General features: G+C 38.3%; 1 long non-coding RNA gene across 1 annotated transcript; it reads left to right on the top strand.

Annotated features, from left to right (window-relative positions):
- Positions 1 to 14,595: 14,595 nt before the first annotated feature.
- On the top strand, positions 14,596 to 29,774 carry LOC145996379 (uncharacterized). Its single transcript, XR_014442764.1, has 2 exons — positions 14,596 to 14,656; positions 29,496 to 29,774. It is a non-coding gene; the product is annotated as an uncharacterized LOC145996379 (long non-coding RNA).
- The last annotated feature ends 42,315 nt before the right edge of the window (positions 29,775 to 72,089 follow it).

Genomic DNA, 72,089 nt, shown 5'->3' on the forward strand with positions numbered 1-72,089 from the left:
GATTTGATTTCATTTTTGTTATTTAGCGTCGCTTTTTTGTCACATTTGGTTAATTGCGAAGGGACAAACACAAAGAATACCCATGCCCAGGTCGGGGTTCGAACCCGGAACTCCTGTTGTCGTAGCGCGCTGTGATAACCACTCCCCCACGGTTGGTTCATATTTTATGCACAGAAACAAAACAGGTAACAAAACACACTTTTTTGTAGTTTCTTCAATAATATTCATTTGGCTTTTTGAGTTCTGAGATACATTTTTCGTTCCAAATTATTTCATTATTCACTGCAGAGTACAACACATAGGGTAAGAATGCACACTCATCACGGGTTCGAATCCTGGCCTGGATTGTTCATCAATTTCATAATATCATACTCATCCTCATTTTTGCGATAACCAAATGTGGCAGAAAAGCGAAGTAAAATAAACCAAACCAACAACAATATGAAAACGCGTTCTCTTGCCCAAATACATACATCCGTTAGAGGCCAAGAGATTAGTATATTAAAATAAAACACTACTAAAACGAGAGTGAGAGAGAGCCTGAGCACATATTTGTAATTTAATCATTATATATTCCACAATTTAAAAAAAAAGAAAGAAAGCGTAACATTATTGTCTGCACATAACACGTTCCCATTTCATAAATAATAAAACTACATCCATATTATACATACGTACATATTGTACAACGTGTAAAAGGTTGTGTAAGTACAGAGAACATAAGTACTGCAGAAAATTTCACCCTGAATTCTTTAGAGGATTTACAAAATAATCTATGAGAAACCAATCCCCTATCTGTCCTATAGGAGATAGACTGGGGGACCTGAAAGACTGGGCTTTCAACCATTGCAGCGGGGAGCGACGGGGCAAGGGAGGTGAGGTAGGAATCTTCCTTTTCCTTGGGCCGGCCGTTTCTACCTGGAAACTGGTCAGGCGGAAGAAGAGCGAGCTAGGGTATCCAGCCAGTTTGCCTGCGGATCGCACCGATGGATGAGAAGCGCGTGGAAAAGAAAGTGTTGCATATGAGCTGTGGTGGCTTTAACAAGACAATAAATAATGTGATTTGAATATAATTCGAGATGTGAGATTGATTGATTGATCTATCTCTGCTAGACTAGCTACTCCTCAGTGCACGTCACTGGTGGAAGTGCATTATTTGAGATCACCACCTCCAAACAAATGTGTTTCTGTCAGAAACAAAAGTCGTTAACATTCGAAGAGAAAATAATAAATATACAAAAAACAGACGAAATGTAAGGTTTTGATGGTCTATACCTTCTTTTACAATTCAGGCCATTAAAAAAAGGCGCTTTCCTTTCTTGTGTTAACCGCGATTTGGGGAGTTAAAAATAACAGCCTTCCGCCTGTTGGCACTCAATTCAAACACGTGTTGGGAAGAGGGAAGGGAGCGGGGAATGGCCAGGCAAAAGTTCGTGAATAGGCTTCCGTGGGGTCAAAACAGGCATATTGTAAGCATTGGCGAATCTGGCGGGAGGACCCAAGGGTGCCCATTCCCCCAAGGCCGTGGACGCATCCCCACCGAAGTCGTTCAACAAAATCCCCCCAAAAGAATTATTCATCATACCCCCTCCCCAACACACACAAATATATTTTGGATAAAAAAGCAGTAATTGTTGAATGTCGATAATTTGATTTCATTTTTAAATTATTAAATTTTCGAAATACGTAAGCTTTATACAACAGTCAGTCGTAACACAGGAACACCACAAAGAAAACACGAGACCCATTGTTAGGCTAACTGAACCTTATGCTTAGCAGTTTGTCTGCTTGAGTCACCTTGTATTAATTAATGCGAAAAATCAGGTTTCCTCGTCTTCCGAACAGATTCTACAGGCATAGGAGGTGGTGTTTCATTTCAACCCCATAGCCGCAATCACCCACAGGTAGGTAGAAAAACTGTACATAATAACCATAACTAAAAATCAATAACAAGTCAATCAAACAACCCCCCCCCCCCCATTTTTTTGTGAAGATATGTAGAATGGACATTTATACTCTAACCCAAAATATGATTTTAACTGTACCACTGGATGTCATTCATTTTATATTAACGTTGTGCAAAATAGTTTGCGAGAAATTGGCCTTAGAAGTTGTGCCAAATTGATGCTGTACGTCACGAAAACTGAACGGCCTCTGATTGGATATTTCTGTTATGACGTTCTCGTTCCGCAGTGAACTCGCTCGTCTGCCTAGCGCTCTAGAAATCCATGCACGAAGGCGTTCGTTGGATGCTCCTCGTGTTTGTAACGCTGAATATTGAAGAGGATTTTCTGCGATTTTCAAAATTAACGTTTCGATTATGACATTCGAGAGATGTACGAAAGACAATTTCGGCAATCTAACATGTGCAGATGCATTCACGGTAGCTCCAATATTTTGCACAACTGATATTGGATGGAGCAGAGATAAGAGGAGCGGAAGCAGCGAGTTAAGTTTTGCAAGGGAAATTTGGCATGGTGTTTATTTTCATCGACAACTTATTCAAGATCATTTAATATTATTCTGTTGAATTATTTTTCTCGGTAAAAATCATTCCTAATTTTCAGTTATTATTAGTAGCGCCTGTATTCTGCAGTGCAATAAGTTCACCTGTTTTGCACGACGTTATAAACAGGCGTTTTTTCTTATTTCTTTTTTATTTTCTAGCTGAAAATAAATGTATGTAATGCAAATGAGCGTCGGGAAGGGAGGGGTTCGAATCGGTCCATTGACCAGCTCCTAGAAGTTGGCATCGTTGATTTCAAGTTACAAAAAAACAGAAAGTATATTATTTTTATTCTAAATAATAATAACAGAAATAAATTTCACTTAGATATCATTCCAACGATGGGCGTTGCCAGAATTTTTTGCTGGAGCTCGGGAAATGATAAAACTTGAATAGTAGAAGTAATAACAACAATAAAAATTGATAATAATAAAATTGTTATTTTACAATGATAAAGTATATACTAATAAAAATAAAGAGATGAGTGAATACCTAGTACAAAGTTATTTTATACATTTTTTGTCCACATTTCACTCAGTGTACTAAAATTCACAGTTATTGTATTTGTTATTAACTTTCGCATACATCATTCGCGAAAAGGCTGTAAAAGGTAGGGGAAAATTTTACTCATAAGGTTTATGTTGTGACCTGTCCCATAAAACTATATTTTTTGGAATATTGAATACTGTGGAACCATTTAATTCTTGGATTGAATGGTAGAACATGGAGATACAACTTGGATCCTACATTTTCTTTGATCTAACACACTTACTACTGTCGCTATATTCTGTTCAAATACTAACTAAATGATCTTTATTTCTACTATTAACAATAAAAATAAACAAGTTTACTTCTTTTTTTTACTTGAAATGAACGATGCCAATCTCCTCCTTTCGACGCTCATGATTCCAACAGAATAATCAAAGTTAAAGAAATGTGCGAGATCGAAAAGTTGAGTGTAAAATACAGGATCCATATTTTTATTATATTTAATTAAAGGAATGGGTGGTTCAAGTTTTCAAAATTCCAAAAATTAGATTTCATATGTGAGAAAGGAGGGTTCCTATTGTGAGGGTCAATAGGAATATTATTTTTTGGATTAAATGGAGTAATCCCCTTTGGTGGTCATAATATTCCTAGTTCAATTGAGGTCGCACTATATGACTAAAATTTACTCCTAAATTAATTTTTTTCTTGAACAAGGCGTGTGAATCTAAATAACAAAATATAGTATTTTGCATTTCAGTACACTAACTGTATTTGAAATGTAAAAAAATAAATAAATAAATAGTTGTGCTGCATATTCCCCCATCTGGTTGACCGAATAGAACAGCCTGCCCAAGGAAGAATGTAATAAAATTATTATAGAAATAAAAACTTTTATTTTATTAGTTTATAATATTGTTGTGCAATAACAATCATAATCATTATTATTTTTTATAATGTTTTAACTTTTATCATAGCCTGAACCCCCTCCTCCGTACAAAAATTCTTCGCTACGCCCATGGTAATGCACTACAATGTAATCAAATAGAACAGTATTTTTAGCAACTTGCACTTTTACATAGGTTTCACAGACCAATTTCATTGTTCTTGTTGCTTATCATTACATGGCCTCGCCATGTAAATCACACACAAACAAGTCGTCTGTTTTTTTTTTGTTGTTTTTTTTCATTCATTCATGGGTACATTGCGAAGTATCATATTGGAGCATCTGGTACTCGCATAATGATGAAATCTTTATTTTCCACTGAGATATCCACAACACTGACCAGCCATAAAATTCGGGCTGCTCTGCTCTTGTAACTCACAAGATGGAAACTTGTTTCGACACAAGGCAACAAAAAAATCTCATTTGTAATGTTAACTCGGCAGAGAAAACTGTAGTAAAGCACTGACTTAGTGCTTGCTTAGTGGAAACGACCATTCTCTATTCTAGTAGTTACGTATCTTTTCCAATCCATTATCTCAAAGCAAACAGACACGCCCTAACACCAAATGCAGCCAACGCGAAGTGCAGACGACAGAACAAGCAGAACGAAGACGTCACAAAATGGCGCACGTGTGTTTTGCGCGCAACTCTCGGCTCGGAAATTAGAAACTCGATTTTTTTACCTAAAAACGAACGTACATGAACATAGGAAATTGCAGGGATTATTTGTCGATGGTGTAGATTTTAAAAATGATATACTTTAAAAAGTAGTGGAAATGTCCATTGCTAGCTAAACTACAAAATGTTGTCCCCCTGAAATATTCCCATGACGCAGGCGCGTCATAAATCCCCCCTGTGGGCACCCCTGGGAGGAGCCCCAGGTTCACTTGCTCTTCCCAAAGGATGACTAAGTATTATAAGAAGCATTGATAGCATTATATTAAAATAACATAAAATGATCGAGCAGTTCCTTTTCAGATAGTTAAAATAATAAGTCAAAGTTTGACGCAAATGCATAAATAGGGAATAGATTTGTGAGATACCTAAGTAAATTTAATCCGGGACTTGTTGCTTGCAAGGCAATACGTTAACTGATGGACACAAAGCAAGAGAATTCTAGATTGGATATATCCGATGTTATGTCTCTTTGTTTCTGTAATCGTTGTTCACACAAATACAACAGAACTTCATCTATTTTACACCTTAATTGATTAATTGAGTTTTAAATCCACTTTTATGCACAGTAATTTTATTGGGATTGTACCTACGGTTTTATGTGAGATACGAACCACTAGCTATGTGCCTCCAGCGGGTATCGAACCCTAATCCCTCGATTAAAATGCGACGATGAGGGGAGAGGGAGAATTGCTTTGGTGCCGGTATAATGAACACGGTTGTATTTCAAATGAGACGGTGCACCGAAAAATGCGAAAGAGGCCTCCCCGATGGCGCAGTGGTAACGTCGTCGCCTCGTAATCAAGGGATCCCGGGTTCGATACCCGTTGAAGGCACATAGTAGTTCGGATCCCACTTTAAACTGTATGTCCAGTTCCGATTAGTCTTTCTGTGCCTAAAAGAAAGAAACACTGCCGACGCATGTGATAAAATAGACAGCAAGACTTACGAAAAGCTTCTTCTGATTCATGATATGCGTTCTGTAGACAATAGTATGGAATGTCACGCCGATTTTGTTGCAGACATAAACTGTGGACATTCTAAATACTACTACTCCTTCACTTCGACGCAAAGTGAAATAAAGTGATGCATCAAAACATGCGTCCATCTTCTGCTGCAACATACGGGAAAGCATCCATTTGCAAAAATCTATATCATTACAAAAGAATACCACTTAAATTCGTACTGTACATGCAAAATAAGATGTTGTTAAGTGAAAATATATAATATCTATGAAATATATTTTGTGATTTAGTCACAATCAGTGATATTTTCCCTAATAAACATGAATATGCGCGCGCATTCTGAATCTAGCTCTCATTTGCTGCAGCATGAAGTTTTCCGTATTTCACCGAAATTGACGTCATTTTTGGTGCACCAGTCTGATGCACGCTGGAGGAGGTTACCGGTTTGAAACCCCCCTTGTGCTTATTATGAAATATAAGGTGCCCACAGGATTGCGCCATCAACATTTTCTTCTCAAAAATATTGTAAAATTCAACATTTACTTGTATGTACTTTTCTAAAATATGCAGAAAAAGCATATCGTGGGATCTTCTGAAAGTATTGACACTCCACTAAATTAATATTCATGAAAACCTGCAGAGAATTGGGTGTAAAAATTTTCTTCTCGCTTCGCTCGCAATATTGCATTACAAAGATGCGTGTTTGGCGTTTTAATGAGGTGAATGTGAAGAATTATACCATAGCTAATTTTCGAATCACACAATATTCTCAGCATAGGTTCATAATATAATTTCTTAAATTATAATGCTGTGTTGTTGGACTACACTTAATTTATAGCAGCTGCTTCAATTTTGATGAAGTGGTTCCATTATCAAAACTATTGTTGCCCATTATTGATTCTCTGTATGCTGTAACAGTTGTACCAAGTATACTTTATAGTAATACATTGCGCGATAATTACCCGATAAAATGGAGAAAAGTCTCATTTCCAATTTCTTGTCTCAGGATAGTTTTACTTTAGCAAGGGAAAATTGGGCTTAAGATAAAATTCATGTAATTATTGCAAGAGATTACTAAAATAATTATATTCACCCCAAACAGAGGGGGGGGGGAGTTCGTGGAAGAAGGCACTTATTAACCTATATCCTAGCCCCGGCATTAGAAAATTCTCGATAGGGTTCTGCGTGTCTCGTGAAACAATAATTGAATCGGCGACACAAACAAGCCAGTTGTGACTAAAAGAAAACTGCAACAATTTATTTGGTTTGGCCGTGTTCAATTTTCTCTGTCTTAGCTGCTCAAATATTGTTTAAATGCATATTCATATATTTACTTCATAGAATTTGAGATCAAGTTAAGCATTTAACCAATTAATGTGCTAGCTTTTCGTTACTTTAAAAAAAAAGTTACTTTTTTGTAGACACGTTGTTGTAATTAAATGCATGGTGTCGCTTGTTGCTCGGATTGAGCCGTTTTCTCAGTATCGTGTATCGTGTCTCCTCGGTTTGTTGGTACGAATACTTCCTTATATAAGGGGCTCTCGCCACTTTCACAGCCTCTTGGGCGCAAACACCATGTGGCTTGTGACCCGGCACGTGTTACTTCGGTCTGAAAGCTCCCACAGTGTAGGGTGGATAAACAGTGCATGAAAGCCAAAAAAGCAACAAGGTAGATTCCTTAAACTACCGAGCTACTGGTAATTAACAAACTGTATTTTAAATATTAATGGCCTTATGACTAAGGAACGTTATTTATTCTCACTATACAGTGAGCAAATTTTTTCAGATTGATATCATTTTCGGGAATAACATTTTGTGACGTCTCCCACTTTTAACTTTCCTTGGCCTGATATCCTGTATTACTTCTACGACACGAGACATCTCGTCTTGTTTCTAGACGAGACGAAACAGAGCAAAGTCTCGTCTGGTCTCGTTTCATGGTCAATACTTCTTTCCTGCCACTTAAGGGTAATCGCGAAGATGAAGATGAGTGATGATAATTATAAAGATGACACCGACCTCCGTGGTAGAATGGTTATCAGAGTGTGCTATGATGCCAGGTGTCCTAGGTTTGAATCCCGGTCTGGTGGTGGGTGTTCTTAAACAATTTCATCATACTTAATCCTCATCTTCGCGATTAGCCAAGAGTGGCAGAAATGCGAAGTGAAACAAACCAAATCAATCATCGTCGTGGTTAGCCAAAGTGGCAGAAAAGCGGCGCTAAATAACAAAAAATCAAATCAAATCAAACGATGAAGTGAAACAACGAACAACCATATGCCCAGAACTCGATCCGAACCAGGGATCCCTGTCGTCATAGCGTTCTGTGCTAACCACTCCGTCACGTAGGTCGGCGTCCTTGCTTTTATGAGAATGAACATGTATTGAGTAGTATATCTACACAATTTTCATAAAATACATAGACATGTTATTGCATACAATAGTTACATCTAAGGGAAACACACCGCACATGAAAACTGCTGAGTATATTTAAGAAAATAAGTTTTGTAGATTTAAAGTGCGCCACCGTGAACATTGGCCGAATTCACTCAAGCGGAATACGAGGTCAGTTGATGAACTATAACCTATGTATGAATTTCATCTTAAAAACACTAAATTTGCTGAAGATATTGGGATATTTATTGTATTTGTATTTACACATAGGTAAATTAAAATATTTGCCCTCGCTTGTATTTTATTTGTTATTTAGAGTTGCTTTTCTGCCACTTTCAGATAATCGCGATTGCTCTTCAGCAATATATTCACAAGGAAAACCCATGTCGAACCCGAGAACTTGGAAATCCACTACTTAAGGCGCTCGGTCAACGAACTTGATATTTGCTTTCTCACCTCCTAAACTACACATTATATTTTAAAATTTTATCGAAAAATTGTGGTGCAATAAATGTCCTAAAATTACTACGAGCTTAGTTCCTTACACTCTCAAAATGTATTCGATACAGTCAGTGTCTTGAGTGCAAATGCATAGCACTATAAATCGCGTCTATTATTGGAAATCGGTTTTTCTTCTCCCACCTTGAAATGTGTCGATCTCTAAAATACAAAGCGCATTTAATTTTGAGGTAGGATTTTACGGACTTTCTCATCGGACTAAAATGTAGCATAAAAAGTCAACCCCTCACGTTAGCCTTCTAATACTAATAGTAACTAATGTATTCAACAAACTTCCCATTTCTGTTTGGGGGATTGAACTGGACCTCTGGATTTCCAGTGGTAACCAAGCATCACAATATTAATTGGAATCTAGTAGAAGGAAATAGGGCGGACTCCAGTCTTGAAAGACGGGTAATGGGGCTGTGATGGGGCTTCATTCACTGAAAATTCGTCACTCAATGAAAGTCTATCGGAAAGACTGGATTCCGAAAACGATTTCAATTGTAATAATAGTGGGCTTCCATATTATTAATAATAATTTCAACAATAGCATTTCTTTTCGATATACTTCATGAAACAAGACCTTTTTATATTAATAGATCATCAATGCTGGAGTTGTGGGTGTGGAGAAGGAGTGAGGAGGGATGCTTTTCCCCCAGTTAAGTAAATTTTCATTAACCATCCCCTCCTGCTAGGATAATTTGCATAAGCATCCCCCACTTCTTCATTGTCTCCATGCTGATCTACACAAAGATCCTCCTCGACTAAGCATACCAGCTATAGGAATTAAGGACTGAAAGTGGTAAACGTTGTAAGTGCCAAAAGCGAAAGTGTTGGGAAATCGTATCGTTCCGCACATCAGCCTGTAAGAACGTGCACACTAGTGATCTCTTTACACGCCCTTTGAACTACTTAGACGGCTACCAGTCACATTTCACGTTTACCACATTATAAAGCATGGCACATTTCACAGTTTAACGTGGAAAACGGTGTTTGAATTATTGTGGCACTTACAGCGTTTACCAATTTTAGTCTTCAATTTCCACTTCGAGCACTGTAGATCATAAAATAATAACACACTGGAAAAGAAGGAAATGTCCACAGAATTTCAATATGGAAGAAAAATGAACTTCACAAAATGCCCCCAAATAATGGTAACATTTAACCCATACGCTGTGAACCGTTAGGGCAAAGGGATATTTCGACTCCAAATCCAACTGAGTTTTGAGCCCACTTTGAAGTAACATGCAACAGGCGGAAACTATTTGAGAAATTGTTACAGCTCTTATTTGAATATAAAAGGCTTAGAGCCATCTTGAAAATATTTGATGAGAAGTTACATTCAAATACCACGCATAAAATTAAAATTAGTGATAAAAGTTCATGATTTATCAAATTTAATTCTTTATATTGTGCAGCAACAAAGCAACGACTCGTTGAGTAACTGAATATTTCCAGTGGATTCATAACTGTAAACAATTGATGCATACGCTCACCACAAACGATGATGTAGCTACAAAGTTATGAGCTAAGGGATTTTTTCTTACCGATGTCCATCTGCGAGCAAGGAAGTTAATTTTGCATTTCGGAGGGGACACATAGTGTCAAGTTACCCGAGCCGCTCTGGCCGAACCAGAACGCTCCTGCTTATTATCGAAGGCGTCGTAGGATAGGTTACTAGGAACCAGATTACTGTATCGTAAATTCAATTATTTTATAAGCGACACTGCCTGTTGAATTTCTAAGGTTTATAAAATTTAAGAAGCATAGAGAGAGAAAGAACATTGCGGGGCTGATTATACAAACTACATCTCGCCACACCCTGCATTGCTGGGCAGCCACTGGCTCTAATTATTATGATCAATTGAGCTTTCGTAGCTCACTTCAGTAGCTGTTATGTCAGTCTTTGCAGGTTTCAGTTTCAAATCTTCTGTGAGGCCTCCCCGATGGCGCAGTGGTAGCGTCTTCGCCTTGTAATCAAGGGGTCCCGGGTTCGATATCCGGTGGAGACACATAGTGGTTCGGATTCCACTTTAAACTGTAGGTCCAGTCCAGATTAGCCTTACTGTGCATAAAGTGGACTTAAAACACCAAATCAATCAATCAAATCTTCTGTGGAAAAATAGCGACGCATTTGTTTCGAGGAGAGGGGGGGGGGGTAACCTTGAGTTATGACAAGCCACCCAGCCACGGCCATGTCTTTTGTCTGTACTTTGCGCTTCACTGTCAAGTTTACGACCAGGGCCGACGGAAGGGGGGCGAACCGTGCAGAGCGGCAAAATTTGAAGAGAAAAATAAGCCAATTGAAAACTTGAAAGTTATAATATTATATTATATTATATAACTTGGAAATGACAACCCACAGTTTTGAAGGAACATTAGGTTATTTACGTCGTTTTCTGCCACTTTGGATAATCACAACGATGAGGATTATAGTATGGATCACATAAATGATACATCATGAACAATATCTATGTAAAAATGATATCTTGTTGTCAAGAGTTATTAATTTTTATAATCTCGGTATGACTTACCAGGGGTGCCCATAGGCGGGATGTGGGGGATTATGGCGCAGGCTGCGCCAACGAGATTTTTTTTTTTTGTGGGGGGATTTTTTTCCTTCAAATAACATAAAATTCAACATTTATATAATTTTGCAAAATATATGTAAAAATTTTACACCTTAAATGCACCATATTTAATCCATTAAATGAAGAAAAGAAAGTGTTTAAGGGTATTATCGAAGGGAGGGGGTGGGAGAAATATCCACCTCCAAAATATTAGGCCTTATTTTACACGTGGGTTCTGGGGGGGGGGGATTCTGAATTAAACGTTGGGGGGACAGTATCCAACTCTAGGTCTTGTCGGCCCCGTGGCGGAGTGGTTATCACATCGCGCTGCGACGCCAGGGGTCCCGGGTTCGAATCCTGGCCTGGGCATGGACGTTTGTGATGTCTATTCATCAATTTCATCATATCATCACTCATCTCCCATCTTCGCAAGATAGCCAAAAGTGGCACATGAAGCGAAATAAAAGAAATCAAATTAGTATCAAAATCTAGGTCTTAGGTTACGGCGGGTATTATAGTTAGAAGGGGGATTGAGTATTAAACTTAAAGGGAGAGATAGGAAGCTTTTGATATAGCGTTAAATCTTAGGTTGTCAAGGGATTTCTGTAGTGGAGAGAGTTCGAACATTAAATTTTGGAGACTGTACTCGTATTTAGAGACGTTTCGACCCCGAACGTGCCAAAAGAAAAGCTGGAAAAGACTAATTATCTCGAAATCCTAAGAGAGTATTGACACCCCATAAAATTAATATTCTTGAAAGCCTGCAAAGAGATGGGTGTAAAGAATTTCTTTCTCGATTCGCTCGCAATATTATGTTGCAAGAATTCGTTTTGTTTGGCGCTTTTCTTAGGTGAATGTGAAGTTTTATACTACAGGTGCATTACAAGACATAATCGATATTCTCGATATTCATTAATAACATCACTTTTTCAAATATAATGCTTAGTGTTTGTATACTGCTTAATTTAAAGCAGGTGCATCATTTGGGACAAAAATATATCGAATCCACAATTCTAACTTCTTGTCACATGAAAATTTTACTTTAAAAAGTTAAATTTGCACTGAAGATAAAATCCACGTGATTATTGTTATGGGTTACTAAAATGATTATATTTACCACAAGAAAATGGAGGAGGGTGAGTTCTTTGAAAGAGGATCCGTATTATATTATCTCCCTGAGCTTTACTTTCTGGCGATTATTATATAGTTTGAGTGCGCGAATAATATAATTTGGGGGGGACGCATGACATGATTTTGGGGGGATTACGCCATTGGCCTTGGGGGTGATGGGCACCTCTGTGATTTGCATAGTGTTCTGGACTCTTCTGATCAACTTTTGATGTTAGTCCTACGCTGAACTTGACGAGTGCCAGAAGTATTTAGCAGAAGAACCAATCTTCTTGGGAACAACTTTATTCTTCACTAACCGTTAATAAAACTCCCCGAGAAAGTTGCATCGAATATCAATATCTAAAACAAAACGCGGGATTTGTCTTTTGAATTTCTGTCAAGACACAGGAATTCATTCTTTTTAAGATGTCTCTCAAATTTAGACTTGGTTTTCAAGCTCAATCCTTGACTTTCATAAAACGGGACAAATAGTGCTTTTTGTATAATATCGACGGGACGACCGGGACACACCTATGAAACGGGACGAATGGTCATCCTATCTTAAAGAAACGATTTTATTTCGAGCAAAGTGAGAAAAAATTAAGTGGATTTCACGTTATTCATCTCACTTTCATTTCTTGTGCGGCGGGGGCGAGTAAAGATTGTTGCAGTCAAGAAATGGTTGTTGCGCCGATGCTATCGAATTCGCCGCCACCAGTTTGGACTTCAGTTACGAGTTATCGTCATTTTTTATTTTTGCTCAGTGCTGTTGATGGCCCTTATTTATTTGGAATTCCAGAGCAACTTGCTTCGTTAGGAGAATGAAGTTTCCCGCAGACGAGGAAGGGGCATTTTGCCACATTTTACAACTATGCCTGAGTTCCAATAATTTTCAAGTCATTCTTATTTGAGGCAGTACTGTGTGCGAATGCGTAGAATCGGAATTATATGAAGAAATTAAATATCTAGGGAACGAAGGAAAGGCAACCTTACTTTCATGTAAAAGATTCGGAAGAACTTTCGGATTTCACCCACCCCATCCCATCTCGCCCCACCCGCAAACAGCGGTGCTGGAAGGGAACCAGCTAAAAAGAAAGGCTTGCCATTGGTAACAGCCTTGCTGGGATACAAGAGATCTGACCAATAAGGACGTTTTAAAACCCACGTGACTGTCACCGAAAGAGCTCTCCCCCAATTTGTGCTGCAAACAGCAAAAGTAGACCGCCGCGTCATCTGTTGACCACCGACGAAACTGCAATTTCCAAGTGCAGCGAGTTTTAAAACAGGTTCCCCTTCTATACCCTAACTATTCTATGGTATGGCCATGTTACTCAACGCATGTGGAATGGCTCGTTAATGAAACTAGGTAACACCAGTACTTTTTCTACAGTATCTGTGAACACTGGTCGCTTCGCTTGTCTTTGGTTGGCCATGGTCTTTGGATAATGGTTGCATCCTATACAGATTTGTGCGAGTTTTTGAGGTAAGATGACATGATTGTTTGTGAAGCGACATCTCATACATTCTGAGACTAACTAATAACAAACTTTTGGTTTTAAATGTGTCGATTAATTACATGATCCGTCACCTCCGAATGACAAACTTTTGGTTTTAAATGTGTCGAAAGCATGGAATGCACTACCAACAAATGTTAAATCCATAAAACTCAATAAGAGTTTCAAAATTAAATTGAAAGAAATGGTTCTACAGGAGCAGCAGCAGAACAGTAGCACATAATATAATTGAACTGGCACTCAACAAACGACAAAACACTCATATTCTATAACTGTAACTATTGGAATTTTATTAATATCTTCAAATGGTACTACTTTACTATACCTGAGACACCTGGGAATGATTTCTTTCGCACTTTTTTAAATTGCTAACGTACTATTCTGCATTCCGGAACACTTATTTAGGTGAAATAATGCAATTCGTAACGAAAATAATGTATATTTCTTACATTTACGAGTACTTACTGTTCTTGTTTATTTCCACACACAACATGGCGATAGCTTACCGTTGATCGTTCGTTGTGCCAGTGTTTTGTCGATTTGGAGTGTGCATGCAGTGTTGCAAGCTCCTTTACCGAAAAATACCTACTTTCGGGCCGGATTTCAAAGTATGCTAAAAAAACAAACAAAAAAAAACGTCAGGAACAAACCATTGACGTTATGTTAGGTTGGGTAAGGCAAGCATAGTTAAAAAAAAATAATTAAAAACACTTTAGGAATTTTAAATTGACTTTTTTACTTACTTACGGGGACGAGGTATGCCTACTAGGTTAGGTTAGGCCTGTTAGGTTAGGTTCCATTAACACTCCTTTCGTTCAATTTAGCATATACGGACAATAGCGTGTATAGTGCTCTCGTGTAAAAACCAAATGGCGGGAGCAGAAATAGCACGTTGGAGAGAGATTTTCGTATAAAACCACATGGATTCACATTAAAATGGACCAAAGCTACATTCCGGAACATCAACAACACTCCAGAAAATGAATCCCGTAAGTACTTTCTCCTGTAAATTTGAAGGAATCAGTCTCAGGTATGGTAAAGTGTTACCCTTCAAATTATTATTATTTACTTAAATGCAGCCTTATATTAACATTTACATTTTTTCTTTTCACATTTGTATTTTTTAAATATTTTCTTCTTCTTTCACATTTATATCATCCTATGACTAATATTACTGAAATTAGAATATTCGTAATTGTAGGTAATGTGAATTTTTATTTCTCTTTAGTGTAATCAAGCTTTCCATTTGTATTCATATATTATCATGTTATATATACTTATATTTTCTTATGTAGCTCATGACAAGGGTTAGGTGGCAGAGCAGCCTATGGCTGAACCTCGCCCGCTAAATAAATGAATTATTATTATTATGATCCGTCACCTCTCAATGACAAACTTACGTTTTTAAATGTCGCAATCAGGTACATAACACAATCTGAACCTTACCTCGCGTTTGATACCCAGTGAAACCATATAGCTGTTCGGAACCTACTTTAAACTGTAGGCCCAATCCCGATCAGCATATTTGTGCATGAAGTGGACTTGTAACAGCAGCTCAACTTGTAATGCACACACACCTGCCGTTGCACACTTCTCAGTTTACCTTTCTACATGCTGCGTACAAGTAGCATTATCATCCAAATTAGTATTACGGTACTTGTTTACTATCCTTCGGACACTTTTATTTATTTATACAGAAGAAACTACTTACCGTAATAAGTTCCTGTAGCATTGTTGAACATCGGGAAGGTGTTTTGTGTGATGTGGGAATGTTTCATAGGGTACTATTATCGTATGAGGGAAACACCTACGAATCATATATTTCGGACTTCTTTACATTGCTAACGTGTTGCGGAACATTTCTTAAGGTGAAAATATGCATTTCTAACTAAGATAATGTCTATTTCTTCTATTTACGAGTACTTACTGTTACTTGTTGTTTCGAATCTGTAACACATTATGGCCGTGATAGCGTACTGGTTCAGGGGGCGTTCTGAGAGTGTTTTGTCGATTTATGTAGTGTTGCACCTCGTTCACCGGAAAATATCTACTTTCGTGCCCAGATTTGAAATTATGCTAATACGTCGCATTTACGTGTAGAACTTATAAAATAACCTTGCAATTTACCACGTTCATTGTCCATACACAGCAATTCGGAACCATCTTTATTTCGCAATTCGTTAATGCTCTTCCTTTACGCACAACAATCTTGCAACCTTGAATATTGACTTCAGAGGAGGAATGCCTACGTGGTTAGGTTAGGCCTGTTAGGTTAGGTTCCATTAGCATAAATACAAAGAAAAATTAATATTTTCGCTAAGAGACGCGTTACCTTGTATTGCCTAACATGAAAAAGCTCTCTCCTGTGACGTCAGAACACAATGTTGCTACAGTATGGTACGATAAGTGACACCCATTCGGGGAAAATGGCTTGTTCTGTGGAGCTGCTGTTCTTATGGTAGGGTTACGTTACGTTAAGAAAACATAGGTTATTTCATTTTTTTATCGATTACCATACTTGACTGCCAATTATTACATGCAGATTCGTGATTAGGAGGTCTCAATTAGTGAGTAAGCGAAATTTCATAGCAATTGGAGAGTGGTCCGGTATTGTAAACGCGTTCCAAAAAAAAATAAAAATACTCGACACGTAGTTCTAGTGAAAACACGGCGAGGCTGAAACACTGGCTACAGGGTTGCATCATCTTAACACACGGAACATTGCACTCTCATGCAGAAAGCATATGGTGGGAGCAGAAACAGTGTGTCGGACAGAGATTTTTGCAGAAAACAACACGCATTCACATTAAAATGGATCAAATCTATATTCAGGAACTTCCACAACGCTAAAGAAAATGATTTCCGTAAGTACTTTCTCCTGTAAATTTGAAGGAATCCGTTTCCCTCATACAATAATGTTACCTTTCATAGCTGAAATTCATGTTGTTTGTTGAAAATTAAGGGGCTATGCGTCAATGGTTCGTGGGGCTATGCGAGAATGGTGTGTGGGGCTACAAATATTTTTTAGAAACCAATTTTTAACTATTGTAACCTATGTGTGGCCCTACCTAACCTAACCTTACCGGAAATGGTTCGTGGGGCTATGTACGAAATCTGTCCAAAGGATAGTAAACAAGTACCCATAGCAGAACATTTTTCAACCTGGGGATAACTTTTTCCCCCATGAAAAGCACGTTATTTTTAACATTATAATTCTTTATTTGTCGTTGCTAATTCGGCGGCCAAATCTTGACTCACGTTGTCTGTCAGCTGATATGCAGAATTGTCAGCTATAAATGCCGCATAAGCTATTCACAAAATGTTTTGAATTGAAAATTGTTCCACAAACCATTCACGTAAGGTTAGGTTCAGTTAGGTTAGGAAAATTTAGAAAAATAAATTTCAACAAAGAAAAAATTAACATCTTATCAAACTACCGTGTGGTTGCTACACTGACAGGGGGTTACATAACCAAACGCATGGAACATTTGATTCACGTAGTCGACGGTAATGGCGGCACGAGCTGTCGTGCAACGGAGATGCATGAATGACGAAAAATACCGTACTTACAGGCCAAATAAGTTGCATGTTTCGAAAAAACAATTTCCGCGGCTTCAGAAAGTCCACAAGAACTCAATTCCGTAAGTACTTTCTTGTCTTTTCTCCTGTAAATTTCAAGAAATGTGTCTCCGGCTTATCTAATCGTTACCGAATGTGGAAGTTCCCATTTCATAATTCCGAATTTATCATGGTACACAGGCAATTTTTATGAACACGAAATGTCGTCCACTAAAAATGGCAGATACTTTTTATACTGTTGGGTCTTGGAGTACTATTTCTTGTACATACTATTTAGGGAACTACCGGGTGGCCAAACTAAAAGAGGCCCCATGTCTTGTAAACAACATACAGACAATTCACTCATTTATTGTATATACAGAATACAGAGTAGGAAAGTATTATTATGAAAAACAACGTACTGAACATTCCATAGGTCAATGGTTCACAGGAGGTGCTAAAAATGTTCACCATGAACCTCGATACACAACTCAACACGTCTCAACATGTTTCTGGAAACTTTTGCCAATTCATTTGGTGTGATTTCCGCAATCGCATTGCGAATGTTTGTTTTCAACTCTTCAATTTTATGCGGGTTGTTACTGTAGACCTTACCCTTTAAATTACCCCACAAATAGAAATCACAGGTCGACGGATCGAACGATCTGGGAGGCCATAAACCTGCGGAAACTGTACGTTCTTCTCCGAAAGCTTCATGGACGTATGACATTGAAAACCGTGAAGTATGCGCCGTAGCGCCATCTTGCTGGAAAAACTCATACTCTCGTTCTTCGTCTGTTAGCTGCGCTATGAATGGTTGCAACTATTCCGTTATATACACTTAATTTCTGCATGAATATAGCTTGAACATATTTGCATGGGGTTGTAAAATATGCTTATAATATGGATTACACTGATTACATTTATTATTATATATGTAATATACGTATATATAGCGCCACCCTAGCGGTAAGAAATAACAACACGTCACCACACAACGTGCGAAAAAAAATTCTTGTAACATAAATGCAGCTCTTACTTGCTTCATGTTCTTTTTATATCACGTAAAACATGGGGCCTCTTTTATCTTGGCCACTCTGTAGTTTACTATCCTTCGGACACATTTCTTCATTTTTACAGAAGAAACTACTTACCGTAATAAGTTCCTGTAGCATTGTCTAACATTGGGAAGGTGTTTTGTGTGATGTGGGAATGTTTCATAACGGAAATTCATGTTCTTTGTTGTAAATTAATTCTTCGTTGGACAATAGCCTTTGGCGCGTACCCCTTCCTACATCATCATGCGTTGTGATAGTGTTTTGTTCATGTTCATTGGGTATCCAGTGTTTCGAATTGTCTGTGTTTGCAACGAAAGTTAGAAACATGATGTGTTGTGGATGCGTGGTGAAATTTGTACCGGGTGTGGAAGATCCAGTGGATTTTTTAATTTAATTGAACACGGGATCGTGAAGGATGGAAAGGAATGTCGAAAATGTGGTAGTGAATGTAAGCTACTCGTTAGAAGGAATGGGCTGTGGGTATATGCCTAATATAACGTGTCGTGGATGCGTGGTGAAAGTCATGTAAGTTTTCCGTATCCTGGAAATGGATTTCAGTAAAAATCTGATATTCCCCAGACACCTATAACTTCTTTGTTTTGTCAATTTTTGACATTTGTACTTACCTGTCTGCTTCGCAGAACATTCTTTAAGGTGTATTCACATTTTTCGTCCCGAAATCTGTGCGAAATTTAAACTAAAAAATTATTTTTGTTTGAAATTTTTGAGTCCAAATTTTCTACCGATTCCAGGCTCCGCCCCTGGGGTAATTGACCTACTGCCCCCAACTGCTAATTCAATTTTCAATTTTATTACTCCATGTAAACCATATACATTGTATTTGGAGTGTTCAGTACAGTTCATATAAAAAAATATATATAATTACAAAATTTCTATAATTTACAATTAACGCGGCCCCGCCTTTGCTTCGCTACACTCTGCTCCGGCTTCCTGGCTTTATCTATAGAGTCCCTGTTAAAGGCATGTTAGAAATTGGCCGGAGTCACCTGCCCCCAAATGAGCCCCAAACTTTTAAATTTGAAGAAATCCGTTATATCACACAAAACATCTTCCAGATGTTAGACAATGCTACAGGAACTTATTACCGTAAGTAGTTTCTTCTGTAAAAATGAAGAAATCTGTGCAGGGAATATCAGATTAGTACCCGGATTTCTTTCAATTTAAAAGTTTGGGGCTCATTTGGGGGCAGGTGACTCCGGCCAATATCTAACATGCCTTTAACAAGGACTCTATAGAGAAAGCCGGGGAGCCAATTGTGTTTTACGGAACATAGTTCAAGGTGCCATTATGCTTTTTTACACAAAAACAAACACAATTTTTCACATACAGAGTGATTTTTTTTATTCCTTTCTTCGCTTTCGGAACACACAATATGACTCACACTGTGAGTGTGCAGTGTTTCAACTTTCTTCACTGAAAAATACCTACTATCGTGTTCGTCACCGGTGGAAATGGTAACAGTTCGTTATATCGGAGACACATTTCTTCAATTTTACAGAAGAAACTACTTAGAAATGAGTTTCTTCAAGCTTTCCAACGTTCGTTGACGTAACCCACTAACAATTTCCATAAGGTTTGGTTGGGTTAGGCAAGCATAGTAAAAAAAAAGAAAAGGAGTTTGAAACACTGACAGTGGGTTACGTCATGAAACGTGCGGAGCATGCAGTTCACGTACGGGAAGCATGTCAATTGTGTGTCGCTGGGATATTTCTCTTGAAAAATATATGATTTGCTGGTCAAATAGATTCCACGATGAAAGAAAATACCTCCACGAACGTTGGAAAGCTTGGAGAAACTCATTTCCGTAAGTAGTTTCTTTTGTTAAAATGAAGAAATGTGTCTCCGATATAACGAACTGTTACCAAAAAGAGTGCAGTGGAGATGCCAGTGGGTGCTATTTGGGGCTTTTGCTGGAGGTGACATCACAAAGGAGACTCCTCAACTCCGGGCATCTTAAAAACATGTAATATAATACAGGTTTATCGCCTGCTTTTTTTATGTTCCTATCCAAGTTAATCATGGTAAAAGAAATGGATGACAATGGAAGAACTTTGCGATGAATTCATCCATGTGTTTGGTTCTTTAACACTATTTCTCTACACGGAACAATAAGGGTAAATAATACTTACATGAGTCAAACACAATAGAACACCCAAAAGAAACATTAAGTCAAACAATTTTAAAGGTCTTGGGGGGGGGGGGGGGCAGGGAATTTAGAGTGTGCGGACATGTTTTATAATTGACTAATTTAATTGAATATACCATAACTTAACCACAACTGGATCGAAAGATAGTAGGATTGGAGAGAAAAATTGAAGTAAATGTACAGCAGTCTCAATGACTTCTTGGTCATAAATCATCGTAACATCCTACGAAGCCAGAGGCCCTCGTTCGAACCATAGTAAGTCATATATATAGCAGTGTGTTTGTCTCTTCCTCAATTTCATCATTGTTTCTCATCATAGTGATTAAACCAAGAGGTAAAGATTTGCCTTAAAATAAGACATTGGCAAGGGTGGTTTTTTATGCATTAGTTATTTGACGTTGTTTTTCAACCACTTTTGGTTAATTTGGATGATGAGTGATAATCTAGATTACATTGAATAAAAGACTGTCACAAGAACACTCATGCCCATGCTGTGACTCAAACTCAGGAACCTCCATGACTAGATCGAAGGTTGAAAACTGAATGTGCTTGGCCGTTCAGGTGCACGAGTTTCTTTGTGATTATTCCTTCATCCACAAATGGGATGGTGGGGGGGGGGGGTCATCTTTTATTGGGGTTACGTTTTCTCACTTTACATATATTCCTTTAAAAATTTTAAAATATATATATTTATATTTCAAATGGGATACATTATTTTGATTTTTCAAACAAGAAATAATTTTCATTTACCATTTTTAAAAGACAAAGCGAATTAAGTATTTATGCCACCTTCATAACCTGCCAATGCTCCCATCAAATTTATATTTTTATCATTCATTTTTTGTTGTGATAATCCTAAAGATGTAGAAAAGGGGCATAGATAGATAAATTATGAAAACACCATTACAACAAATCTCTGTGAAAAATTGAAGGCTATGAAGGATAATAAGTATTGGTGTAGTAGCAAAATATTTAATATATAAAGCTGTATTTTTTTACCCACATGCAACTTTAGATTTTAATGTAGCAGTGATGTAAAGAGAGAGTCGTATTTACTTTTCGCTGGTTTGTAGAACGCAATTTATTATTATTACGTGCTGTAAACCTTTTCATGTGATTATCTAGGCCTTATTCCTTGCTTTTTGCCTATTATTCTACTGCAAATGTGCCGGCCCACATGGCACATCGTGCTACGATGCCAGTGGTTCCGGGTTCGAATCCTGGCCTGGGCATGGATGTTTGTGAGTGTCCACTCATCAATTTCATCATGTCATCACTCATCCTCATCTTCGCAAATTAGCCAAAAGTGGCACAAGAAGCGAAGTAAAATAAAGCAATTCAATCAATCTACTGCAATTGTCTGGTAGGACCAAGATGTGATGATATTTTCCGTAAGTTTACATTGCTTACGGGAAATGTCTCGGAATGCTCTTTCCACAATACTCTTTATTTTCTTTGAGAGATGCAGAAACGTTTTTGTGTCCAATTTGGAACGCGGTGGGCTTCTTGTAGACATGCAGTGCTCAGGTACCCTTAACCCTCTGTACCCATGTAAAAAGAATTGCGTGATTTATGAAGATTACTTTCCATGCAAACTATTCTTGTTGTTTTTAGCTCTCTCACATGTATTATATTATAGTAATAAGAATTTTTTTGGTAGTACTATTTATTACGTCATTTTCATTGTTGCATTGCATTTGTGGAAAGGTATTTGTTGGAAAGTCATGACAGAAGAATGGTAAATAGATGTGAACAAAATTTGACATGCTTTTTTGTTTGTGGTTTGTATCTTGGAGTGGTATTGGAAGTATCAGAGAATGAGGATTGGGAATCCTGGTGCGACGTTGGGGGCACAAGATTTACTGCAGATGATGTTTTGTTGCATATCAGGTATGCCTTATTGCACCCAACTCGAGCACCTTCTTGTCAAGGACCGTATTTATTCTTCTGACGTAAACGCGGAGTGCTTTCATGGTTATGTTAGGCTTGTTGGGTTTAAATCTCTCAGCATAAATACACTAGATTTAGCCTAACAACGAAAGCACTTTGCCTGATGTCAGAAGATGAAATGCAGCACTTGACCAAAAAGGTACTTGAGTTTGCAATGACCCTCATGTCACAAGATACTTGGCTTTTGTTTGTAAGATGGCCATGCGTCTGTGAACCAACCAAAATTGGGCAGTGTTCCGATATATTCAGCTTTATTGCATTTTTTGGCTGGAAGCCAGAGATTTATTTCTGAGAGTTTCGGGAGGATGGTTTAGTGAATGTGATGTGAAAGGTGCCAAGTGCAGTAGATGATATGGCAGAAATGTAGGGATGAAGTTGATAAAATGGCAGCGAACAAAGAGTTGGTTTGTGGAAGTCCTTTTTATGTGTTCTAAATGTAAATTGGATTGCTCCGCTATGACCGGAACATTTTTTTTGCAATTATGAATATCGGTCTGACATGCTATTTTTCAATTATATTTCTGTCCTCTTACACAGTTTACCTTCGCCCCATCTCCACCGTTAAGTACTTGAAAATATTATACAAGGTGTCATTTTAATGGCGCCCACGGACCACAGATTCGTATAGAGGACATCAAAACAAACAACTTTTCTCAGTAACATTTTTCTCGTTGGTGCGGCGATTCGACGTTACAGCTGTTCAAAAAAGACCATTTTGCCACCTGGATGCTGGCAACCCAACACAACATTTGATCGTATCTGTGACGTCATTTCCTGCGGCGAAACAGCGCACGGCAGAGTTGCAAGGAACATACAAATTTTGTGAAAATTGACAAACTACAAACCACATGGTTAGGTGTAAAACGAATCGAGAAACGCGTCCAGTAGACTGAACACCATAGCCTATCAGCAGTCATCTCAGGGGAAGGGTGAAGTGAACCAACGATATGAGAAATGGTAAAAAATGTATTCAAAATGAAGTGTCAATATCGGATTTTGTCTCAGCCTACATGTCAAATATCAACAACAATACATTTTATTGGACTTACAGCCACATGTCAAATATTTGCAAATCTCGGTGCAAGTTTGATATCTACAGGTTTGTGTCCAGATGTCTTGTGGTACTTTGTGCTGATAACGGAAGTATCTGAGGTTCACGTTGTTACATTACGGCTAAAACACGTAGAGCCACAGTAACAATCTAATGAAGAATGAGTGGCGAATATACTGCCCGGTTCACAGTTGCAAACTAATTGTGTATCCGGTGCATAGATAAACACAGTCGTCGGAGAGCCTTTACTACTACTATTTATATCCCTGTTTTTTCAACCATTTTTGTCAATTGCCTCATAATGCCGTGAATATACTGAATATACATTATATTGTGTGTTGCTTATCTTTGGAATTTTGAGTTCTTCCATTTCTATTTTTGTCATCTGTTCAGTGTGTCACAGACAACTAGTATCAGAAGGACGAAGTGGATAGACTAAATTGTAGATATCAACTTGGTAACTAGATTTGCAGATATGGATATATATAACTAACTAACTAACTCTCTAGCCTTCTTAAACCCGAAGGTTCATGGCTGCAGCAACACAGGCCTTCCATCTGTCCCTATTTTGAGCAAGTTCTATATACTCTTTTCCATCCCTACCGATCTCCCTTAGGTCCATCTCAACGTTGTCCCTCCATCTTCGTCTTGGCCTTCCTACAGGTCTCTTACCATCAGGTTTCCCAACAAGAATCCTGTAAACTCCTCGTTCCTCTCCCATTCGTGCCACATGGCCTGCCCACCTAAGTCTTCTTGATTTAATTATTCTAATAATATCTGGACATGAATACAAATTATGTAGTTCTAAATTATGTAACCTTCTCCACTCACCTGTCTCCTCATCCCTTTTAGGTCCAAATATTTTCCTAAGGATCTTATTTTCAAATACTCTCAATTTATGTTCCTCTTTCAATGTAAGGGACCAAGTTTCACATCCATATAATACTACAGGCAAAATTACTGTTTTGTATATTTTAACTTTCAGTTTCTTAGATATTAAACGAGAAGACAAAAGTTTATGAAGAGAGAAGTAACATGCATTTCCTGAATTAAGCCTACTTTTTATTTCCTCTTTAATATAATTTTCATTTGTTAATATTACTCCTAAGTATTTGAATTTGGAAACTGGTTCAAACGAGTTGTTATCAATAATTAGATTTTGATTATTACCTAACACTTGGTTTCGGCCTGTAAGCATATATTTAGTTTTCTCTTTGTTAACTTCCAAACCTATCTCTTTAGCAGTTTTGAAAAATATTTTAGCATTATTCTTAATTGTATTCACATCATCCCCCAGTAAGTCTACATCATCTGCATATGCTAACAACTGAGTCACACCATTCAATTTTAGTCCTTCTTTAGTTTCTTTTACCTTCCTAACAGCATATTCTAAGGCAAAATTAAAGAGCAATGGAGATAATGCATCTCCTTGTTTTAACCCATCATGAATTGTAAATTTGTCAGACATATTAATACCCACACGAATTTTACTTTCTGTTTCACTGGTGCATACTTTTATCATACTAACAAGCTTCTTAGGTATTCCAAACTCAACTAATATATTATATAGTTTATCTCTTTTGACTGAATCATATGCTTTTTTGAAATCAATGAATAGCTGATGGACATTTTGATTATATTCCCACTTTTTTTCAAGTGTCTGTCTGATGTGAAAAATTTGATCTGTAGTTGATCTGTTACGTTTAAATCCACATTGATAATCACCTATAATTTCATTAGCATATGGGGTTAGTCTTGTTAAAAGAATGTTAGATAATATTTTATATGTTGTTGAGAGTAGAGAAATTCCACGGTAATTATTGCAGTTCATTTTATCACCTTTTTTAAACACAGGAACAATTATGGATTCTTTCCACTGTTGAGGGATTTCTTCTTTATTCCATATTAAACAGATTAATTTATGAATTTGATACATTAATGAATTTCCACCATATCTAATTAACTCAGCTGGTATTAAATCAATGCCAGGTGCTTTGTTATTCTTTAGCCTTTTAATAGCATCTTTAACTTCAGTCAAGTTGGGTTCTGGAACTAAAGGTTCTGCTGTGTGTACTTCATTCACTTCTGATTTATCTCCTACATGGACATTTAAAAGGTCATTAAAGTAGTTCTTCCATCTATTTAGAATATCACTTGGGTCAGCTAGAAAATCACCGTCTTTATCTTTTATCAAGTTTACTTTAGGTTGCCACCCCTTTCTAAATTCATTTACACCTTTATATAAATCTCTGATATTTTTATTTTTGCTGTTTGTTTCAATTTCGTTAATTTTGCTTTTCAAGTAATCTCTTTTTTTACTTCTAAACGTGCGGTTAACTTCTCGCTTTATTCTATTATATATATATATATATAGAGAGAGAGAGAGAGAGAGGGGGGGGGGAGATGTGACATGTAAGCTGAGACAAATTTCGATATGACCACTTCCACTTGAATTCTATTTTCTTTCTACCATTTTTCAAACCATTTGTTTACTTCCTGTTAGGTTAAAGAACGTGTTTTACGGTACATAATGTGGCTAATTGTAGCTATGTTATTTTTCACAAAATATGAGTGTTCCTGGCAACCCTGGAACGCATTGCTTCACGGCGGGATTGGGATATGATGTCACAAATGCAATCAAATGTTGTGTGTGGTTGACAGCATTCAGGCGGCAAAACGGGCTTTTTTAAACGACTGTAGCGTCGAAATGATGCACCAACGAGAAAAACGTTGTTTGTTTTGATGTCCTCTATACGTTTCCGTGGTCCGTGGGCACCATTAAAATGACACCCTGTATATTTTCGTTCATATTGGAATGATTGTTTGGTTTGGTCACAATTTGACATTGTTACATCAGGAGTGTTACTTTTACTGCTTTTTGGGAAATTTTACGGAAATAAGGAGTGAAAGTAGTCCGTAATAGGAGTTTGTTTTACTTACGTTGGCAATATTTTGGGAGAGGTTCAGTATATCCAAATAGCAACCTCCCTTCTACATAATACACCCTGGACTGCATTTTGCAGACTAACAAGGCTTTAACATGTTGACCTATGAGCAGTATAATCCTCTATGGCATTTGGGTTTATGATTGTCTCTTCATTTCTTTCATCTTACGTGGTAGTGTTATCGCCTTGTAATCAAGAGGTAACAGGTTCGATACCCGGTGGAGGCACATAGTGGTTCAGATCCCACTTTAAACTGTAGGTCCAGTTTGTGCATAAAGTGGACTTAAAACACCAACTTAACTTATCACCATTTTTTCTACTTTGCAAGTAGCAAAAATGGCAGAAACATGAAGTAAAATAAATAACATTGATCAGTCAATCAATTATATCTCTTCAAACCTCGACATAATCAAGCTGCTACTCTTTATGATTATGCCATAATTTATTTATTAATATTTAATTTCAAGGGTGCATATTAATTTATGTACAAATCTAAAAAAAGTAGAAAGCTACTTAAGAGTAAAATTGGTGGGATCCATACACAAACTTTAAAAGAAAAAGCATTTACCCTTCTCCAGTCTCACATCTTACAGCCCCATCAAGCTAAAAAATCAGCTACAGTCTGTGCTACATGCACTTGATCATTGTCCTGCATGATGGGAGGATTAATCAGAAAGTGTTGAACCTTCCTCTTTTGCAACGCAGGTCTCAGGGTATGTTCCTAATATGAACAGCAATACTGCGCATTGACGGTCTGTCCTGGAGGTACGGCGAGAATCACCAAAACTTGGATATTGCACACACACTACCCAACTTTAGACTGCCAACTCCAACGATACTCCATTCCTCTCGTCACTGCGTATGCACCTAATGTTGGAAGGAAGAGTTCATTTACTGGGAGATAGGTTAGGTATCAAACTAACGTGTGGTGTAAGCAAGTAGCACCGGTTTCGTTACATGGCCTATATACAGCAGTGTTGCCACTATTAAATCTCAAACCCACATATATACTATACATGTATTTTTTCCCCTCACGCAAATGTAAATGGGTTTGATAGATTTTCAATTTTAGGTGTAGTTCAAGAAAGATAGTACCTTTGAGGGTACATTTGTTAAGTGTGTTAATTTTTTTTTTTTTAATTTATGTGCATGATTGCATTCCAAATTCAAATTCATAGTATTAGATTCTATTTACAAAATATACAAAACTGCTAGTTAAGTGTATGTGTATGTGCCGCATAGATATATTGAAAAAGCCTGCTGAAATATTAGATTCCGTTGAAGAAAACATTTTTTTTTTTGTTTCTTTGTTCAATTGATGCTTGTGTCTTATCTATCGATTTCATGTCGAGAGCTGTACTTTGAATTTAGAAATGAGTGTTTTTTTTTATTCTATAAACTTAAATGAAAGCTGTGTAACAAGAAAGATACAGCCAAGTAACCTAAATTTCTTGATTTGAAAGATGTCGAGGTAAAATGCCAAAACAAAGCCCAACCAATATCCCAGCACATATTTTTTTTTCCATCAAGAAGACAACTATTTTTTTCCACCACTTCCAACTCTAAAATTCAATATTTGAGTCCCCTTCCAACTACTTTACACAAATATTTGAGTCCCCTTCCAACTACTTTACACGAGTCAATGCACCTGTTTCAATTGTTCTGGACAAGTAAGACAGAACAGAAATATCGTATGTGGTTTTGAAGACACAACATAACTACATGTAAACGAGTTACAAGCTTTATCCATGAGGCATTCTTGTGTTGTTTTTAGTTTGCAACTAGGTACACTGTTGTCTTCTGCCTGCTTTCGCTCACATCGTCTGCTGTTCTTTAGTGTTAACTGCTGTAGGAGGGGAACCCATATCTTATTATTATTTGGTTGTTGTGTATGAGGGTGTGCACTGTGTGTTGGATATTTACTGTTGTGGTTATTGTATCTGATATGCTTCGGAGTCTGGTGGTGGTGGTTTGGGTGTTTTTGCATTCGTTTGATGCTGCTGATGGATGTCCTGATGTAATGTGCCTTGCACTTGCATATTGCATCATACAAACACAAGTTATGAAGGGGAGAGAGTATCGCTTGTGTTTGTTGGATATTTTGGCATTTGACTTGCGAGTTACTTTGATGTAGGGAAGAAGAGCTTCGGATAAACAGTTGAATGTGGTGGGATGGTAGGGAATTCAAACCACTCTCTCTTCCCTTAGTTGTTGTTTTCGGGAGAAGCCTTTTGTTTTGATGCGGTGTTGGAAAAGTGATGGATACATTGGTTGTCTGCATCCAGTGTTCTGTACACTGTGGTTATGCGTACATCAGTTTATCTGTATTTACATACTGGCGTGTGTCTCATTTCTCAAAATATGAAAATCAGGTTGCAAGTTGGACGATTTAATCTCTAAAACAATAACTGTATCTTGGAATCTTTTTTTTGTGTATAAATTAGGAATAAATTGTGTGTAACATAGAATTGTGGAAGAGTATTATTGTGTAGAACAGGCGTCTGTGAATAACACTTCATGTTTCACCAGTTATCTTTCACGAAAGTGAATATATTAAATTGCCTAGCTTACCATGGTTGATAGAGCACTTTTGGTAACAAAAGGAGTTAGATGGTGAGGAGGAGAAAGGTAGGTGGCTGAGGGACACTTCTCTGCTTCCTGGTGGCGGCACTGGCTGCTACTCTCAATGATGCACTTAGATATTCGTAACTAAAAGGACGTCTGCTACAGGGCACCCTTCACTTATATAGTAGCCAGTCCCACTGTGCTGTGCAACCTCAGTTTCCACTGGAATTCTCCTATGCAAGTCGGAGCATTCCACGAGATGGAGGAATCCGGATGTGAAATAAGTCAGGAAGCAAACATTCTCCACCTGCATTCCTAGCCACCTACAGTATTGAGCAAATCTATATTATGGCAATGTTTTTCATTTACGGATTGTTATTTTAATTCAGCTAAAGTTTCAAATGCTAACCATGTAGTAAGGATGCATATTTGAAATGTAACTATAACTTCACGTGGACATAAAGAAATGGTGAAGATGTTTTTTATAATCATGTTAAAATTTTCTTACAAGTGGATTTTTCTTGCATCTTTCAGGGGTCATCATGGGATATCATACTAGGAAGGTGCTCTGCGGTGGAGTGAAAAACAAGTACTGCTATACTGCTTCAAAAGTGAGCAGCCAAAAGAATGCCTTTGCTTCGAGAACTGCTTCAACTAGATTTGAGCTCAAGTGCTATGGAAGCAGCTACCACTGTCTGGGACTTCTGCTAAAGTGAGGCTCATTACGGCATCGTATACAACAAACCAATAGCAGGTAGAGGCATAACAAAGGTGTAGAGATGGAACACTACCATTCTGAAAAAAAAAAAAAAAAAAAACTAAATACGCTGACCAAGGCAGTAATTTATTTTATTAAAAACATAAACTAAACGTAACTTTTCCACCTTCTAGCAAGGTCTTTTCAGACTCTGTATCAAGTACAAAATTTTTTGTTTATGTTTATGTTTTTAATAAAATAAATTACTGCCTTGGTCAGCGTATTTAGTTTTTTATAATCATGGAAACAAGGCTTAATGGTGTTATAACTACCATTCTGCTGTGGCAAAACTCACTGGGGACACAAGAATGTTCAGTTTACCTTGTGGCATGGTGTTTTGCGGTAATGTTTTAACCCTTTTAACATTGCAGTAGTCCTTGGAGTTATTGCAACCATTCTTAAAACTTTCAGAGCCTCAGAAAATTATTCTCTTAACGTTTTTTATAATAGCTGTAGAATAGGTATCGCACCTTAAGCACATCTGACTACTTCTGTATGTCACTGCGTATAAAGTATATATCTACAGATTGTCTTCCTTTAGCAATAATAATTTTAAAAAATAACTTTTAAAAGCGAAATGGCAGTTTTCCATGAGTTTTCACTTAGTATTGGAAAGTTTTGCGATATCGAGAAAAGCAGCATTCAAGCATGCGCCTCACATCACATGGGAGGCGTATCAAGTGGTATTTTTCGCAGGAGAAATAACTTCCTCAAAAATCGTTTTTGCCTTAGAAATTTGCAGGGAATCATCGTAAAGAATTGCGTGAAGCCATGCATGTTTTCACTGTTGCTTCATATATCACGTATATATCAACAGGCACAAATACAAATTACGAGGTTGCAGTGGCATGCCGAGGCTTTTCGAAAGGGGGGGGGGGGGAGGATAGGGTACATATACTTTTTTATATTTTTCCATCTTGGCATTCTTTTTCTTCAGAATGTTGCTTTGGCTCCCGCTTGGCCATGCCAACGATAGATTTGGTTTCTTCATTAATAATATTAAAAAAATATATATATATAAATGTGTACAGGCCATTTTCAATATATTTTTCCTTTCCTTTGTATTGGAAACCTGATGGTAAGAGACCTGTAGCAAGGCCAAGACGAAGATGAAGGGACAACGTTGAGATGGACCTAAGGGAAATCGGTAGGGATGGAAAAGAGTATATAGAACTTGCTCAAGATAGGGAAAGATGGAAGGCCTGTGTTGCTGCAGCCATGATCCTTCGGGTTTAACAAGGCTAGGGAGTTAGTTAGTTGTATCGGAACATTTTGACGCATCGAGAATAACGGGATTCTGGCGGGATTCGATGATGCAACTCCCGTGTGACGGGAGGCGTATCAGCGGTATTTTTCGTGGGAGAAATGACAGAAAATAGCTTCCTCAAAAAAACTGAAATGTGAACTGAAACTGTCACCAGTATCTGCTAGCGGCCCCTGCCAAAATGACAAGATAAACCAAACTGAATATACGTAGCATATAACCTGAAATAATATAACCTAATAACAAATATGAAGGTACAATAATTACGTCAACACTTACCAAATAGATATAACTCCTGTATATTTACTGCACTATTGCAACTTGACTCATGTAAATAAATAAATAATGTTTAGGCTAGATTTAATTTCGTCATTCACTCCCAGCAGTTCACAGTTATTAACACAAGCTGTCTGAAATGGCACAACACTCACTCACTGTCACTACTGCTACTGTCGCAAGAATTATTGCTGTCGCAGTCTATGTCTTCATAAATTTTCTCATCCTCATTTCCATCCATCTTGTTCGGTATTCCCATTACCTTAAAACTTTTGACCACCATTCCCAGGGGAGTTCCATGCCTCACGAACGCATTCGCAAACAATCGGCAGCGACGCACGTTTCATCCTCCCACTTGGTGTGAGTTCATGCAGCGTTGATGTCATCCATCTATTGTAAGCAGCTCGCACTGCGACCTTGAACGGGCGGTTGAGAACTACATCCAAGGGCTGCAGCACTTTTCGTCATTCCCCCCGGTATCACTACCAAATCTGACGAACGACAAATTCTTTCACATCATTGGTGGTGGGTCCGCGGAAACTGTCTAAGACAAGCATCGAAGGTTGCCGCAATAAAGCTCCTGGCCTCCGATCCCACGCACAATTCAACCAGTCCTTCATAGGTTCTTCCATCATCACCCCTTTCCTGCGCTCTCACCATAACTCCCGATGGAAATGTTTCTTTGGGGACTTTTTTCCGTTTAAATATTATATACGGAGGCAATTTGCGACCGTCAGCCATGATAGCCAGCATAACGGTGCACCGTTGCTTGTCTGCTCTTGCACAGACCTATCTCCAACAGGATGAACACTCGTCGATTCGGGCATATCGAACCACAATGGAGTTTGATCTGCATTGCCAATCTGTGACATCATGTAGTTCTTCTGCTGTCACAGCCTGATTATGTATCAGAAAAACCTGGTGCGCTGTTCTTCATATTCTTCGGGCATCTTCTGTGCAAGCGTCGTTCTCCGCCTGATCGACAAACGGTTTCTGTTCATGAAGTGCCGGACCCAACTGTAGCTAGCCTTGAAGTCCTTAACGGGATGTTCTTGTTCCGAGCTATTTTGTTTGCTTTCAAAGATGAGCATATTGGTCAAAATACCATATCCTGAGCACCGCAAATCCATAATATAATTGCATAATTCTTGCTCCACTTCTGGATATTTGCAATGCTTCCCCCGAAAAACCTGCATCTTGGATGGAGCTCTCTTCAGTTCCTCCTCTTGCTTCCGCCAGTTTCGGACCTTTGCTTAACAAAGATTGAATTGAGATCAGCACCATACTTGGGAAGCCTTTACCCTCCACCCAGGGTTGTCCCCAGGTACTCATTTATTTGAGGCTGGGTGAGCTCCAGAACAGCTTTATGCGGTTTAGATCACCCACTTCAGAAATCGAACCCTGGTCTACTTCATGTCAGTCAAGACACCCTACCGGCTGTACCACCACGGCACCCCAGCAGATAAGAATAAATAAATATATGCTCTTTTGGCCCAAATAAGCATTTTAATGGTATTTAGATGTTCACTAAATTTGACTGCTCCCAGAAAATATTGCCACACCCCTCGTTTATCCACTCATGTCTCCTTGCCCCGTCACTGTACAACATACAAGTCACATAATATGCATAGAAAAAAATGTTCTCTGCCCCACGCAGAAGAATACATGAGTCCAAACTTTACCCCTCATCCCCCCAAAAATCGATGTCTGTAGATTCCTTCCAGGTATCACCATGAAAGAAAAGTAGCACCTCTGGGGATGATGCCATATTGAATACCTTACCATAGGGCTGGAACAACGGATACAGCAACAAATTTGCATATCATACAAGTCCTTTAATTCACTTAGCATTATAACCATTATGGAAAACTGTGAGTTTACTCACTAAAATATATAAAAAATAAAAAAAAGTTAAAAAACTTACGTGAGTGAGTATAAAAGTTTTGCAGACGACGTTTCACGAAGCTACGCTTCGCTTCTTCAGGTCACTTCAGGCCGCAGATTGTCTTCAGAGATGAGTTATGGATAAGGGAATTGATGTTGTGACAGCCTGGGAGTTCGTTCGGTGGTTTCATTTAGTACCAGGATATAATTATTTCTGTTTCAATGGAAAAATTTAGAGGCAGATTCAGGGACTGGCTATGGACAACCCTGTTTCGGGAATAGTTTCCAGCATATTCCTCCATTACATTGAGAAAGATTCACTGAGTGAGGTAAACAATGATATCAAATATTTTTGTAGATATGTTGATGACATCTTGATTATCGGGAAAAAAGAAAAATTGGATTGTATTTTCGAAATTATGGGAGGACAGGACGATAGAATAAAATTCACATGTGAGGTAGAAAATGAAGGAGTAATCAACTACTTGGATTTGAGGATTGAACGGGTTAATGGCAGTGTTCGAACCGGGGTTTACCACAAAAAGTTAGCAGGGGACAGATTTATCCACCGAGATTCTGAACACTCAAAAAGAATTAAGAATAATATATACATGAACTTCTACATTCGGGCTGGGAGACTTTGTAATTGTAGGGAGGAGAGAGAGAAAGAAGAAAATTGGATTATGAGGGTAGGGTTAAGAAACGGTTATAAAGTAGAGGAAATGAGGAGAATAAAGAGGGGGGCTCTTAAAGTCTTGAATAATGAAGGTAGAAAGAAGGGGATAAGTAAGAATAACGAGGTAGGGGAAATAGTATACAAATACGTCGGCATCCCGTATGTAAAAGGGGTATCCGAAAAGTTTGACAAAATTCTAAAAGGCTTCAGGATAAAAGGGGGAATGAGAGCTCCCCGAAATATCGAGAAATTTTTTACTGAATATAAAAAGGATGGAAAAGGGCGAAAAGATGTCAGAGACGAGAAGGGCGTATATAAGATTACCTGTTCCTGTAATAAAGCGTACATTGGACAAACTGGAAGAAGCATGGGAACCCGTTGGGACGAGCATGACAAGGAAATCAGGGAACTATCCCCGAAAACCGGGCTTTCTGAACATACTTTAGAATTTAACCATACGGTTGATAAAAGAGAAGTTGTAAAAAGGGTACATAAACAACCTGATTTGAACGTTCACGAGGCCGCAAATATTTGTGTTGATAGAGGGAAAAAATTAAACAGAGACGACGGTAACCTGAACGAAGCCTGGATTCACATGTTTAAGCGATGGGGAAATAATAGGAGTGAATCTGTTAAATTCCATGTCACGCCGGAAGTGGCCCGTGCTGCTTCTGAGTCTGTGGAGTTTTCATTGGAAGGAATGTAGCATTTGTATGCTACTACAGCCAATCCTTCAATATGGTAGTACGGGCACTAATCATTTAGATTTATTTCTTAGCCTACATGGCATTTTTAACTTCAGGTATTTTTCATTCCATATCCTATCACCCCCTTTTAACCTAATCCTGGATTTCTTATGTTCTTGACGAAGTATTTTAAATACTGATAAGTGACCTGAAGAAGCGAAGCGTAGCTTCGTGAAACGTCGTCTGCAAAACTTTTATACTCACTCACGTAAGTTTTTTAACTTTTTTTATTTTTTATACTTAGCATTATACAGTAATTAAATACGTTTGCACACTGAATAAGTTACACAAAAGCCCACATCCAATAGGCTAGCTGAAAAATGTTCTTCCTGCTGCCGCGAGCCGAAATGCACCATGCCGCTGTGTTAGAATATCTCGCTCCCAGAATTCCGCGTTCTTGCAAGAAGCTCCCAGCGGGAGTAAAATAGAAACAAATGACGAGCGGAAAGCAATACTATATACAATCTTCAACAATTGATTTAACAAGAATATTTTCCGTCAGTGAGTAAAATATCGCCCATCTGCCCATAGAAAAAAGGAATGATCGTGCATTTTCAGTATCATTCTGGTAACCAAACGAAATAGCATTCGTGAAAAAACTTCAGATTAAAATTAATTTACAGTGAAATTTAAACTAGATCCAATTGTATTTCCAAACTACTTTCCAGTATTGGATAGCAGAAGTTGACAAACCCTTCTATTTTTCCCCCATTTCCAACTCTGCAGGAAAGAAGAAAGGAAAAGTTTTCACAAACAAGCCACCCCTTTTTTGTCTATTTTTGTCCTCTTGTCAGCCAATTTTCCACTCGCGATTTTGTGGAGGGAGAGGGTGAAGAAGACACTTTAGTCACACACATTGTGTCCAAACTCTAGAGAAAGCAGCATTTAGCGAGAATCAGTTTGGCAACAGTGCGCATGTTGTCTAAGGCAGAAGCCAAAGAATGGACTTGAGGAAATACATTTTCCACCTCCAGTTCAAGGGGGGAAGAGGTGTTGCTGATTTTTGTCCAGTCGTACAGGACACCTCTTCCTGTCGGGGTGTAAGGGGTACCTTCCACATAGGTGCCCAAAAGTCAACCTCACTTCCACTTAGTACACCCTGGACTAAAGACTAACGAGGCTCTGCCAACTGGCACTATGGCCAGTATAATTTTTTGTGCTGTCCTGTTTTTTGTCCTTGTGTGTGCTGAGTGCCCATTTACAGCCTCAGCTTTTAACGAAAGTCAGAAGATTTTAATATTTTATGATTTTAGTTATGCAATGTTAGTTGTTATTTGTAATGTTAAGGGGCTGGCCCCCGTATAATGTGACGGATCCAAAATAGCCTAAGTGCTGACGCACCCAAAATTTTAAATTCAAATTCCATTCAAAGGACACCTCTACCCTTCGCTCGAATTTCAAGGACGGGCAGGAAATCAGATACCCATTTGCTTGCTACCTGGCGGTAACCATTAGGCTTCGCCGTACTTGACTTTGATGAGGGTGCCATCTGTTTCGAAAACGACCCGAAACGAAAAATTTGGCAACGCAGAATACCACGAGAATTATCCGTCACCACGGCAACTAGACAAAGCCGATTGGTTCAGTGGATCATGTGACCCTCCATGGCTTTCAACAGAAAATACAAAAATAGAATTTCCAAGTCCCTCCTTTGGCCGGAATGACTTGTAATCTTGACGGGGAATACAAAAACTGATGTTTTCCCTTCTTGTCCATCAAGGGAGGTGTGGCAAATGCAGGTCCCTTCCCTTACTGAACCATGCCTCTTCGCTCCCTCCTCTCCTATGAAAAGCCTAACATTTGGAAGTTCAAGGTCGCGTGTTAAATGCAACAGCTGCGAAAGCAAGGAAAAACTAGTTTTTATGGTCTACTTATTAATTTTAAATTAAACCGTAATTGTTAGTCAGACACTAAGAAAGCCATTTCTGGGACCTGAATTGTACTGCACATTATATAAGAGATATATATTTTTTGTTGCTTTTTCCCATCCAAAACGAGGGTGCTTATTATACACACATGTACATTATACACGTGTAAATGCGGTATTTCTCTTAGCTGCATTTTCAGGATTTGCCAATTGGGTGCTGCTGCATTCATTCCTTTCATGCAGTTTCTCTATTTCCAATTTGTGGTGTAAGGGGTGATTCTTCCACATAGTACACCCAATTGTCAGCCTCACTTCCAACTAGTACACCCTGGACTATTTTGCAGACTAACGAGGCTCTGACGCTGGCCCTATGGCCAGTATATTTCTGTATATTGTCCTTATGTGTGCTGAGTGTCCCTTCACAGCCTTAGCTTTTAATCGAAGTCACAATGTTTTAATATTTTAGTTGTACGACATTACGATTATGTTATTTTAATTATTGTAAGGGGCTGGATCCCGTTTAACGTGAAGAGTGCAAAATAGCCTCCTAAGTGCTGATGCACCCAAAATTCTAAATTCAAATTCTATTTCCAATTTGAAAACATTTCCAGCATTCTGAACCTGAACTGGCTCTGTGTGTTTTCTGAACAGAATTTCCATGTGGGTCATTATGTAATGGAATGTAGTCAACTAAAACACAAAGATTGAAAGAGTAACGGGATCAAAGCAATCAGTAGTTCACTTTTGTGCTTGTAATAAACAGTCCTACTGTTAGTTTATGATCTGACTCACACAGGAGATGTTTGTAAGAATATAAGGCAACATAGAGCTCTGCATGGAAGATTCTAAGCACTGTCAACTGCATCTGTGTTGCAAATGCAACATGGGTGTCAGGGGTGACCCTGTCTGAAGACCACCATGTGTCAACCTCACTTACACATAGTACACTTCGATAACTGCATTGTTGCAGTGTAGATTAACGAGGCTCTGGCATCTGGACAAACATGCACTATAATCTTATGTATAGCCTGTGTTGTCCTGTCCACAAACATATACTGTATGTGTGTGATTGTCCCTTAATCCATTTAATCTTATCACCATGCATTCTTGCCATCGCAATTCGACAAAAGTAGCAGAAAAGTGACATAAAATAAGTTAAAATAATTAATCAGTTCTTATCGTGCCCAAGGTATACCAGAGGCTCATATAGGATTGTGTTTTTGCCTGGTAATATTTACTGTTGCAACGTAACACCAGGTTCATTATATTACCTGCAACTTGTGTGTGAACCAAAGAATGCATGGAGCAGTTTGTGGGTCTGTCTCTGTAAAAGTAACTTCAGAACCACCAAATCCTGTACTTTGATAGGGATCCTTTGTATTGGCTTCTGCTCTTGTGGTTTCCTGTCTTGGAGTGCGAGGGGTGAGCCTTTTCAAAACAAAAATGTTAACCTCATTTCCATGTAGTACACCCGGGACTGCATTTTGCAGACCAACAAGACACTGGCAATTGGACGTATGACCAGTATAATGGTCTATAGGAGTGTGTGACTTTTGTTGTTATGTTTGCGGAGTGTTGCAGCTGCAGGTTTTAACCCAAGTAAGAATATTTTAGTCCTCTGACATTACAAATATTTTAGTTATATTTTAGTTATTTAAGGGGCTGGACCCTTATCATGTGATGGGTGCAAATGGCCCAAGTGCTGGTGCACCCACAATTTCGAGGTCAGTTAATCAAACTCTGGCATCTGAACTCACGGTCCTCTGTGGGACTTTGTTGTGTGTTGCCCATATGTGATTGTCCCTTCATCTTTTTCATATCGCCATTCATCCTCATCTTCACAATTAGCCAAAATTTGCAGAGAAGCAAAGTAAAATAAACCAAATCATTCATTCGTTTTCCTGTCTGGTTGTATTGGTGTGGAGTTTTATTTATGTATATGGCTAATTCCATGCCTGACTAGCACTACATTTGACACATTTTTTTTTATTGTTAGGCATTGTATATCTTAAGTTGCATAGGCAACCAATATTCTCCTTATTGCATTTTGAAGCAGGAGTGTTAAAGTATACTTTGGTACAAAAAAAATGATACTGCATGCATATTAGGGTGGTCCAAAAGAACCAACTTAACGAATTTCAACCTGGGTCATGCATGCCCTTATTCGTATGACATGAACAAACAAAACTGCAAAATATTAATATCTATATATAAATATTCTATCTCTTGTTTAAGGACTCACTCAAAGTTGACAGTTTTTTCATGTAATGTACATTGAAACGTAATACAAATTATGTGGAATTTCACATTCACTCCCTACTACATCTTTTTGTTTATCGAACGTCATTAAAAAATGATTATACATTTAATCTTCTTTTTTAAGTGTAGCTTTCTTAAAGTCCTTGACTTTGTTGCGGTGAAGGGCAACAACATAAAGTAATTATTGTTTTTGTATCTCGTCTTTGCTTAAAAAACGGTTCTAAGCTTGAATAAGAGCAACCGCTCTTTCCGCACAATCATTTACAGCAGGCAAGTTTTGGACACATGTATTTATTTTTTGGTATACTTAATTTGTGATCCAAGATGATGGATCTTGTTGAAGGAAAGATTTTGTGTGCTCTTCACCATCGTCCAAAAGGACGTTGAAGAAGATTGTGGAGCGACTTTTGGCATAGGATTCCAACTGATTTGCCATCGTGAAATTTTTTCCAACGACCCGTCTCAGATCTTTTTACTCTTCAGGTTTGGTTACCATATTGTTGGCCATCAATTGCTTTGTTGAGTCTGACACACGGGAATCGAAGAGTGCAAGAGGAATTAGTATTCAGAGAGATACCATTAATGACGTTTCATTGCCGCAAGTGCTGCATTGTTAAATATATCGTTTTGATATTCTATCTTACGCAAAAGTTGAGGTCATTCAGTGGTGCTCTATGTGCCAGATTTGCCTCATTCCAGTAGTGTCCATAGATGAGGGCAATGAAGAGGCTCAATTCCACGATCTTTTTCCTCACTCTTGGAGAGGGTAACTGGACTGCAGAAGAGTAAGATCTTTATTGTGTAGATGGCCTTTGCCATCCACCTTGCACGGTGCATGCCTCCAGGGCAGCTGATTTTGACAGGTTTTTGTTTTCCCTCCCAGGAAGAGAAAGCAGAGAAGCATGAATACGTCATAGTCATCCCTCTGTTGTTTTTTTCTTGACGGCCTCTTTGTAGTATGTAATCATCTCGCTCCTAAGGTCAGCTGTTCCTTCAGGGAAAATACAGTCAGGTGCGTTTTCAAATGTATTGCTGCCTAATGAACCCCAATTCTGCTGGAATCGTTTGAACAAACCAATTTCAGGCCCTCTGCTGGCACGAAAGCTGGTGCAGGTGCTGAATACAGCATAAAAACAACTTCCAGTACATGGTGTCTACAAGCGATCCAGATCAGAACCCCGTCCAAAGATTTCTCTATCAAAGTGCATGCTCCAGACTGCAATCCTGTATTTGAGGCAGTTGTGTCAAAAGACTAGACCTCTAACTTTGTTACGCAGAGACCAATCATCAAGGAGCTTTAGGCATGCATTTGCCTGGGCCGCTCCGGTTTCACTAGCGACCATGGGAGCCTCCAGGAGCTTTTTCTCTCCTTTCGAGGGGTCTGTGACAAGAATGGCCACCCTATCAACCTTCTCAACTACTTGGACAATATTTGGGAGGATTTTTCCATCCCAGTGAAGATTCAAGGGATCGTCAGTTGAAAAACTAGCCTGTTTGTTGATGCATGTAGCTTCTGTTGTTGATCTCCTCTTGCGGCGGATAGTACTTCGAGAAAGAGCAACTTCATCTTGTGAATGACTGAGAGATTGAACAACAGTTGCCACCACTAATGTTGCACTTCTGTCACTGACGAGAGTGAGGGACACATCATGATTTAACACAGGTTTTGGTCGTTTAGAGGGAAGTAACACTCTCCGGCTATGGAGTGTCTCACTGAACAATATACCCTTATCAGATGATAATGGGGTGCCTGATGAGCACGAACTGGCTTCTGACAATTCTTTTGATGGTCTCGACAATTTGACATTTTGCTTTTTCTTGACGGGCCTTTTCTGCATCAGAACGCATCCTTTTCCTTTTCTGCTGGCCAGCCATTTTCTTGTCGACTGGTTCAAAGCTGGATGTACTTGGATCTTCCAACTGTCACCAAGAAGTTTTGTCCTCTTCGTTCTACACGAGCTGGAGGGCAGCTTTTCGTGAAATATCAAAAACATCATTAAGATCTCCACAAAAAATGTCCTCTTTCATCCTATAAGAAGGATAGTCTTTTGTTCGATTCTTCTTCAGAGCCTTGTATTCCTCGTAAAGCTTTAGTAGTTTCTTAGCAGCATAGCACGTATCTGTCATCGGGACGTATCTGTCATCGACACGTTAGCTTTGACCCAGAATGGTACCAGAGCCTCCACAGTAAGTTCAGCACTTTGATATTGAACATGCTTCTCTTCCATGTGATGGTACATGAATTTTCGGAGCACCTGCATTTTCGTTGGTAGACCGGCTCCTGCAATTGTGGGCTCTGGCTTTCCCAAAAGCCTGATATCACTGGAAGATCTTGTTTGTGGCTTCTTTAAAGACATTGCTGAACCTGGAATTAAAAGATAATGCAATTATTAATTAAATAAGAAGCGGATTCTGAAAACACACACAATACGTAATTACTAAACTAAGCCATTTATGTAAAAATGCATATTGCATGGTAAATATAGTGCAAGATTGAGCAACCTCTAAATATAGTCCTAGGATGGTGAATTTTTTTAATAAGTTTCTGGACCACCCTAATGCATATTCATAATTTATATTTGAATTAGTAATGAAATATGACTCACGCTACATGAATGGAACATTTTTTAATGCAGTTGATATTTTGGATTTTCTTCCAATTAAAAGTACAATTTGATACTATTATCTGACTATATATAATAGAGGAGAAGTCCAACAGCTAAAATGTTGATAAATTAAACAATTAATTTATAATCACAAATTAACCACGTGACTTGCACCTTTCTTCCTTCTTCAACAACGAAAAAGGTACATTACTCAGGAGTTTGTCCAAAAGTTCACTAAGCGTACTTGTAAATTTTCCCCGAGCAACTTTTCTTGATTCGTATGTTGTCCACTGCATGTGAGTAACTTCTTTGTAAAATTCTTCCTGTGTCAAAGAACTGACACAATCAGAAAACTTTGAACATTGCCCACAATCGCTACAGTTTTGATAATACACTTTTGTGACTCTTCAGTGCAGACCAATAAAGAAGTAAATTGTGAAGTACTTTTTGGGAAAATGTTAGCTACATCAATGAGTAACTTCATATTCTCATGATATATGCATAGGCACAAGTTTGTAGGTGTTTCAGAATGTGGACAAACATGTTGTGCTCGAAAGTGGTTTCATTAATGGAAAGGTTACTTATGTTAATGACTGCTTGTAGCTTATCCAACCATTTATGTTCATATTTGAGCCAACATTCATGGCAGTATGTTTACCATATCATACTTCAATGCCTGGAGTTAAGGGTTTGAATCCTGGCCTGGTCGTGGTTGTTCTTTGATAGTGTCCCTTCATCAGTTTCATCATAGCATCTCATCTGTATCTTCACAATTAGCCAAAAGTGGCAATAAATTAAGTAAAATGAACCAATCATATATCACATGCCATCATTTCACTAAGTAAAGAAGTCCAGTTTTGGCATGTACTTAGTGTTTTCTCTAGCTTTCACCACATCAAATCAATTTTTCATCCACCATATTCAAATGCTTTCAACAAATGCAAATGCAAAATAAAGTCATTCCCTGGGTGTATCTAGTTGCCACATTAATTTCAGTTAAATACTCTAAATTTGCTACAGATATTGTGTTAAAATTGGTGACTTTCCCCCCACCTTCCTAAACAACACACTATATTACAGAGTTTTTATTAAAAACTTCAAGCTCAAGTAATGTCCTAACGTAGTTAAGACTTGGTTTTCTTAATCTACGAAACATGGTGACAAATATTTCTCAAATACAATATGACACCAATCCTTTAAGTTATCGTGTAACTAAAAATTGCAACTCAAGAGCTTTACGTTTATGGAAAAATCTATGTTTGCGATTTTACCACCACTCCTCTCCTAAACTATGAAAAATAATTTTAAAAATTTTACTGAAAAATTACAGACCAACGAAATATGTATAATGACTCCTTATACTCCGAAAATGCATTGTAGACAGTTTGGGGGAAAAAGAGAACATGGTATATAGTGTGCATGCAACATGAGGAAAATCAGTTTTTCATTCACCATCTTGAAACACATTGTTCAGTTTCACTTGCATGTAGTAATTTTGCAGTCTGTCTAGTTTTCTAGCTGCAGAAACATGTTATCATTGTCACTAAATACATGACTTGTCCTTCTTTCCCCATCCACCCCACCCATGCTCCTAAATCGTGCATTTTGTTTCAATAATTTTATTGTCTATTTACAGTGCAAGTAATGTCACAATGCTCCTGAAAGTTTTATGCACAAAGCTCGAAATTGGAGCCTATAAAAAGGTTTGAAAATGTCACAAATGGTCAAAATACCATAGTGATAGTACCATATCACGTCGAAGGCATGACTGGCATCGTAACTCAATATGTTAATCACGTCACCAAAAGGGTCCAGCCAAGATGCTGGAGGTAGTTTCTTAAATGCAAAATACACCAGCGACGTTCAATGAATCGAAAAATCTGCTGATACGAATTCTACCGGAAATTGTATGAAAAATAAAGCAAACACAGCTTTATACTTAAAACACCGTTAGCGTCACGATGCGGCTCGTCAACGGTTCTAAAGATTGGAAGTTTGAATTCCACATAAATAGTTCGAGAGAACATTTCTCACCGCAGTTGTACTCAGAACTTTATCGCATAAACAGTCGTTGTCTAAAATCAACGAGTCTGAAGATATAGTCTATGAGCTAGGACTTCAAATTTAGGAAATGGGTACTGCTCCTGGGGGATGGGTACTCAAATTATTTGATTTGTAAGGTGTGGATGCCTGGAACTGGAAAATGTGTGATAGCATCTCATAACTCTCTGCTTTTTATATAATATTAATGAATTAGTAACCATAGCCGAAAATAATGGTTTACATATTTATTATAAATAGCATATAAATTCATCACACTTTATTGAATAAATAAATTTAATTTCAACAGACGTATTAAAATTCAATATTATTTTATAATAATTATAATTATTAAGTGTAACAATATTAATATCATCCTTAAAATAATAATAAAACTTTATTATATTGTTTATATACTGACATGGATTAAGTGCATAAGTTTTGCTTACAATTTTCAATAATAATAGTGGCTAAATATTAAATACACATGTATGTTATAATTTAACATAAACAAAATTTTATTATTTACATTCATCATCATCATCTTCTGAATTGGTGTCTTCACTCACTGATTTTCAAATGCAGGTAATCTGCACTTGGCAGTTTGTAGTTTTTTAATTGGTTGGTTGATTGATTTGGCATTTCAAGTCAAATTTATGCACATTGAGTCTAATTGGGACTGGACCTACAGTTTAAAGTGGGATCCAAACCACTATGTGCATCCTCCGGGTTTCGAACCCAGGACCCCTGATGAAGATGATGCTACCACTGCACCATCGGGGAGACAGTTCCTAATGGAATTGCAAGCTAGTAGATCTAACACAGTTTGAGGTGCTGGTTGCTACTCCATCCAGTCCATTATCAACTCCTCTGCTCCATATGTTTTTTCAATGTCTACCTTCTCCCACTTGGACTAAGTGTACATGGATCATTCAGAAGACATCTCTTGCTTGTAGCAGCTTTATAATCGCACGTTCAGCATGTTTCTTGAGACAGTTTCTCCAAGGTTCAAGTTGATAAACGTCTATCTCACCCTTTGCAAAATAGATGACTTGCCATGTCATTTGGGCTGTAAGGGGTGCTCCTTCCATGTAGTGCACCCAATAGTCAACCTCACTTCCACATAGTACACCCTGGACTGCAGACTAACGAGGCTCTGGCGACTGGCTCCATGGCCAGTATAATTCTGTGTCGTCTTGTGTTTTGTCCTTATTTGTGCTGAGAGCCCTTTTTAGCCTCATCTTTTAACCAAGGTAAGGAAATTTTAGTTTTCAGACACGCTTTTATTTTTGTTATGATCACGGGGTGGACCCCATATAATGTGAGCGGTGCAAAATAGCCTCAGTGCTGACGCACCCAAAAATTTTTAATTCAAATTCAAATTGCCATGTCATTCACAAAATGTATGGAATATTTTGGAACATACAGTAATCATGAGAACTACAATTTGCCCATTACGTTTTCATTGAGATCCCATTGATCTCGGAGGCTGCGAAAATATTTCCTGTGTTTGTTGGCAGGAAGGCTTTTCAATGCACTTACTTTTCCTTTTCCTGCAAATGCATATGGAGACATATCTCAACAATCCATTTGTAATAAGAATGGAAGCTATTTTCCTAATGTCAAGGACCATCATGGGTATTTTGGTACTATATTTCATAAACAATTTAACCATGATTCTTTCGTGTAATCTGAAACACATAATAACATAATACACACATCTGGGGTGTAGGGGACGGGAATAGTTCTGCAAAAGTCCATCTACAACTGCATGGCTGTATTCACTTGCTGTCATATTCTTCTTGTTAGCATGATTGAATGTAATTCTTCCATTTACCAGAGCCACCTCAATAAAGAAGTATCATAAAATTTGATACCATTTTCTTTTTTGCGAGAATAACTGTAATTGGTGCGTAACTGGTCAAATTTGTCCACTCCATTCAAGCAGTGATTATAATTGACAACCAGCTGTGGTTTCATATCCTGTAGGTGATTTCTTGGTTCTTTTCCTAACCGGTTGACATTCAGAAGTGTGGACCGTAGAAAGCATATTTATACGACCTGTATCTTGCAAGGCACAAGCCAATATTTTTTGTGAACTACTGTACCAAAATTTAGGGCTGTCACCTTTCTTCATTTTTATATTCCTCATTTCAAGTGGTAGTCCTTTTCTGTTAGACCTCACTGTTCCACATGCACCAATTCCTTTCAAGGATAAATGTTGAAAAAGTGAAGGGTTTGAATAGAAATTGTCTACATACACTATTCTACCACTGTCTTCAAACCTTGAAGCAAGTGTTTTACAACCATCTCCCCTAAACTTCCCCCAGCATAATTTTCATCGTATTGTTTCCCAACATATGTATCAAACCGGCAAAGGTAACCTGTTTTACTATCACACAAAGACCATAATTTCACTCCCCACTTGGTAGAAGGTTTTGAAGGAAGGTATTGTTTGAACCATAGTATTCCTGTAAATTTCAGCATAGATTCATCTACTGACAAACACTTCCCTGGTTGTACATCATGTAAATAGATATTTTCCAATTCATCAATGATGGGCTTCACTTTGAACAAAGGGTCATATCCGGGAGTCCCCTTTGGTATTAGATTGTCGTTATTATTGAAGTGGATAAATGATCTTTGTAAACAGTAATTATCTCGTGGCATAACTGATGAAAAGTTTGGTGTAGCACAAAGCTCATCTTTTTGGGCAAAGTACATGTTTAGTGTTGGTTTTTTACAAAGTCCCATGCTAATGTCGATGCCAAACATGGCCTGAATGTCATCTGCAGAGCACCCATGCCAAGAATGATATCTTGAACGAGGAGGAAAGTCATACGTCTTGTCCAGGAATTGATTTGCATAGCAATTTGTTTCATTTGCAACAATATCAAGTAAGTGGTCTGGCATAAACTGCTGGAATGCTTTGTATGTAGTTTCAAAATTAGTAAGGTCACCACTAACCTGCAAGTCTAAAGCATCACCATCACACAAGGTCAGATTTTTAGAGCGTGAACTACCATCCATCATCGACCAACTATGAACACCACCATCTACAGAATCACTTTCGCATTCTGAACATGAATGTGTACCATTCAATAACACATCGTAAACACAGTCACTTTCTCCATCTTCTCCAGCACTAATTACATCTGATCCACTAAATTGACAGTCCAAAATAACATCCAAAAGCTCTGTTACTTCTCTGTGATCTGAGAGTTTCAAAACCTTATGCACTGCCATTCTTGTTTACATACGCACTGCGCTACACAAAGTCCATTTGTTCAGAAAAGAAACACGATTTGTCCTTGAAAACTAATTGAAACGAAAGCCGCTAGATGGCAGCATCATCCAGTAATGCTTTCCTTACAGGGCAACTTCACTCGACACCAGCAGCGACGATAATATTTCAAATCGACTGCAGTCGCTTTCCGTAAGTTACGCATATTGAACCAAAGTGACTCAAGTCACTTCCTGCAGTGAAAGAGTTAACTGAAGTCAGAATATTTTAATATTTTAGTAATGACATGACATTACAGTTATGTTAATTTGAGTTCTGTTAACCTGAGTCAGAATATTTTAGTCTTCCAACGTTACAGTTATGTTATTAGGTACATTTTAGATCAAGTAAGGGGTTGAGCCCCATGTAGTGTGACGGGTGCAAAATAACCTAAGTGCTGACGCACACGAAATTTTAAATTCAAGTCAAATGAAAAATAATACTGTCATCTGAGCATCTCATTGCCTCTTCATAACTCTCATTAGCAGCGGCAGTATATACCAACAAATTACCATCTCTTTTTCATGTTTACTGTTGAGATGGAGAACTTTGGGGATCCCTTCAGATGTGATTTTGCATAATTTATCTCCAAAGTTTATTCCCAAGTTTTATGAAATGCTCTGGTTTCCTACATTCATCAACAAGAAATGCAACTAGAGTTCTTTTATGTGTTACTTGACTTAGGAATTTCCTTCACTTTCTGACAATTTGGGAAGATGAGATACTCTGTGACTGATGCCCGAGTTCTTCCCATGTGATTGTCCTTTCAGTGTTCTTTATAAACATCTCATTGTACGTATCAAACAGACATTGATTCTTGGACTCCAATTTCTTTCCCCATAGAAATGGACCATGCAGATAGACCTCACCAAAGTTTGACTCCTCTTCTTTTATTCTCTGAATAAGATCCATACCATCAATTGCCGTAGCTGAATTTCCAGATATTTCCTCAGGGGATGATCATTTTTCTGCAAGTATGTCTCTAATGCCCATGATAATGGTTCTAAGAGAAAGCCCATTTGAAGATTCCGATTCTGTGCTGTCACAATATTTCGTCCAAATAGTGCCTTATCTGATAATTGACCTGCAATTATTATCCACTTCTTTCTACTTGTATCAAGAGAGGAACAGAAAGAACTAGACGAAAACCATGTACAGCCGATGTTTATGCAACTGGAAGAACATTCAGAGGACAGATACAGTCGAGTATGGATGAGTACAGGTAACAGAAAGACCCCACAATCGCTTGAACCAATGCTCACACTTTAGAGTAATGTGCAGCAATAGGACAGCTCAGAAATGGACATGGTCACAGCAGAAATCCAAGATTTGCACTATATTTGGCGAAACAAAAATCGTTATTAGGATGCTTGTCAAAGTTTCAAACTGCAATAAATTTACGAACTTTTTTTTGTCTTGTTTTCATCATCATCATCAATATATTTATTGGACTTAAGAGTATTGCATATAAAAGAGTAAATACGTAAATAGTGTAAAAAATTAACAACTTATGTGAGTGAGTATAAGTTGATCCAAACTACGTTTCGGGGGTCAATACTTCCTCCTTCTTCAGGTGCACATGAATATCTAGATATCAGTCATGGTGTCACGTAAAAAGTGTTATATAGGGATATAGGTTGAAGGCTAAGGTAAAAAACACTTATAGAAACCCTTGACTCTGACAAAGTAAAAGTTCCTGTGTTCCTAAAAATCCCATATTAAATACTAAAAGGTTTAAAAAAGCATGTCCACTGCAGCGGCCCAGGAATCCCATCCAGCTGTGAGGCAAAGCGTGTGGGAAACGGTCTCCGTACATAGAGTTGAAGGTTACTTCCCCTCAACTCGCACTTCACCAATCCAATGAAAATTCAGGTTCTTCCCCCGCAGCTCTCGAAACTTCGGTGGTGACATGAAAACCTAACTTAGCATAATCATTACCGGCTTTGGGGTGTAAGGGGTGACCTTCCACGTAGTACACCCAAATGTCAACCTCACTTCCACGTAGTGCACCCTGGACTAAAGACTAACGAGGCTCTGGCGACTGGCACTATGGCCAGTATAATTTTGTGTGTGTTGTCCTGTTTTTTGTCCTTGTGTGTGCTGAGTGCCCGTTTACAGCCTCAGCTTTTAAATGAAGTCAGAACATTTTAAGATTTTTAGTTATTTTAAGTTATGCAACGTTAGAGTTGTCATTTGTAATGATAAGGGGCTGGCCCCCGTATAATGTGACGGGAGCAAAATAGCCCAAGTGCTGACGCTCCCAAAAATTTTAAATTCAAATTCAATTCATTACCGGCTTTATCCCACTTTTTAAGAAAATGGACCCACCCCTCCTCTAAATTGCAGTCGTCTCTATTAAGTTTATATCATTTCCGGTGCATATATGTGCAGCCTCACATACATTCCGATGCAATTTATTACTACTTCTTTTAATAACTTCCCTTTTTACGATTCTATGTTTACTTTCAATTATGTGTTCCGAGAGACCGGTTTTAGGAATCCATTCCCTAATATCTGATACTTAAGTCAAGAAAATTAATTTTCTTGTTGGCTAGGTCTTCCCTTGTAAATTTTATCCTTTCCTACTGTTTTCCCATTTCAGTGAAAACAAGGTCTAGGTCCCTTTGCTTTCCAATAATGAGGATGTCGTCGACATACTACTATAGAATTTTAAACTTCCCCCTACTTGGTCTAAGACAGCTTTTTCGATGTAATGCATGAAGATATTAGCCACGAGGCCAGATATCTTGTTGCCCATTGCCAACCCCTCTTTCTGTTTAAAGATCTTTTCATGAACGTAAAACCAGTTATGAGGAAAAAACATTAACATATTCCCATGCCACTAAAATTTCTACTCCTTCCTTCAACAGCCACCTCCGAAGGCAGTCCCCTGCTTTGTCTCTTGGTACACTGGGATACAAGTTTATTACATCAAAACCACTGATATTATCGTTGTCCCCAATTTCCAACTTTTCAATGGACTTTTTGACTTCAACCGAATTCTAAACACTAAATTGAGTACTCCCACTTATTTTCCTCATTCTTTTAATCAGTTCCTTAGCCAGTCCATAACCCAGGTGTTCGGGTGTAAGGGGTGCTCCTTCCACGTAGTACACCCTGGACTGCAGACTAACGATGCTCTGGCGACTGGCCCCGTGGCCAGTATAATTTTGTTTGTGTTGTCCTTATTTGTCCTGAGTGCTCCTTTACAGCCTCAGCTTTTAATGAAAGTCAGAAGATTTTAATATTTTATGATTTTAGTTATGCAACGTTAGAATTGTTATGTGTAACGCTAAGGGGCTGGACCCCGTATAATGTGATGGGTGCAAAATAACCTTAGTGCTGACGCACCCAAAATTTTAAATTCAAATTCTAAATAACCCGGGTGTTCGTAAGTAGGAATGATGGGTCTAAGAGGGATACCATTTTTATGGGTCTTTGGAATACCAAATGTGGTAGGAATGTTCCCTTCTTTAACCTTTTTTAGGAGTGTCTTTTTCTCCCCACTTCCCAGGGTCATACTAGTTTCTATGTCTTTCTTAATTTCCCTTTTTATCTTGGTAATTGGATTCCCCAAGACTTCCTCATAATCGTCATTTCTAAAACTTTGCTCCAACTTATTACAGTATTCCTCCCTTCCCATGATCACCATTTTATTCTCTGTCAGATCTAATCAAAAATACATCGTTCCTCTTGCCCCATTTTTTCGCCTTCTGTAAATTTTCCCTAAATTCCTTTTCCCTCCCCCATTCTGGATTTGATGATGACTCCTAAAGTTCATGTACATTTGTTCATCCAATTTATCACATATCATTCGCCTGACTTTACTTCGGTCCTCATTTTCATCCAACTTTCCAACAATTTTCTCAGTGGTGATAATAAACTCCTCTTTCTCAAAGTTTTCCCCTTTAATGGCAAATTTATGCCCTTTACTCATTACTGCCATTAAGGCCTTTGGGGGTTCAAGTTTAGTCAAATTCAAAACGTTCTCACTTGCCTTCTCCCCTAATTTCGTGTTTTCCCATTTTTCCCGTAATCTCTTTACTTATTCCTAATTTTACAAGCTTTTTGCCAATTTTATCAAAATCCCTATCTCTCGCTCTATCTACGGCCCTAAAATGCCGTTCCTCTATGTGTCCCCATGTCACCGCATCCAGTTTCTTCCCAATTTCTAGATGTAACCCATAACATTCACTGTTAAGACGTTCAGTTTGCCCATACGCTGCCCTAATGCATTTCCCTAGCATCTTAAATTGTAACTCCCTTTTCTGTTCCTTTCCATTTGCACTAAAGTGTTACCCCCATTTCAGGAAATTCGGCAGTACCCCCGAATTTTTGCATTGTTTGAGAAACCCAATCCTAATTAACGTTTTATTAAGTTTAACCCTCAACTTTTCGAACGAACACACCTTTCTCCTCGTATTGGAGACTAATAACATAATGATGAAGTGCGTATTACTCACTATCAAATATAAAGTAGTAAATACCTAAATACTATCAAAAATTCACAACTTACGTGAGTGAGTATAAATTTATCCAAACTACGTTTCAGAGGTCAATACTTCCTCCTTCTTCAAAAGCTTGTGTAACAGCAGAAGTGAGAAAGTGTAGTGGGCTTGAAGAACGGATATTCAATCTTGGAGATGAATAGAATCGATAGGAGAGTTGTAAGGAATGATATAACCAATATTGCCTATAGGGAAATTGAGAAAGAAAGTCCTGTGTAATATTAAAAAAAATCATTTTATGGAATATAAGGGGTGTAAGGGGTGCTGCTTCCACGTAGTGCACCTAAAAGTCAACCTCACTTCCACGTAGTGCACCCTGGACAAGAGACTAACGAGGCTCTGGCGACTGGCACTATGGCCAGTATAATTTTGTGTGTGTTGTCCTGTTTTATGTCCTTGTGTGTGCTGAGTGTGCGTTTACAGCCTCAGCTTTTAACAAGTCAGAACATTTTAAGGTTTTAAAGTTTTTAGTTATGCAACGTTTGAGTTGTAATTTGTAATGGTAAGGGGCTGGACCCCATATAATGTGACGGGAGCAAATTAGCCTAAGTGCTGACGCTCCCAAAATTTTAAATTCAAATTCAAATTCAAACCATTTTATGGAATATAAGAAAGCGGGGGGGGGGGGGGGCAATAGAAAGGTGTTTACAGAATCGTATGCAAATGCAGGGGGGGGGGATATGTTGGACAAACCGGAAGGAGCATGCGAATCGGATGGGGGGAACATGATAAAGATATTAGGGAATGGATTCCTAAAACCGGTCTCTCGGAACACATAATTGAAAGTAAACATAGAATCATAAAAACGGAAGTTATTAAAAGAATTAGTAATAAATTGGACCAGAATGTATATGAGGCTGCACATGTATAAACCAGAAATGGTAAGAATCTTAAGAGGAGATGCAAATTTAGAGGAGGGGTGGGTCCATTTTCTTAAAAAGTGGGATAAAGCCTATAATGATTACACCGAAGTTTCGAGAGCTGCGGGGGAAGAACGTGAATTTTCATTGGATTGGTGAAGTGCGAGTTGAGGGGAATCAGTCTCATGGAGGGGAGGTAACCTTGAACTCTGTGTATGGAAACCGTTTCCCACATGCTTTGCCTCACAGCTGGATGGGATTCCTGGACTGCTGCAGTGGACATGCTTTTTTAAACGTTTTAGTATTTAATATGGGCTTTTTAGGAACACAGGAACTTTTACTTTGTCAGAGTCAAGGGTTTCTATAAGTGTTTTTTACCTTAGCCTTCAACCTATATCCCTATATAACACTTTCTACGTGACACCATGACTGGTATCTAGATATTCACGTGCACCTGGAGAAGGAGAAAGTATTGACCTCGAAAACGTCGTTTGGATCAATTTATACTCATTCAAGTAAGTTGTGAATTTTTGATACTATTTAGGTATTTACTCTTTTATATTTGATAGAGAGTAATATGAACTTCATCATTATGTTATTAGCATTGCATATGGCTGTTTATGCCTATTATATATTTTATTTACATAGGATACAATTTACATAAAATCTACAAACAAATTTCAAATTCACTCCTATCTATTTCAAACCTTAGAAATTTACATTATCATGTTACATCATTTTGTCTAAAAAATGCAAGTAAAATATATTCAATTCGCATCCAAGAAAGAAGCCAAATTTATGGAAATGATTACTGCTGCAAAGAGTTAACCATAAAGGTGAAGCAATAAGTACAAAAGAAAGAGCATTGGGTTTAAAGTGAGATGTCATTTGCGGCAGCTTATCCCATACTACAAATTAGCTGTTATTTTACCTTACGTAATGAATCCTGTAACAACGCTGGATTTTCGTGTGGATTATTTTACTTCTATGAGTTTGCAATGCTATCTGCATGCACGTGGTTTTGTTTACAGAAGGTCTCAGGGTTGGTGATTTTAACTTTACTGTTGATAACTTGATTTAGAGTTTGTTTATCAAATTTTTCCAGAGGCATTTTCTGTTAATAAGTAACAAGTAAAATATATTATTATCATTATCATTACTATAATTATAAATATTACAGTAAATCAGTAATAACATCGCCTGTGAATTTTGCATTGTCTTTTGAAATTTAAGCAGCTCACCTGTTATTAACATTGAGAGTGGTTGTAATCATTTGGGAAATGGGGTGTTAAGGGGTGATCTTCCACATAGTACACCCAAATGTCAACCTCACTTCCATGCTAGTGCACCCTGGACTAAAGACTAACGAGGCTCTGGCGACTGGCCCCATGGCCATTATAATTTTGTTTGTGTTGTCCTGTTCTTTTGTCCTTATGTGTGCTGAGTGCCCCTTTACAGCCTCAGCTTTTAACAGAAGTCAGAACATTTTAAATTTTTTAGTTATGCAACGTTAGAGTTGTTATTTGTAATGGTAAGGGGCTGGCTCACGTATAATGTGACGGGAGCAAAAAAGCCTAAGTGCTGACGCTCCCAAAATTTTAAATTCAAATCAAATCAAATCATTTGGGAAATATCACGCCATTAATACAGTCACTTTATTCAAGTTCCTCGTCACTCGGATCTGAGTCACTGTCCTGTGAGTCACACTTTTCTTTATCTGCACTACAAAGACCCAGTTCAGTACGTCGCAGGGACTGATCCCGGCATATCCATGAACATTTCCTCTTTCCGCAACCACATGTAAACTGTAATCTTCTCTGAAGTTCTATTTAGTGTGAATATGGCAAGAATGATCTTTTTGTCATCCTCATTTTCTTCTTTTTTCATTCAACAGCCTATTGGGCTTTGTAGATTTGGATGTTTCTTTTCTGCTTTTATTTCACTCCAATACTTGGAAGTAACTCCTCCTGGTGAAGAGTGTGACGGTCACTTTAGCAATATTGACATATGTCCCTGGACTACTATTAGAGTGCTGTGGCTCCAATTTCAGTAGCTCTACATAGAGCAATAACAATTAGAAAAAAAACAATTATAACAATGGAAATATGGATAGCAATAAGTGAAACAATATTAAGCAAATTGAAGAAACACCTTCTCTCAACAGTTCACATATTTTGCAGTACAACAGTTTTCCTTCTAGCTCATTTTGTGAACAATTTTCAAACTTCACAAACACCATTTGTTGTGGTCAATGCAATACATTAGGAACTCATGGAATCGAATAATGGCCAGGCGTAGCTTTTTCAGAGTGTTTGTGATATTACCAATATCATGTGCTCACCATTCATCCTTGCTGAAGCGACTTATCCAAGCTGTAGAAAAGAGGCGTGTTTTAACCAAAATACAAAAATATAATACGAGATCTTCATTTAATATATGTAACACAAATGATATTATGATAATAGAAAAACGTACGTCTACGTACCCTTACAAAATTCTCGTTGATGAGCTTTTCCTGTGCGCATATCACATAAACTGATCGCTTGAAATAGTTAAAAAAAACCACAAGACAACATGATATGAATAGAAGAACCTATAGCTATATTTACAATATTGAACACCAGCATAATTTTTCTGGTAATTGTGGATTCTATGTATATTATCAGAATACAAAAAATATTCAGAACATGCATAAAATCACTGACAATACAAGACATAAGTAAAGATAGATATTATTTCAACTGCCACAGTACCGTGCACCATCAATCATTTTGTCATTCATTTTGATTTCATATACAGACATCTAACAAGAGGGGTGTAACAAGTGACCTTCCACGTAGTACACCCAATTGCCAACCTTACTTCCACATAATACACCCTGGACTGCATTTTGCAGACAAACGAGGCTCTGGCGACCATCCCTATGGCCAGTATAATTCTGTGTGTTGTCCTGTTTTAGGTCCTTATGTGTGCTAAGTCCCTCTTTACAGTCTCAGCTTTTAACCAAAGTCAGAATATTTTAATATTTTAGTTACGACACGACATTAGTTGTGTTTATTTTAGTTCTGTTAACCTAAGTCAGAATATTTTAGTCTTCCAACGTTACAGTTATGTTATTAGTTGCATTTTAGGGGTGTAAGGGGTGATTTTCCACGTAGTACACCCAAATGTCAACCTCACTTCCACGTTAGTGCACCCTGGACCGAAGACTAACGAGGCTCTGGCGACTGGCACCATGGCCAGTATAATTTTGTTTGTTTTGTCCTTATTTGTGCTGAGTGTTCATTGCAGCCTCGGCTTTTAACGAAAGTCAGAACATTTTAATATTTTATGATTTTATTTAAGCAATGTTAGAGTTGTTATGTGTAATGGTAAGGGGCTGGACCCCGTATAGTGTGACGGGTGCAAAATAGCCTTAGTGCTGACGCACCCAAAATTTTAAAATCAAAATCAGTTGCATTTTAGTTCAGGTAAGGGGCTGAACCCCGTATAAAGAGACTGGTGCAAAATAGCCTAAGTGCTGTCAGACCCACAATTTTAAATTTAAATTCAACATCTAACAAGAATCTAAATTTACAATTGTATAACAATGAAATTAATAAAAAATAGAACAAATATTTAAACCCATTAAATACAAATGGCCACTTCCGAACAATTGTCATCTATGTCACACTTTTCTGAATGAGAATTTCATACATTTCAACACAATTTCACATACAGGAATGTGTTTAAATAGAATAAACAGCTAGGTGCGCTGTTGTTTTTGTGGAATTTTTCACATTTAGAACTCTATGTTTCAGGTCGTCATACAATTCCCACGAACCATCAATTCTCTTACAGTAGGTTGCATAATGTCCAGTTCCTTTCTTGCATGCAGAAGGAAAAAAAGCTACAACAGAGTGAAGGCAGTATAATTTCTGTGACATTTTCAATTAGGAAGGGAAATCACTCAAAGGGGTACATATTAACTTTTCGACCTCATTATCAGCTTCTAATCCACCAATGTCTATCAGCAAATGGTTCATAAATTCCGTCTCATATCTGACATCACCGAATCACAGTCTGTGATTTGAAACAGCATTGTCTTCATAAATAAACTCCTCTGGCACGGTTTCTTCTGTCATGGGCATTAAGCATTTTACTACATCATGGCAGGTGCCCAACTCGATTTCTCTATGAAGGAACCTAGTACCCTGCACTGAAAGTACTCCAACATGAACTCTAAGCATGCTGAAATTTCTTTCCTGTGTTGCTGAAGGGCAAAATTCAGAAGAACATAGTCTTGTTTCCTTTAACGTTGAAGGGATATTTATATTACTGATGATTTTGCTGACAGAACACTGGCAGTCGATAATGTCAAGGCCATTGACTACGTTGGATGGAAACATGTTTGAAAGAATATTTTCTCTCAGTTTGTATGCATATAAGCCACTTCATGTTGTTGTAAGGTGTACAACAAGGTCTAGCAAATCACGTAGCACATCATTATTTACTCATTCCTTGTATCTTGCACTGTCACAATAACTCTCAGCAATACTTTGTACGAATGCATCAAAGCCACATGTGTTTAATAAACAAACTATCTTTCCCTGGATCTTCACACTTCTCAAGAAAATGTATTGTCCATTTTTGAGAAGTCCCATTTTCACTTTCTTCAGAACCTCGTTCATGGAGATTACATTCTATTCTGGTGCAATTGTCACTTTTTCTTCTTTTTCGAGGGTGTAAGCAAAAACCTCTCCAATTTTCACACTGATAATTCATTGTGTATATTTCTGGTATAGACCACTCTTTGTCTCTTACAGCACAGTCTTCTTCATATACTGCATGGTCTTGTTCAGTTGCAGATACAGGAGTAGCTGATTTTCTTGTTACAATGCAAGTAGGTCTCGGTAGATTTATACTTTCCTGGTCTTCAATTTCTTCCATGTTCTGCGTTCTATGTATTAATTCCAAACTTTCTGTGGTGAATCTGCTTGCGCTATCATTATGGCAGATATAACAGTCTGTTTTCTCCCTACCCTTCATCATCACCAACGAAAACGGAACAGCCCTGTAAAATGTGAACTGCCTTCTTGCAGGAAATGCAGCAATGGGCACCTGTTGGCTTGTCTCCTATTTCACAAGCTGCACACGGAGGGTTGCTAACCATTCTTGGAGGGGTTTGGACTTTCTGTCAGAACCTTCTTCTGTACACTGATCTGATAGTGTGGTATCTCCTTCTTCATTTTGAAGTTTTAATTGTTTCCATGCATCTTTCTTCTTCGTGCATTTGTGCTGAAGAAAGTTTAATTTGCCCTTCAATAGTTTCCATGTGTTTCCTCCATGCGCCTGGGATGTTCTTTGCAGAGAGTTCTCGACTTGAGGTCATTTATATAACTTTCCACCCCACTAGTGGTTGCAACCTTGCTTCCACACTTAAATAATGGGACCATCGTAGCAGTCCAAATGGGGAAAAACTTGCAAAGTTTTACTAGGGAATCCACTAATTCTGGCAAACAATATAAGTTATCCCTGTTTCCTTCTTACGTTGTGGCTTCTCTCCTAGCACATTCAAGGATATTTTGAATCCATTCTCCGGTTCTTGCAAAAGTCTCTTCCTCGAAATCACTACAATGTGAATCAAGTGCATCTTCATTTGACGTTATGTCTGTAAGATCTGGAATATTCATACATTGAACTTCTCCCGTCGACAAGAAATGCCACAAGAAAACTTTCGTGGACTCGCAGCTTGTTCCTCCACCTGTACTAGGACATTGTTCTTCAGCTTCACTGAATGCAGTCACACAAATAGCTGTTTTGGACTTTATCGCAGAGCACCAGTTGTGCAAAAATTCATATGTAAAACTGTCTTACACGCCTTGGTTTATTTCTAACACACTACCACCTTGAAACAAATTTAAGCAGATGAGCAACATCCACGCGGATAAACGTTCATGGAAGAGTTGACGAATGCTTCTGTAGGGCATCGAAACAACAATCAATATATTCCTTCACGGAGTGCAAGCCAGCAAATGCGCGAAAAGCAGCTCCTAATAAGGCAAGGCTGAAGTCGCTTACCAAAATTTTAGGCGCCTAAAAAAACAACACTAACGATGGGCAAAGTTTCGGTTGTCTTGTGGAAATTTTGCAAACCGTGAAGTTGGCCCGCCCCAGTTTGGAATGGCCTTTGTTCCAAAAATATAGCAGCACTAAGGATGGGCAAAGTTTAGTTGGTTTTGTGGAAAATTCGAGAACCATGAAGTTATTTGGCTCCATTTTGGAACTGTCCTTGTTCCAAAAATATAGCACTAACAAAACTCTTTACAGCAGAGAACAGCACTAATGTAGCACTAACGATGGGCAAAGTTTCGGCTGTTTTATGAAAAATTCGAAAATTGTGAAGTTAGCCTGCCCCATTTTGGAATGGCCCTTGTTCCAAAAATATAGCAACACTAACGAAACTCTTTACGGCAGAAAACTACTAATGTAACACTGACGATAGGCAAAGTTTAGGTCATTTTGTGCAATATTCGAAAACCATAAAGTTAGCCCGCCCCCATTTTGGAACAGCCCATGTTCCAAAAATATAGCAACACTAACGAAACTCTTTGCGGCAGAAAACAGTACTAACGTAGCACTAACAATGGACAAAGTTTCATGAGATTTATAGACAAGTGGCGGGCTACGTAAAAGTTAGCCTGCCCCATTTTAGAATTGAATGAGAAATTTTGGAATTATAGGAGCACTAACGAATCTGTTTATAGCAGAAAATAGCACTAACGATGGACAAAATTTCGTTATTTTTCTAAACAAGTGGCGGGCTAAGTTCACGGACCTGGTTTTGATGCTACGTGACACCTACAATCGTCTTTCCTGCCATGGCAATGGAAAGGTCATGATTATACGCATAACAGTAGGCATAATTTACGGAAATGGCAATTCATGTTAAGAACGCTGATTTTTTGCTGTAGTCCTACCTTCTTATCTCCTTTGCCGTTTTTTGAAGCAGGCGATTTCTCAGTATCTTTGATGTTGTTCGACATTACGTCATCTCGTCTTTCCCACACGAACAGATAGAAAATCCAAATCACAGATCACATTCCATCAAAATCATGAGACACTTAGCCCCCAATGCAGAAATGCTACTTTTATGCATACAACAGGACCTCGCTCGTGCAGGGGTACCTTCCGTGTAGGCGCCCAAAAGTCAGCCACGCAGTACACCATGGACTGCATTTTGCAGACAAACGAGGCTCGGGCGACTGGCGCTATAGCCAGTATAATTTTGTGTGTGTTGTCCTGTGTTTTGTCCTTGTGTGTGCTGCGTTGCGTACCTGTTTACAGCCTCAGCTTTTAACAGAAGTCAGAATATTTTAAGATTTTAGTTAAGCAACGTTAGAGTTGTTATTTGTAACGGTAAGGGGCTGGACCCCGTATAATGTGACGGGTGCAAAATAGCCTAAGTGCTGACGCACCCAAAATTTTAAATTCACATCTGCACATTCACCTGCTTGTGCAGTGTATGGCATTACACGAAGTTCCTAAAAGAATACGAGTAGGCCTCAAAATTGAATGAAATTAACACAGCATTATGGCATTTATGGTCTTGTATTTATTTACTTGTGTACCCCATGCCCCCTGTTTTCAAGAAAAAATGAAATTGTAGTAGATTATGAGAGTGCTTGGCTCCTAACAACAAATAACATTTATCCTACATGGGCATTATGTTCAATCAATGCACTGAACTGGAGGGAGGGAGGGATCACTGTCTCAGGCATTGGAAAGAAAACAGAACATTTGCGCACATAATAAATTTGAGAAATTAAATGAATCATTTGAAAAGTGTTTGATTTAATTATACCACAATTAACTTTATTCTACTTTCACGACATTTCAATAAAATTTACTCAATTCTCCATTGTAATATTTTATACATGAAAAAATTTATTGTAAAAGTTGATTGTTACAGGTGAAACTATGTGCATTGCCCACATACAGAAGTGACTGATATCTAAAGTGCTACCACATTTCAAAATTATAAGCTTTGTTGGGGTGTAAGGGGTGACCTTCCACGTAGTTCACCCAAATGTCAACCTCACTTCCACTTTAGTACAAGTTAGTAGAAGACTAACGAGGCTCTGGCGACTGGCCCCACGGCCAGTATAATTTTGTTTGTATTGTCCTGTTCTTTTGTCTTTGTGTGTGCTGAGTGCCCCTTTACAGCCTCAGCTTTTAATGAAAATCGGAAGTTTTTAATATTTTATGATTTTAGTTCTGCAACGTTAGAGTTGTTATTTGTAACGATAAGGGGCTGGCCCCCGTATAATGTGACGGGTGCAAAATAACCTTAGTGCTGACGCACCCAAAATTTTAAATTCAAATTATAAGCTTTGTTCGTTCAATGTTTTATCTAAATATTTCAGATTCTTTGGACTTTTTGTTACTTAGATAAATGTTCGTATTATTTCTGTAAAAGTCCATTTCTAGCATGATTTGAGAAAAATATCCTGAAAAAAAACCACTTGTACCTCATTAATTATTTTTAGTATTATAAGCTTGGATAAGCCTTTACTTTACAAGTTTTCTCAAACTGTTGACAATTCTAGAACCTTACAATTATTTAAAGCAATAATTTACATTCTCAGAAAAAAAAAAACATTTTTGTGGTTTTTTAGAGATGGGTTGGGGTGGGCCCACCCTGGTCCATAGTTGTTCAAATGTACTTCAACGCTATAGACGAACTGCAATTCTAAAGCTTAAAAGAATCATCTTCGTGGAAACTGATATTCGATGTTCAACGCTTTAACTCAGTTGTTTCTGTAAAGCCTTATGAACTTCATCTTGGATGCTAGTTTTCATCAATGGATGCTAATGCTCGACTTCACCTCTCAAGCCCTGATCGACTTTTACCTTGGTGATTGTTCTGCGTCATCTGCTTAGATGGAGGCCATCTAAGGTAAGGTGGGAAGTATGTAATGTGCAAGTTTCCGCAAACTTGGATTTGGGTGTGAATCACAACAGGAGGCTTTCAAAGCGCTGTGGGTCTTACCTTCGCCTGTCTTCATTTCACATGCACTCTCTACCCTTCAGAAAAGTAAGGTCAGCAACAACAGGAAAACTGTGGTTACTGCGTTAGTTATGTGGAACCGATTGCGATCAGCTATCCCATGTGAGAACAGCTCTACACGTGAGGATACCACATGCGAACGACTCGATGACACGTTAGAAAGGACCCCAGATACGATCAGTCCTCTGTCCGTGCATCCCTGACGAATGTCAAATGTTGACGAAAACACGAGAAGGGCAGCAGACAGATACATAGCATGTGTAGGGGTGTAAGGGGCGACTTTATGCTAAGGCGCCCAAAAGCTAACCTCACTTCCACAGAGTACATCCTGGACTAAAGACTAACGAGGCTATGGCGACTGGCCCCATGGCCAGTATAATTTTGTTTGTGTTGTCCTGTGCTTTGTCCTTATTTGTGCTGAGTGCTCCTTTACAGCCTGAGCTTTTAACGAAAGTCAGAATATTTTATGATTTTAGTTCTGCAACGTTAGAGTTGTTATGTGTAACGATAAGGGGCTGGACCCCATATAATGTGACGGGTGCAAAATAGCCTTAGTGTTGATGCACCCAAAATTTTAAATTCAAAATTCTAAAAATTCAAAATGTAGTACATCCTGGACTGAATTTGACGAACGAGGCTCTGGCGACTGGTACTATGGCCAGTAAAATTCTGTGTGTTGTCCTGTGTTTTGTCGCTATATGTGCTGAGGGCCTCTTTACAACCTCAGCTTTTAACCAAGGTAAGGATATTTTAGTTAGGATAAGGGGCTGAACCCTGCATAGTGTGACGGGTGCAATATAGCCGTAGTGCTGACGCACCCAAAATTTTAATTTCAACTTCAAATATCATGTGTAGTTGCATTTCAAGACAACCGAAGTCTATGCCTGAAATTGCTTTCTTCTGGCCATGCACCCATGCCACTGCCTGCAATTGCTTTCTTCTCTCCATGCACACATGCCAGTGACTGTCGATAAAGAGATGTGTCTATTGAGCAGTGAAAGAGTCTAATGATGAACGATCACAATGTCCATTTGGCAGTTTAATCGAACCAGAATAGTGTCATTGCTGCAGGGAGTCATACTCAGGCAGAGGTAGCGTGCCTTTTTGGGGTTATGCAAGGGGCAGTCTTCAAAATGTGGAAACTGTTCAGGAAGACAAACGGCGTGTGTGACCTACGGAGGAGTGGCCGCCCAAAAGTGACAACAACACGGCAGGACCAGCATATCCACATAACTTCACGTAGGCGTCCTACGGCCACTACTCGTGGGAGCATCTGGCGTCCATGTCTCGAGCCAAACAGTACGCAATTGGCTGCATAGTGTACACTTAGGGTCCTACAGGCCTGTGCGATGTGTGCCCCTGCAGAATCGCCATCGGGGAGAGATGAGCATTTCCAGCATCTCCGATGGGGTTTGCAAGAATGGCGTCATGTGATGTTTTCCGACAAAACACGGATAGCATTGCACCCTGATACACGACAAACACTGGTGTGGAGACGAAAACAACGTGGCGGTAAGATAAGATAAGATTTATTTCCATCCACTTGATCATATGAATACAAATAGCACTATGATATGAGATTGGTCAATTACATGTATAGGGGTGTAAGGGGTGACCTTCCACGTAGTACACCCAAATGTCAACCTCACTTCCACGTTAGTACACCCTGGACTGAAGACTAACGAGGCTCTGGCAACTGGCCCTATGGCCAGTATAATTTTGTTTGTATTGTCCTGTTCTTTTGTCCTTATGTGTGCTGAGTGCCCCTTTGCAGCCTCAACTTTTAACGAAAGTCAGAACATTTTAATATTTTATGATTTTAATTCTGCAACGTTAGAGTTGTGATTTGTTACGATAAGGGGCTGGACCCCGTATAATGTAATGGGTGCAAAATAGCCTTAGTGCTGACGCACCCAAAATTTTAAATTCAAATTCAAATTCAAATTACATGTATAATTTTGAGTACAAAGGAATTAACACATACTTAAGCATATTAAAAAGTATAAAGAGTATAAAATAAAATTACATGTATAATTTTGAGTACAAAGGAATGAACACATACCCTCGAATGTATGTGGGTCCCCTCCCCCAAAATGTACAAGTGCTGAGCATATTGAAAAGTATAAAAGAGTATAGAATAACAAAAAATAGAAGAAAAATCAAAGGTTATGGCTATTTCTGAATATAAAAATAGAAGAAAAGTCAAAGGTTATGTCTATTAATGAAAAATATGATCTAAGTACTCCTCTGTGCTATAAAACAAATACTTCATAAGCAGGCTTTTTACTGTTATTTTAAATTTGTTTGGATTATGGTTCTTGAATTCCTCTCGCAGCTTGTTATAGAGTTTTACACCTTGAAATCCTAGACCACTATGTGTTTTGGATGTGCGGACAGTAGAAAAGTGGAGGGAGTTATGCATACGAGTGCTGTACTTGTGTATGTACATTTTTTTTAGATGATTTTAGAATTTGTATGAATAAAGTACAACATTTCTAATATGTACAAACATGGAAGAGGTAATATTTGAAATTCATTGAAAATTTGTTTTGTTGGGTTTGAGAGGGATACATTCTTCATATTTTTTAATATGTGTTTTTGCCAAATAAAAATTTTCTGCATTTTGGGTGAACTAACCCAGAAGGAGATACCATATGTAAGTACAGGTTGAATCTGTCCAAAATATACTGTCCTTAAATCAGTCAAAGTTAAAACATTTCTCAAAATTCTCATCATGTAGCAGAGCCTGCTTAACTTTTGAGTTAAATTAGTAATTTGCATGTCCCAAGACAGGTTTGTGTCTATCCATACTCCTAAGAATGTTATTGCATTGCATTCTCTGACGACTTCATTATTAATAATTACATTTAAGTGTTTTATTTGTTTTGCTGGATTAAAATTTATTAGAACTGCTTTATTAACATTCAGGAAAAGCTTGTTGTTGTTTAGCCAGGTGTTTAGTTCTGTTGTTGTAGAAATGGAATTCTTTTGAAGTTGCTCATATTCCAGGCTTTTTACTATGATATTTGTATCATCCGCAAAAAGTATTGTTTGAGACGCTGATAAGGATTCTGGAAGATCATTTATGTAGAGTAAAAACAAAACTGGTCCTAGAATTGAGCCTTGCGGTACATGTGTATTGAGGAACAATTGGCCTGATTCGATTTTGTTAATATATACATACTGACATCTGTCTTTTAAATAAGACGTGAACCATTTTTTTTTTTTGCTAAACCTCTGATTCCATAATGGTCCATTTTATCAAGTAAAATGTCATGCTGAACCAAATCAAATGCTTTTGTAAAATCTGAAAATAATCCATGCACATGCATTTTTTTTTGTCTCTCGATTTTAGTGTTATTTGTAAATTCAAAAATAGCTTCTGATATTGACTTACTTTTTTGGTATCCAAATTGATGTTTGGATAAAATGTATTTTTCTAAGAAAGTTACTAATCTATTTAGCATAATTTTCTCTTATTACTGTATTACTGATAAAATAGAAATTGGCCTGTAGTTTGAGTATTCTTCTTTGCTGCCTTTCTTGGATCATGGTCTCACTTTTGCTATTTTGTACTCACTAGGAAATATACCTGTTTCGAAAGATGTGTTGCAAATACTTACTAATGGTTGTAAAATACTATTCACACATTTTTTTAGTAGAGAACTTGAAAATTCATCTGGCCCTGATAAATACTTATTTTTCAAATTTATAATTATCTTCTCGACTTCTCCCTCAGTTATTGGTGTGAGAAACATTGTGTTTTTGTTACGGTTACTGTTGAAATATGTTCTTAATCTAGGTGTAGAGATTACTGCGATTTTATTTACGGTATTGGGAATGTTCACAAAGTATATTTAAAATTTGTGCCACATCAAGTGGATTGCTTATTTTCTCCCCATCATCCATTATTTCTATTTTTTCATTGACGTTCTTTTTTTCTTACCAGTTTCATCATTAGCAATTTCCGGGGTGTAAGGGGTGCTCCTTCCACGTAGGCACCCAAAAGTCAACCTCACTTCCACGCTAGTGCACCCTGGACTAAAGACTAACGAGGCTCTGGCGACTGGCACTATGGCCAGTATAATTTTTTGTGTGTGCTGAGTGCCCGTTTACAGCCTCAGCTTTTAACAGAAGTCGGAAGATTTTAAGATTTTTAGTTATGCAACGTTAGAGTTGTTATATGTAATGGTAAGGGGCTGGCCCCTGTATAATGTGACGGGAGCAAAATAGCCTTAATGCTGACGCTCCCAAAATTTTAAATTCAAATTCAAATGTGATGGGTGCAAAATAGCCTTAAGTGCTGACGCACCCAAAATTTTAAAATCAAAATCAAATCAAATCATTAGCAATTTCCCATAGTTTCTTTGATTTATTTGCAGATTTGCGTATTTTATCTGCAATGGCCAATTTCTTGGCATTGTTTATTACCTTCCTGAGAATAATTACATATTTTTTGTAGTGGTCTTTACGTATGGGATTCTTGTTTTTCTGGATTTCTTTTTATATATATTTTTTTGTTTCACAGTTCTGGCATGTGCAAGAAGTTCATGCATTTGGCGGTTGTGGAGTTATGTTTTGGGCAGGCATCATGTATGGTCGTCGGACCACACTCATTTCTATACGAGGGGTGTAAGGGGTGCTCCTTCCACATAGTGCACCCAATAGTCAACCTCACTTCCACGTAGTACATCCTGGACTGCAGACTAACGAGGCTCTGGCGACTGGCCCCATGGTCAGTATAATTTTGTTGGTGTTGTCCTGTGTTTTGTCCTTATTTGTGCTGTGTGCTCCTTTACAGCCTCAGCTTTTAACGAAAGTCAGAACATTTTAATATTTTATGGTTTTAGTTATACAACGTTAGAGTTGTTCTGTGTAACAATAAGGGGCTGGACCCCGTGTAATGTGACCGGTGCAAAATAGCCTTAGTGCTGACGCACCCAAAATTTTAAATTCAAATCAAAATCATTTCTATACGAGGGAGGTTAACGGCCCGAAGGTATGTGGAGGACGTCCTTCGGCCCTTCGTGCAACCATTTCGTGCCCAGCATGGTAATGGATTTGTGTTGGTGGACGATAATGTATGCCCACAGAAGTCACCAGTACCGAACTTCCTGCGCGAGGCTGATATTCACCGCATGGAGTGGCTCCCTATGTCATCAGATATGAACTGCATCGAATATGTGTAGAAGTTGTTGAAAACTGCAATTGTCGTCATCCACAGCCTCCCGAAATACTGCAGGACCTCATTCACATTGCCCAGATGGAATGGGACCTTCTTTCCCAGGATGCCATTATGTACTCGTAGCAGGGATGCCTCAACGTGTCAGGGTACTTCACAATGCACATGGAGGACACACACGTTACTAAGTCATGTGAATCAGTGAGTTGGCACACACTTGTGTACGGAAACATCATCAGTCGTTTCCACCTGGACACATGTACACTTGTTTGTTTGCATTATTTGTGCTTGTTTCGGTTTGCTAGTGGACGCCCGCACCTGTTTTAAGTTTCTATTACTGTATGTACTAAGGCTGCATTATTGTGTGGTAAAATAAAGGTTGTACGTTCATATTTCCCCATCATTTTATTATATTACAAACTTTTTTGTGAGGAGTTTATTTTAGTAACACGACTGCAATTATGCTATTTTAGTTATGGTAAGGGGCTAGATCCCGTATAATGTGATGGGTGCAAAATAGCCTAAGTGCTGATGTACCCAAAATTTTAATTGTAAATTCAAACACTACACTGTTTTTTCTGTGAATTATTTATATTACACATTTACAAATTCTGACTTAACATATTTCGCCATCCTTGGTTTTATTATGCACAAAACTTAATTTTCACTATGTTCTTGGCGGGCTGCCATCTAGCGTCTCTCGCCGTAACTATCGGCTGGATGAACTACTGGGTCGGGTCTGCTGATCTCTGTGCTGCCATCTAAACTGCCCTTCCAACGTAATACAAGTGTCAAATGAAAACCTTAAGAAGTCCAATAATATTTTTAGGTCATACTGTATATAGCTGAAAGTTACATGAGGTATCAAGTGAGGTTCAAAACACCATTTGTTATTTTAAAGATGGCGCCTTGTATACTCACTTGCAGCAGTTAGGAGGAGGAGTGGTTTCTTGCCCTGTGTCAGCCTAAAACTTACAGAAGTATGAGTATTTGCCAAGAAATTTCTCTAAGTTTTTTTTTTTTTAGAATCTAATGCCAGTTGCCCTTTACCTTCATATACATGGGGTGTATGAGGTGACCCTTCAACGTAGTACACCAAAATGACGACCTCCCTTCCAAGTAGTACGCCCTGAACTTCATTTTGCACACGAACAGGGCTCTTATTTGACTAGCAGCCAGGGATGTAAGGGGTGCTCCTTCCACGTAGTGCACCCAATAGTCAACCTCACTTCAGGGGTGTAAGGCGTGACCTTCCACGTAGTACACCCAAATATCAACCTCACTTCCACATTAGTGCACCCTGGACTGAAGACTAATGAGGCTCTGGCGACTGGCCCATGGCCAGTATAATTTTGTTTGTGTTGTCCTGTGTGTCGTTCTTATTTGTGCTGAGTGTTCTTTGCAGCCTCGGCTTTTAACAAAAGTCAGAATATTTTATGATTTTATTTAAGCAACGTTAGAGTTATGTGTAATGGTAAGGGGATGGACCCCGTATAGTGTGACGGCTGCAAAATAGCCTTAGTGCTGACGCACCCAAAATTTTAAAATCAAAAATCAAAATCAACCTCACTTCCACATAGTACACTCTGGACTGCAGACTAACGAGGCTCTGGCGATTGACCCCTTGGCCAGTATAATTTTGTGTGTGTTGTCCTGTGTTTTGTCCTTATTTGTGCTGTCCTGTGTTTTGTCCTTATTTGTGCTGAGTGCTCCTTTACAGCCTCAGCTTTTAACAAAAGCCAGAAGATTTTAATATTTTATGATTTTTAGTTATGCAAAGTTAGAGTTGTTCTGTGTAACGATAAGGGTCTGGACCCCGTATAATGTGACGGGTGCAAAATAGCCTTAGTGCTGCTCACCGACCATTTTAAATTCAAATTCAAACTAGCAGCCAGTATAGTCCACTGAAGTACATTTGTTTTGTTGTCCTTAAATATTTGAGATTTGTCTTTTCACCTATCACTATTCGTCACAACTAGCCAAAAGTGGCAGAAAAATAACAACCCTTTCAGACACAATTTTTTTCATTGAGTGGTAAAAATTATGTTATTGCATTTTCTACATCTATGTACAAATACTAACAATTTGACATACATTTCTCATTTTGATTGTTAGGTACGCAACAATGAAAGGGTGTCAGTTGACGCCACTGTGACTGAATGGTGATAAATGTTGGGCTATGGATTCTATGCACTTGAAATGAAACATTTGTCTTTTCAGTTTAAATTTATTTCTGTTTGTAAAATACAATGAAATTGTTTTATTTGTTTATTTTTTAAACTGAATATTGAATAGTTGCATGTACTGTTGCGTGCAATTTGTAATATATTTATTAACTACATAACGCAAGAATTATGTTTTGGTCAACAGCCATTTTCTGACTACAACACACATTTAAAAATATGAGTCACTTCGGAATATTTCGAATTAGTCTAATAGTTTGCTGTTAAAACTAATGCACGTTTTATTGTCTTTCTACATGATATATTAGGGAAATGGAATGGAACTGGACAAACCAGTTCTTGCTTTTGTTCAAGCATAGAGAAACTTTGCACTTACTTAATTTTATCCTGCTTCTCGCGGTGTAAGGGGTGACCTTCCACATAGTACACCCAAATATCAACCTCACTTCCACGTTAGTGCACCCTGGACTGAAGACTAACGAGGCTCTGGTGACTGGCCCCATGACCAGTATAATTTTGTTTGTTGTGTCTTGTGTTTTGTCCTTATTGATGCTGAGTGCTCCTTTACATCCTCAGCTTTTAACAAAAGTCAGAACATTCAGCAAAATAGCCTTAGTGCTGACGCACCCAAAATTTTAAAATCAAAAATCAAAATCAACCTCACTTCCACATAGTACACTCTGGACTGCAGACTAACGAGGCTCTGGCGATTGGCCCCTTGGCCAGTATAATTTGGTGTGTGTTGTCCTGTGTTTTGTCCTTATTTGTGCTGAGTGCTCCTTTACAGCCTCAGCTTTTAACGAAAGTCGGAACATTTTAATATTTTATGATTTTATTTCTGCAACGTTAGAGTTGTTACGTGTAACGATAAGGGGATGGACCTCGTATAATGAAACGGGTGCTAAATAGCCTTAGTGCTGACGCACCCAAAATTTTAAATTCAAATTTTAAAAAAAATGTACCATTACTTCCTGCAAATGAGGACACTAAAGTAACAACTCTGTTGTCCAACCAACGAACAACACAAAAATCTTCTTCCACAGGAACAGCAATATCAGCTGCACCTCTCCCTTCTTTTTGAAGTTCTTTTTCTCCTTTGAGAGAACACTTCTGTAACCTGTTTGCTCGAATAGTACGTACACTCTGAATGCCTTTCTTGTTAAGTTCTCTAACTAGACGAATGCTGCTGAAGAAATTATCAAAATAAATTTTGTAGTTTTGTCCGCAAGGAATATTATTGTCAAGAGCCGGAAAAATTATCTTGGCGACGGCGTTGATCTGACGAGCGTCGAAGCAGACGAGGTACGTGTTATTTGGTTGCATTTGGTTTCTCACAAGCAAAATAGGAGAATTCCAGCGTGGCGCTAACATAGGAGAAATGACTCCCTGTTGTAGCGGTTTCTTGATTTCTTGTTGCATGATTGGAAGTGTATATGGTGATATTCTGTTGGGTCGAGTGTACACTGGAGGCGAATCTCCTGTATCGATATCCAGTTCATACAGGGTGCAACTTCTTCCTATGTCGTCCTCTTTCCAACAAAAAAATCGGCAAACTCGTACGTCAGTTCTAGTAATTTATCTCGGTCTTCTTGGGGTGTAAGGGGTGATTTTCCACGTAGTACACTCAACTGTCAACCTCACTTCCACGTTAGTACACCCTGGACTGCGTTTTGCAGACGAACGAGGCTCTGGCGACTGGCACTCTGGCCAGTATAATTTTGTGTGTGTTTTCCTGTTCTTTTGTCCTTGTGTGTGCTGCGGGCCCTTTACAGCCTCAGTTTTTAACGGAAGTCAGAACATTTTAAGTTTTTAAGATTTTACTTGTGCAACGTTAGAGTTGTTCTTTGTAAAGATAAGGGGCTGGACTCCGTATAATGTGACGGGTGCAAAATAGCCTAAGTGCTGACGCACCCAAAATTTTAACATCAAATCAAATCAAATCAAATCTTGGTCTTCTTCATAGACGTTGGGACGTTTTGTCGAAGTTTTTTCGAGATTCGGACATACGCTTTTGGAGTTCTTCAGAATTGTACTTCAAAAAATTTCGATGTGGCTTCCCATCGTCCCTGTTATTTCCCTTTAGTGGGTTCCAAATTGGTTCCGTCCTTTTCTCGGCAGGACTGTTTGTGTCTCCGGTTTCCTTCTGGCCAATTATTTCCAAAACAGCATCAGCTTTCCATATCGTCGTGAATGTCGGAATGGTAACTGGATCATTGGAAAAAATTATAATGAGGACGTGTGGTTCGTATTCATGCATGAGGGAGGTGGGGATGCAAGTTCCTTTAGGGGATGAAAATCTGGGAACGGGGTTTAATATATGGCTACTATCGCTGGTTGTGCAATTTATAAGCTGTACTTTTACCACCGCTTGTTCTCTAGGGTTTAGTTTTACTTACTCCTGTGTTGTGTAGGTGGGTTGGATACACTGTTCTAAATGTTCCGTGGCGATTTTGGATAATTTGTGTACTTGTTGCTGAGCATTTTTTTCGCTTTGCAATTTCCAGGAACCAAAACAAGTAATTTGCAAGGTTTGTCTACTTGTGTATGACGGCTCTATGTGCTGTTAGAAAATCATTTCCCAAAATGTTGAGGTTTCCTGACCCTTCATACAGAAGTGCCGTGTGCAGAAAAGGTTAATCGACCAATTTGAAGTGTAAGTCAGTTTCGTTTGTTATTGAAAATTTTGAATTATTAAAAGCACTAAAGACATGAAATTTCTGTTTTACCTTGATATATCGAGGTAAGTCTTGCCTGTTCATAAAAGTTGTGGTACTACCTGAATCTAAAAGCATTGGAATTAGCTTGTTTCCTACAGTTATGTCAACGAAGTAAAGGTTGTTGAGTTTTGTTAGAGGAAGTGTGATTTTCTGGAATTTTTCTGAATTTCCAGCATTACCTTCCTGTGCACTAGTAACTGAACTAACAAGAATACTCTTCTGTTTTTGTTTAGGTTTCTTCTTTCTCGCACGTCGTTCTTTCATTTCATCAGTACAGTCAGAAAACGAGAACACCTGTTTGAATTCAAATATCTCTGTCAGAATTTGCGTTCTGCTAAAAATTGCTTCGCACATGAAAGGGCTATTCTGGCTGTGGCTGCTGAGTCGAACCTGAAAGTGCCTGTGGCTAGGTGTGGGAAAGCAATGGATCTTTGTCCTAAAGCTAAGAGTAAATTTAGGCAGTTGACATAGCATTTTCGCAAAATTGCAGGATCTTGGTGGTTTGGAGTGACGGAATGAAAAATATAATTAGCAGATAGATTGTACGCTGGGGTAACTCTGACGTCACCAGGCTGTGTTTTGTTGAAGATTTGAAGTTCATCGTCCAGTTGCTGTCCGCATGCTCTAGAAAAAGCTAAAGCTACTGCGCGACTTGCACTATGGCCAGTATAATTTTGTGTGTATTGTCCTGTGCTTTGTCCTTGTGTTAGCAAATACCCTAATTGCTGATGCACTCAAAATTTTAAATTCAAATTCAAGTAAAACAATTTAATCAATCAATCTACTGTAGAGTTTTGCACGTGATGGTGCAATTGATTGGAGTCTAATTAGCAACCTTTTCAAATGCGCCCAAGTGTCATCGTCACACATACTACTCCCTGGACTGCATTTTGGAGAATAACGAGCCTCTGGCATGTGGACCAACGGCCTGCCAGTATATTCCTCTGTAGGGCTGTGTGTGTGTTGAGTGC

The sequence above is a fragment of the Lepisma saccharinum genome, chromosome 12 (genome assembly GCF_977018435.1).
Source record: "Lepisma saccharinum chromosome 12, izLepSacc3.1, whole genome shotgun sequence".
Lineage (NCBI taxonomy): Eukaryota > Metazoa > Arthropoda > Insecta > Zygentoma > Lepismatidae > Lepisma > Lepisma saccharinum.